The sequence below is a fragment of the Chroicocephalus ridibundus genome, chromosome 2 (assembly GCF_963924245.1).
Source record: "Chroicocephalus ridibundus chromosome 2, bChrRid1.1, whole genome shotgun sequence".
NCBI classification, from domain to species: Eukaryota; Metazoa; Chordata; class Aves; order Charadriiformes; family Laridae; genus Chroicocephalus; species Chroicocephalus ridibundus.
In genome coordinates, this window is record NC_086285.1 from 153,864,970 (window position 1) to 153,937,058 (window position 72,089).

General features: G+C 41.5%; 1 protein-coding gene across 4 annotated transcripts; it reads left to right on the forward strand.

Annotated features, from left to right (window-relative positions):
- The first annotated feature begins 30,336 nt into the window (after positions 1 to 30,336).
- MED30 (mediator complex subunit 30) lies at positions 30,337 to 50,959 on the forward strand. 4 transcript variants are annotated; one of them, XM_063327437.1, is made up of 5 exons: positions 30,337 to 30,413; positions 31,035 to 31,240; positions 32,129 to 32,287; positions 35,372 to 35,482; positions 47,065 to 50,959. In XM_063327437.1, exons 2-5 carry the CDS (start codon positions 31,067 to 31,069, stop codon positions 47,158 to 47,160), a joined length of 540 nt encoding a protein of 179 aa, XP_063183507.1. In that variant the 5' UTR covers positions 30,337 to 30,413; positions 31,035 to 31,066; the 3' UTR covers positions 47,161 to 50,959. The 4 variants fall into 4 exon arrangements, with proteins under 4 accessions (XP_063183507.1, XP_063183508.1, XP_063183509.1 ...); XM_063327438.1 differs by lacking the exon at positions 30,337 to 30,413 and adding an exon at positions 30,467 to 30,608; XM_063327439.1 differs by lacking the exons at positions 30,337 to 30,413; positions 47,065 to 50,959 and adding exons at positions 30,813 to 30,952; positions 45,246 to 47,053.
- The last annotated feature ends 21,130 nt before the right edge of the window (positions 50,960 to 72,089 follow it).

Sequence of the window (72,089 nt, forward strand, 5' to 3'; positions counted from 1 at the left end):
CTCACTCAAATGTCAGTCACCTCGGCCTCAAACACAACCCCAAAATTCATGTTCAACAGCTGCCACTCGCTTAAAGCCTGAAAGTTCACCAGGAAGGTCTGGACCTGCCTGCAGCTCTGTATCTGCAAACCTCTGGCTCCCGCTGAAGACTTGCTTGAACCTCGAAGCTGTCGTGGAGCAGGGTCCAAGTCCCCTCAGCACCCACAGCCAACAGCTGTGCTTGGCAAATACCGAACACACAACGAAAGGATCAGCCTGCAAACACGGTTGCAGATTTGTTTTCTTAATAGAACGGCTGGAGGAAATTGATTGAATTTTTAATGTAGTGTTGGTTTAATGTCAACTGCATGGTGAGGAGAAGGCTCGGGAAGCCATGTCAGCCCATTGCGCATCTTCCTGGGGGCATGCACTTACCACTAAAGAAAAAAAACCCTCAGCACCTGTACTTTGAAAGTGAGCTCTGTTCTGCTTTTGAAAGAAGAGAAGGCCATGTTCATTGCTGTGAGGGAATTCTGGGACCTGGACCCCAGCGTGCCTCCTCGAGGGTGTGGCTCTGAAGGGGCAGATTTCAGGAACATCCCTGTGTTATTGGTTCTTGCTGGCTTGTTCTGCTTTCCTCACTGCTTTGCATACATTCCATTCCATAAATTTTCAACAACTGCACAGGATTTATATACCTTAATACTGAATGTTGGCTTCAGCTCTGAAGGCTAGGTATGTCCCAAATAATCACCCACCATCCAGGACCTGTGATCCAGGGGAAGTCTTTGGTGGTTTCAAGGAGGACGTGGCCAAACAGGCCAACGGCATTCTGGCTTGTATCAGGAATAGCGTGGCCAGCAGGAGCAGGGAAGTGATCGTGCCTCTGTACTCGGCACTGGTGAGGCCTCACCTCGAGTACTGTGTTCAGTTCTGGGGCCCTCTGTACAAGAGGGACATGGAAGTGCTGGAGCGTGTCCAGAGGAGAGCTACCAGGCTGGTGAGGGGTCTGGAGACCAGGGCACATGAGGAGAGGCTGAGGAAGCTGGGCATGTTTAGCTTGGAGAAGAGGAGGCTGAGGGGAGACCTCATTGCCCTCTACAACTACCTGAAAGGCGGCTGTAGAGAGGTGGGTGTTGGCCTCTTCTCCCAGGTGAATAATGACAGGACCAGAGGAAATGGTCTGAAGCTGCGGCAGGGGAGGTTTAGGTTAGATATTCGGAAGAATGACTTTAGTGAAAGAGTGGTCAGGCACTGGAACAGCCTGCCCAGGGAGGGGGTTGAGTCACCATCCCTAGAGGTGTTTAAGAAACGTCTAGATGTGGCACTTCAGGGCATGCTCTAGTGGCAGAGATTGTAGGTTGTTTGGTTGGACTCGATGATCTTAAGGGTCCTTTCCAACCATGAAGATTCTATGATTCTATGATTCTATGACTTTGAGCCTTTTAGCTACATAAGCAGTGCCCTAATGTTAGAAAGAGCTCAGACAAGAACACGGGAGAGAGAAGAGGAGCACGGGGGTGGCAGAGTCTGAATTACTGAGTGTGACCCCGCAGCTCTGCGAGAGCTCCTACCATTGTACGTCAGCCCCAGGCCAGCTCATGTCAGGGAGGAAACACAAGAGCCAGAGACAGACCTTGACAGTGTTCATGGGATAGTGGAGGCCAGGAAACGTTTATGAGCACAAAGCTCATCTGTTCCAGCAGACACGAGGAATGGAGTCCCTGAGATTTCCCTCTTTTGAAGACACCAGGAGCTCCTCAGTGAGTGGTTAAACTCATCTACTTCATCAGCCTTTAAAGAATTCGCTGTGGTACCAGGCTACCTCCTGGTGCCCAGGGTCTGACCCCACCAAGCGCTTTAAAGTTTTAGGGAAAATCAACTTGCACCTCAGCCAGATAAGCACTTCAGCTCTTCTGCCAAGCAGGAATCCCACTGCTGATGCCCTGGGAATAAAGGCCATAAACAAGCAGTAGAAACGTCCTGCAGAGAAACCTTTTTGTTCAGTGCTCAAAGAGTAGCAAACACAGTGGGAGAGCAGCAACACAAATCATCGTTATCATCATCCTGAAAGACAGAGGGAAAAATACCTAAAGAAACAAAATTGAAAAGGGAGGTACACTTTCCAGGTCAGCGTTTAAACTAGAGGCTGCACTCGAGTGTGTTGTGATTTAACTGAGGGAAGTTTTTATCCTCTGTGTGTTATAAAATACACAGCAAGATGTGACTAAACAGATATAACCCAAATATAAACTTCTCCAGGGAAGCAGGAGAAAGGCACTGTACTACAAACAGCAGCTGAAGACAAGGAATTAGATTTCAAGACCTATATTCTGGTTTTAAGTATTAATGTATTGAATTACACTGTTGTCTCTAGTTTTGATTTGAACTGACTACCTTCAAGAAAGCGACTGATTCAAATCAGTAGTGGTGACAATGGCATAATTCAATATGGTAATATTTAAAGTACTGAATGTTAAAAAACACTGAAATCTAAATCTATTGACTCCATTTGGTGACATATATAAAAATCTGTGCATGACATCTGTGCAAACAGCACCGGCAAAACCCTGCTGGAAGGTTCTTCCTCATTCGACTTCAGCCCAGGTTTAATTGCATTCCCAATCCTGTCCAAACGTCATGTTCCTAGTCAGTCCCTTGGGATGCGTCGCTCTTCCCTGTGTCTTCCACCAGTTTCCTCCATAGAGGCGCCACCATGCGTGGCCATTTCTCATTCACTATCAGAATGCGAGCTTAGGTTAAGTAGTGGGGAGCTATTTTAAAGAAGGGGACGTATCAACAGGGTCATCCTAAAACCCTTCTGCTACTAAGCCTTGGAAACTACTGAAGTCTCACCTGAGGTCTCATTCCCTTGAGTAACTGCATCTGAGACAAACTAGATTCCTACTTTTGTATCTCTTTTTGTTCCGTGACAGGTCCTGCTTGAGGATTTGAGGAGGGAATTGGGAGAATTTGATAATTCAGGGGAGGCTGGGCTCTGGGGTAAAGCACAGCCAGCACAGCAGTTAGAACAAAGCTCGTGCCAAATGGAGTGGCGTAAAGAAAAGTGAGCTGTGTTCGGTACCGCTGCTTGTTTTTCACATTCCTCATCTGAGACCCGGGTTTTCCTCCTGTGTTTGAAACTTGAGGACCAAGGAGCCATCGTGTGAAAAAGGTCAAGAGCATCATGCTCCGGTGCCATTGGTTGATCCAAATTCAACAGCCAAGGCTGATACGATGATTTAAATGAACCCTGTGCTTTGGAACAAATCACACCAGAAAATATATTACAGGCCCTGCTCTTACATTTGATGAACTATATGTCTATTGATTTAAAAATATATTTTGCTTTCTCATTATCACTTAAATGTATGGGATAGTGACTGATTCATGAAGCAGTAGGTATTGTTTCTTTTAAGTCTGATGATAATTACTTTTATTTAATGAATAAGGTCCAGGTTCAATAAAAGACCCATCTGGCTTCATATAATAAATTGATTTTATGGGGCTGCTGTGAAGCGGAAGCCAGAGAGAGTTTTTATTGAATCTAGGCCCAAACACGATATATCACAACTCTCATTTTCAGCTTATTTCATCTATTAATAAAACTCCATTTAATATCCTTGGATATTTTTCAAAAGGTTTGTCCTTTATCCTCTTTGTCATAATTAGTACGGAGGGTAATTAGTTTTTACATAGGCGTTCTCCTTCATCTAGATACAAGTCATCTAAATTATTTTCATTTGCTTATGGAAATGAGAACACCACGTTTTTATTTCTCCTTCAATTGCTCCCTGGTGATTACCTTAATTGGAATTACTATTTCTATCCTGCTGTTGCGAAATTTAACTCTTCAGGAACTGTCGCGGTAGACAACGAGGCCGGAGCCTTTCGTGGAACGGCAAACGAACTGGCTCTGCGTGGTGGCCCGTTCATTTGACGTGGCCTCCAGCTGTCATGTCAAATACCCATGACAAGATTTTGAAGGCCACGGGACCCTCGTGACTCTGCCTGGAGCCCCACGAGCAGCCGGGGGCGTCACTGGAGAGGGAGCACAGCTCTCCACCCCAACACGCTGCACAGACTGGTATCCCACCACTGGCTCGTCCTCCTGGCTCCACAACGGGAAACAAGGAGCCCTGAGCGAGGGCGATGGCTCTGCCTGCCTCAAATCCATCACCATGGTAACCGACATCTTTTGGATGCCTTAACGCCCAGCTCTGCATCTGTAAACACCAGCAGGAGCAGAAGGTGGGGTGAAGCTGCAACGCTTCGCCTGGCGACGGCTCCCCTCCACCACAGGGCTCGCTCTTCATTCAGGGGACTTTCGAGGGAGGTGTCCCTGTTGCCGCTAAAACGCTCTCTTTTTGTTTGCTTGCCCAGGAGGGTTGTAAAAATTAAAAAATATATACATATATATATTTGCAATGAATAGACTTTTATGTAGTTTTACATATATATAGCGTTACATATAAATCTCTGTTTCCATCAAATAAATATATATTTTCTAAAAGTTCCTTTGTTTGCGACATTTGCATGAAAATACAAAATAATATAAATTAACATTAAATTAATGTTAAATTATAAATTACAATAATAAAGTTATTATAAATTATTTCTATTCTTTATTTAGTAAAAAGAATATTTAAATTTTTATTCCGGTTTCTAAGTAAAATGGGATAACAGGCATTCAGATCCCAAATTCATTCTTCTCCCGTCCTTTTGACACAAAATGAAAATTTCTGTTTCATCAAAAATGATGTAAAGAATTTTCAGATTTCATACATGTTTTTCTTTCATTATGACTATTTTTAATTCATTACTAATATTTCAGGGACGCTGACTCCTCAGACTGTTGTCAGTATAGTTTTGCTGCTGCCTTGGCTTAATCTTCACAGCATTCTGCAAACTGTGCTCTCAGAGTCTCCACGAGAGCAGGAAGGTGTGTGGAATACAGGGAAGATGAAATGGAAAATATTAAATTATTTAAATTATTTTTTTAAATGAAGTTGTTTTAAACAACATGAGATACTATGTGTGTGGGATACGTGTAGTCTGTCATTTCAGAATAAATATTATCTAATCTTAAATGTTTCCAGGAGTGCTTATTCTCACTCGTACTGTGCAGCACATCACCTAAGACTTATCACAATGGCATTTTGTTGCTTTTTTAATTCTTGGACCCATATATGACTCTGTTAGGGCTTTTAAAAGGCCTGAGAGCTTATGCAAAGTATTTTGATTAATTACAAGGCAGCAAGTAACTTTCTGTTCCAGTTGAATAACACAGACAATAAAACGTTTCTTAGTATGACTACATTTAATACCTACTCGACATCTTTAGGTCATAGACTCAGTGGCATCTTTTCTTTAACATTAAGGTCATTAGAAATACGCAGCTTGACTGTTCTCACATCAGGAAAAACACTTTCCAAGTTAATGTAGTAAAACTGAGACGAAAGAAGAAAAATACCCATAAAATAAAACACAAAATTTAAAACCTGGGCAAGCACATTTATTCAGAAATCAGCTCTGCATGCGTACTCAAGGACATATCCAAGAAAGGAAAAGGCTTTCCAGCTGATGGTTGCTGTTAACCCTGCAGTACAGGACAAAACTACCTGTGATGCACCTGCAACTGGACTTACGTGTCCAACAAACAGAAGTTATTAATGACTGAAACACATAAACTTTATTGCTGAGGAGGCAGAAAAGCCCCAGATTTCAAATACTCAGATTTCAGATGCAATACTGAAGGGGGAAAAACATTTGTAAGCAGGTGCAAATTCAATACGGAAAGCCACAGAGATACAAAAATGGGGAATATGGGTAACAACTCAGTCACCTCTCAGAGCCAAAAGTCACTTTGCAGAGTTGTCTGCTTTATCATTTAAAACAAAGAAAACCAAACAATCCTCCAAAACCCACCCTGGGTCTCAAACATTTAAGCTGTGTAATCACCAGAATATCCTCCTCTGGATTCCTGCACGTTGCTTCAGGGATCAATTAAAAGCACAACACCTTCCTTCCAGCCCTGCGGGTTTCATCCGCTCAGCCCCTGGGACCCAGGGGTTGCCAGCTGCCAAAGGTACAAAGCTGAATACGGAATGAGATACCAAGGGCAAGAAGTTGTTAAAAGGGGGAGGAAGGTGAAAGAAACCTGTTTGCTTCAATTATTCATACAAGTAGAGCACTTTAATGTGCTTCCTCAGAACCAGAATAACTAGTGGCATTTCTCGACGATGGCATGGTGCAGTAAGAAACGAGGAAGGAGGACACACAGGGCTGACGTTGCTTCATTCCCTGTATCCTTGGGTCGGAACGGGTGCACTTGGGAGTGCTGGTGTGTAAGGAAGAGTTCGACTGACAGCAGCCCCTGCCCCATGACCAGACCTTTTTTCATCCTATGTCTGTCTTTGCCTCAGGCATTCAAATGGAGCAGCAGAGATTTGAGGCTACTGGGGAAGAAAAGCCAGTTGATAATTAAGCGGGTACTTTGTACTACAGTCCTTGGTAGGACTGTAGGACTTTGCACGACACAAGATTTTGGTAAAGGGATACAACAGAAAATATTTTAAAAGTAGGTGATGAATCAACATCTAAGATCAAGAGGAATCTAAGATGAATCAACATCTGATCAACAGCTAGGACAGAGCTTAGGACAGAAAGGGCGGGGATTAACTTTAGAGAAAGGCTTGGGGGACGGATAAAGAAGTGGATCTGAGATGGCATCATTAGTGTCAGGGGATTTCCAGAGACGAGGAGTTCAGGTAGGGGTGCTTGCTGGAGGGGGTCTGAAGCAGTTATTGTTTGCAGGGTAGTTGGGCTGGGTGTCCCTGAGACTTCCTATCTGAGATGTCCCAGCCGTTTCAGTGGTGCCCAGCGACAGGACAAGAGGTAATGGGCACAAACTTGAGCATAGGAAGCTCCATCTCAACATGAGGAGGAACTTCTTTACTTTGAGGGTGGCAGAGCACTGGAACAGGCTGCCCAGAGAGGTGGTGGAGTTTCCGTCTCTGGAGACATTCAAAACCCGCCTGGACACGTTCCTGTGCAACCTGCTCCAGGTGACCCTGTTCTGGCAGGGGGGTTGGACTAGATGATCTCCAGAGGTCCCTTCCAACCCCGACCATTCTGTCATTCTCTGATTTGCATATGAAATTTAAAATCGTTGTCAAATGAATTCTGTCATATAAATAATGGCATAAAAGCACAGATAGGAGTTCTCACTGCTTAATTGTAGATGCCAATGGCAACCGGAGGATTAGTTTCCAGTGCTCTGATGTAGCTAATGGAGATGGGCTTCTCCTGAGGGATTCAGCAGAAACCCACAGCAGATGCTCAGATCTGCCTCTGCAGGTGCCTCTCCCACTACAGAGGGAAGTTGGACAAGTAGCATAGAGTAGCGACCTATCCTTCAGATAGATAATGTAGGTGAGACAAAGCAGACTTAAGCAGATACCTCAAAATGAATTGAGAGTCAAGAACTTCCTGCACGATATGGCTGGAAGAGCTAGTGAGACCAGCTTCCTACCTACTGCACCTGACTGAAGTCAGACAATCTGAAGAGTCAGTATTGTTCCAGATGACAGCAATGGATCATCCTCTGTTGAACGTGTCATGTCTTAAACTCTCAGGTTACTCCATAACTTTATCTTCAGACAATTTACTTTCTGATACTTCTAAAATGTCACAAGTTCTTTCAATACATGACAAAATCTATCTTACTCAAAGCCAATCAAACACCCACAAGTTCCATTTATCTTCATGGAACCCCCTTCACACGGATGCATATCTGCACACTTCGTAACAAAAAATCACTTTCTATGGCGGTATCTACTAATGAATCTTCTTTAATTGCTGACAGTGGGATGAACAACATCAGTTTCTTCTATGAAGCCATGTCCAGCTGTTGCTCATTCTTCATAGTTGCTAAAGCAAATGGCAAGCACAGCAGCCACAACGATCTGGCACGTCAAGCTTAAGCTGATGTTCCAGGTAATTTTCCTGTAATTTTCCCGTTGCAGCTAATTTGGTATTTTCTTCCTCCTGACTGAGAACAACAGCTCCTGTTGTTCCCAAGGTTCGCGTGTCTCGTAAGATCCCTTACTGTGGCAGGGATGCTCTCGGTGGTCAGTCAGGGCTGAGGCAAGGGGTACTGTGCAGTTTTTTCTGGGGGTATGTGCACGTACTTGAATAGCCGGATATCACACCTTTAAGGCTCACCTCCCACCCAGCCTGCTGCTCCGTACACCTAGAAAAATACTTACATATGCATATCCGTACACATATACTCATAAATAGCCAAAATGCAATTGATTGCTGCTGCCCAGGATGAGTCTGTTAAAAAGGAAAAAGAAAAAAAAAAAAGAAAAGAAAGAGCCGTACTTGGGTAAATCTAATGTAAAATTCATATACTGTAATGCATGAACAGATTTGAATTACTACATAATACAATAGTAATGTCCATGGCCTTTTAAAGATGATCTTGTTCCCTCTTCCCTCCTTTGCTAGTTCAATTATTTATCTCTCTGACCCAGCATTTTAATTTCTTGTGGTCTTCCTTTCTGTCTTTCTGCTTTATGCAATTCTATTCCCAGCTCTCCATGTTAACCTCAGTAATTACCATTCCCACTCCCCCAGTTTTCTGCCACATAGAATCTGCATTTTCCACAGATAGATGAAAATATTAAAGAACTTGGAATACATTTCTTGCTCTCACTGCAAGGAAATGCCAGTACAGCCATGCAAGCTTTAGAAATACAGAAAAATAATTACTAAGAAGATTTTTCAGTCAATTATTTCAATATTGCTGAAGTAGTCTTCTCTCCTTTTTCTTAACCTTTTCTAATATACAGCCATATATAAAATAAGCATTTCGATGAGCTTGATATAAAATATTTTGCCTCTGCCAGAACATGATGTTTCAATATTTTTTCATTAAAAAATTGAGCAACCAATACGTCTAATTAGCATTTTTATTTTCTCAAATCAGCATTTTCTGATAGAAATTATTGGCCAGTTCTAGCTAGGTTTACCGTTCCCCTGTCAGAGTGTTGTCAGTAGCAACAGTAATGTATTCTCTTTTAGAAAGTGTAACTGGAACCGGAATGCCAGGTATTAAGCTGGACCTACCCATGACCCACCAGGTGAAGCTGGAAAACAGGCATGTTCTGTAATTTTCCATTCCAAACCAAACCTCTTAGAAGTTTTCCGCTCTACTTGAGACAGATTAACAAAGTTCAGAACAATTCTTATTTTCCTCAGCTGTTTGCTTGCTTCATTGGTGTCAAGTCAACTTTGCTTAAAATAAGATCTTGACATCAGAGAGTGGGAGGCAGAGATTACACCTGGAGATTTTCTTTGTTTCAAGGCTCGTGTGCCTGTTTCTCATACTGACTTAGAATAAGGGAGGAAAATGCTGTTTCTCCCAGTGAAAAGCCTTTCATAGCTTGGGTCGTGAAGAAGAGGCGGCTGCTGCTACTGAAAAAAAAATAAATAGAAAGTTTGGACTTCTCGATAGCAATTAGCTTTTTCTTACGTGGTGTTTTAGCGAATTTATGTTTATGAGGCTGTCTGTCGATTTGCAGCAGGGTCCAGCCGCATCCTCTGCCGGCCGCTGCGGCATCCCCGTTCGGCTGCCAGGCAGGGCCGGGCACCAGGTGGCACTCCCGGCTCGCGCTTCTGCCACCGGGCGCACACCAGGCTGGGCTGGCTGCTGGCGACACCTCCGGAGGGGTCTGCGGGGACTCTGCCCGGGCTGCAAACAACACCTGCATTCCGGGAAGGTGATCAGACAGGAGTCTGTACTTTAATTCAGATTACTACTCTATATTTATCTCATGACGAGGGCATGAGATAGACAAAGTAGCTAACTTGGGAAGATACATCAGTGAATAGGACTTGATAGTTATTATTACTATTATTATTTCCATTTGTGTTACTGTTAGAGGCTCACCTTCTCTAGAGAAGAGAGAGAAGAGACACACTAGCAGTTTTCAGGTATGTAAGAAATTCTTACAAAGAACAGCGGGGATACACTGCCCTTTGCATTCACTGTGAATAGGACGAAAGGTAATGGGCTTAAATTGACATAAGGGATATTTAGGTTAGACAATAGATAAAATGCTGTAACAAAGAGAGCAAAGCACTTGAAATGATTGCACAGGGTGGCTCTGGAGACCTCATCACACCGGTTTTCAGGAGCAAGTGAGACTGGTTTAGGATGAAGAACAGCAGAGGAATGACTGGAGGACTTACCAGGGTCCCTTCTAGTGCCGCTTTCTATGATTAGGAGGGATAAAGATTGTACTCAAACAGCATCTTGCCTAATAGTACAGGCTGCATAAAGTCAGATGAAGCTCTCGATAAACACTTGGTAACTCGAGCTTTTCAGATCCAAACACGCTAATTGAAAGCTATCTCGATATATTGATGCTAATGGCAACCACCCCTTTGGATTGCATCCCATTCACACCCTTAGACTGGACATTAAAAGAGAGATCAGGGATAAAGCATCATCTCCTTCCTCTTGTAAAGAATGTCTGTCTTTCCCTTTGGAGACATTTCTTTTTAATACCTGGAAGCGCGTGCTTGCCTGGTTGGCTTGGCTTGTTTCTTCAAGCTCTTCAAACTCGGAAACAGACTTTGTTGTATTTATGTGTAACAGTTTCCCACACTGTGGTCCATAAGGATAAAACTCACACTTGAACTAAAAAAGAAAATCATATTTCATGAACAATGTATTTATTCCAACATTCCTACATACCACATGCGTGAACGTATTTCCTATAATAAAAAAATATGGAAATAGTGAGATAATTTTCTGAGACTGATGAGGTGAAAGTAATGACCATGGTGTTTCTGGGTTGGACAGAAATCAGGATTACCTGAGAGAATAGTAAAGCCCTTATTTTTGGCATTATTTAAGAGGGGGAGGGCAGAGGGTATACATCCTCTTGAAACTTGGTAGAGCCTTTCAAACCGAGACCCTCACTAGCTTTTTCACACTGTTGCTGACTTTTGTTAAACAAGACCCTGCATTTGCTCTCAGTGGAGAGTCTTCTCCCTCTTAGCACTGTGACCTTCCAGTGTGTGGGTCTTCCTCATGCAGAAACTTCCAGTTCCTGTGTTGCCCCTTCTCTTTGTCAACTGCTCTGTGGTACACGCAATCGCTGCCCCACCCCCCACCCCCCTAGGAATTAACCTGCTGTTGAGCATTTCTGTTTGGGATTGTCTTCTCTTTAAAAATGACTGAATAGGAATGAGACAAAATGATATAATATGAACTGCAAATAGCAAAATGATGCCTAATTTAAGGCCTGGGAATGCTGGTACTTCAAAATGCCTTCAAGATATTAACTAATCCACAGCAAAGCACATGACACAGGTAGAGACTGTGATTTACAAGTTGTAAGCCCAAGGCTACTTGGATTAAAATAGTCACTCCAGGCTCTATGTGCTCTGGTTACACTATGTACAGCTACAATAAGTACTAGAAATCATGCCTGTATCTGTCCACCTTTCATCTCTGCTGTCATTTTGGGAGTGTGTCAAAGTCTCCATGGCGAAGTGCAAAAATCTCTGTTCCTCTTCATCATTTCTTTCCCTCTGAACATATGTATGCAAGGAAGCACAAGGCAAAACTGTCTCCTATTGAAGATGCCAAGTCTCCTACTACGTTTCAGTTTTACACATTGATTTTCTCGTGTGTCTCTCTAATTTCACCTGCGTAAACCGATCACTATTATAGCCTACTAGACAAGCAATCAGCTCAAGGTTAACTGGAAAGATGCAATAAAAAAAAATGAACGGCATTAACTTTTATTATAAATAATAAATCTTTCATTAAAATTCCTCCCATCTCCCTCGGTTCCCTTCTGGATGGATTAACCACGTCACCCATGTAGATCGCTGATATGTTGTCTCTGATGTCTGAAGTGGGAAGAAATGGAATAGAGCAGTCCCAGGGAAGCACTTGGCTAGTGTAAAGTGGCAGATTACAGCCATCAAGAGATTCTCCCATCAGATGCTATAACCAGCCATCTTGAAAATGGTTAATAAAAAGACTTGACAAGAAATCCACATTAGCATTTAGATTTTAGAGAAGCAAACACATTTGCCTGTATCCCTACAGCCATTTTAGTCTTAATTCTGAAGTTCCCACATTCTGGTACAGCCTCCCTCACTAACACTCCTGCATCTTTTAAGACATCCATCTCTCTTTCTCACCTTTCTTAACACTAGTCATTCCGATTATCACACAGATAAAACTTTAACAATTTTATAAACACCATGCCAGTTAGGATTTTTAAATATGTAAAAGTTACCCACATCCGTCACTGAATCAGTTTGCAAGGAGACGGAACATATTTTATTAGACCAGATGGTGCAATTAAGAAAAAAGCAAAGCCTGGATACAATGTAAAAACTGAACTTTTCCTATTTGGAGCAATAAATGCGTTAGTTTCACTTTTCATATCACTCAGATCTTTAAATGCATTTTATCTTCAAATTCTGGAGAATTTAGAAAGTCAAAACTCACACTAAATTTCTGGTTTTAGTGGAAAGAAATGTGTCATCTAACCAGGAATGAAATATTTTTATTGGTGGAAATTATTCTTAATTTGCCATTTTTATTCAGATTTTAGAAGAAAAATTTAAGTCTGCAGTAATTCAGTTTCTGTGCAGCTCTAGCCATGCTAATTCAACAACAGCAGGCAATTTATAGACAAAACCCACTAGAAGTGCCAGGAAGCTGATTCTGCTTGTGAGTCTTAAACAAAAAGTTCTATTTCAGTTTACCCTGAGACAGAGTTAAAGCAGTGGGTTGTTGCTGCTTTTTAATTAAAGCAGTGAAAATTAAAGCAAAGAAACAGTAAGAGAACTGAAGTTTGGCAAACAGATTTTCAAGGCTGCGTGTTGCACGAGGGCAGGGGAGGCTGCAGAGGAGTAGACAAGAGCAGTAGTAATGAAGTGATAACGCTGTGTTCAGCAATGCAAAAGGTGGGTCGCTTTTGTTGTCAGACAGCAAAGTGAAGAAGACAAACAAGACATTCAATAGCACCAAACTTCTCCGAGAAGTTTGAAAGATCTGAAAATTGATGGCGTTCTGCTATTCGGGTAATATGAAACTGAGAATATTAAAACCAAACAAGAATAGGAGGCAGAGGAGTTTCAGTTGACATTTTCAGAAATGCATCTGGTACAGGAAAGAGTCCCTTTGGACAAGAAAGTAACTAACATAACCTTTTAGAAAAAGAGTCAAGGGACCCGACAGGAAAATACAGAGCAGTCACATTCACAATCTACTTTCAGAGATCAAAAGGAAGAATAGTTAAAATAGCCAGACTTCTCTTGCCTTCAAATGCATCCTTTGTTAAGTCTTCTTTGAAGATCCCTCTGACATGCTCCTCAAGAGAGATGCATCCCTTAGCTAAGATGTCCTAGAGCACTTGATAACACAGCCCACCAGCAAGGAATGTCTAATGCGAAGAAAGAAGCACCAACAGATAAGGCAGAAAGTGGAACAATGGGATAAGAATAACAGGTTGTCATAGACGAATCCTTCGCCTGCTGAAAAGAATGCCTGCATACCTTAGAGATCAGCACTAGAGATGGCTCATTGCTTTGTCAACAAGTCAAGAGAAAAACAATAAAGAACTGAAATTGTTTGTGTGTCTTGTACAATAGCAGAAGAAAATGCACATTAAGGCTGAAAAAAATGAAGTATGTTAACACTGATTAATCTGACATACGTCTCCTGGAAATGGAATGTGAGGTGCATTCCACCTTCTACTGCCAGATAAATTACAAATAAACCCTAGTGACATCAGACAAAACAGCCCAAATGTTTGCAGATGTCTTCCAGAACTCAGCTAAGGTAGGTAATCTGTGTTTTTCTGTTTTTAGGGACAGATCCTCAGCTGATGTAAGCTGGCACAGGTCTACTGAAGTCAAGATGCCAAAAGTTAAAACTAAGCCCATAGTTAAGACCTTATTTTGAAACACAACAGCAGTTCACACTATGCACTGTTAAGGCTTGATCTGTTGAAGTCTCAGCTGTTAAATCGAGCTCTCTGGAGCTGCAGTCCAAAGACTTTACCCACAGTCACCATGAAGGATGTCCTTAAAGCCACCAGCGTTGTCCTTAAAGACATCAGTGTTAAATCTTTGCTGCTTTCATGGAGCCTTACATGACTCAGTTCCTCCTCGTTGCTATTCGCCCCTACTCCTGCATGTGTCCACTCATCTGTTAAACATCACGGCAATCTAAACTAGACCATAAGTGGCTCAGTGTAGGGACTTCATCTCCTCATTTGTTAGTAAAGTGCCACGTATACCCTTAGTACTATATAAATAAATAATAAGGCTAACAAGGCTGACTCTATATATAGGGACTTAAAAGTCAGACAATCTTAACATCAATCTGCCACTTTATTAGCAGCCAGTGAAGCTTGCAGATTCCTGGCCTAATGTGCACACGCCAGCCAGTTTCAGTTGGCAGCTTAGCTGCAGGTGACAAAACATCTTTTCTGACTTGCATAAAAATATGTGTGGAAGCAAAGAAAAAATGAAGAAAAATAATACCCACTAGAAAGAAAATGATACAGGCCAACAAAGAGATTTAGAAACCGGGGAAGGGGGAGAATGTATAAAGCCCGTGATGATTCAAAAGTGCAGAAAGACGTTGGATACAGTGATGCTGATGGTGATAGATTGGGCATTTGGCAATATGCATCCCTTGTCGTTCCAAGCTGCTTGTCTGAATTCCTGTTCCCTTTGCTTTGTCTCTTTCATCTGAAATAATCTGTCAATACAGGGAGCATGGGAATGGAAACCGAACCCCTTACCTGACCAGGACAGAAAGTGCTGTTGCGGCTGCTGGGAGATGCCAGGGATGTGCGGGCTTTTGCCAGGTGCATCTGTTAAATAATGCAAACACATTAAACAACACAAACTGTATCCTTTGTTTAGCACCAGATGAACTAAACTCAGAGATCCTGCTTCAAACTTCAAAAAGCCAATTTCTGGACTATGGCCAAAATTCTCAGAGGTGGCTCGGCTTTTAGAATTACCTGATTTGAGAATCTTCGACCACCGGCACACAAAAAGCTAGTACATTTAGAGATGAGCACTTGGCACTTCCTGAAAGAGATTTGAGGCTGGGTATGTTATAATTGAATCAAACCACATCGTTAGTCACCCTAAAGATATCCTTGAGGCAGATTAAGCGCTTTATGGGAAAAGATGGAGGAAGTGAAACAAAGGCTGGAGAAGGTATAGGTGATGACACTGCGAGAAACAAAATCCTCACGGCCCCCTTCTGAGTGAGGTAATACAGGTCACTACCCTCTGCCTCTCATCTATGCTAGATGGTTGTATTGAAGTAGTTTTGTTGGCATATTGCTTTCTTTTTGTATGCACATGGACTCCCTAGTGTGAATTCCACTGTCTCCTTGATCACCTCATTGAAAGTACGAGCTTTCATGTCAGAGTAATGTAGAGTTACCTATACACTCTCTTCTTATGGTGCAAGAAAAGTGAAGGACCTAGCACGGCTGTGAAGATCACAGTGGGCATCTCAAGTGAAGTCCCCATTCCAGTGATGAGCAGCAGAGTTCAAGAGCTGCCAGTGACACACAGTAAAGGGAATGTTGCATTTAAGGACCCTCACTGGACTGAACCAGAGCGCCCATGCGCATATCCATAGTGCATATGGGGACTGTCAGTTGTTTTGTAAAGGCAAACATCTATGGTACAAGTAGTGAAAAAAACTGTTCCACAGAAAACAAAATTAAATGTAAGTACATGGCAGGGCAGACGGTGCCAGAAAACAAATAAAATTATATCAAAGAAAATGTTCCTGTATAAAAATCAAATCTTACTCAGATATGAATCCTGTTAACTTCAGCTGATGCAGGAGTATAAGGTTTTTCAGATGAAAGAAGTTTGCTGTAGACATTTCTGTAAATAGGTTCCGTTTTATCACAAATGAACTTAAAATGGTTTTACAATTCTTTTCCTTTTCTTACCCTTTTACTGACATTTCATTCTTTGACATCTTCACTCTCCTTTCCCTTGCCCGCAATTCATCCTGAGAACAGAGACTAAGTAGCAAAGTGCCATTTTTCCTTTGGTATGGCGGCCTTTCACCTTTGCGAACCTTTGGAGGACACCAAGTCTTGTGTTTAAATCACTAATCCCCTTTGGAGGATGTCTTACTTTCTGGGTGGCTTCATCAGTCAGACCCACAAAGCGACTGCTTCTCAATTTATATTATTTTAAACGACACTCCCTTATCTGTCATTGTCATCATGGCACAGTAGGCCATCTTTCCAAGATGAGGGGGACGGTCTGTTTTGTCACATTCAGCTCTCTACTGCAATTAGAACCTGCTTGTCTGCTAACTAATCACACTTTGTCTGCCTCACAGACACCTTTTCACTTCTTCACTTTCCCTACAGCCTTCAGATTAATTTCAAATCTCTGAAACAGATATGATTTCTCAGGAATAAGCTCCAGATCTACACTGACGACCCTCAGTTCTGCCTCAGCAGGAGGCTTCTCTTCTTCCATCCTTCTTTGTCACCAAACACTCATCTTTAAAAATAAAGAGCAGCACTGCACTCAAGACACTGCATTTTGGAAATCCTCTTCTGATAACTATGCCACAGACTTCTTCAGGAGGTTTGCTACTGTCACTGGGAATGGGGTTTGCCTTCCCTGACTCAGCTGTCCAGTCTAAGCAGCTCTCTACAGTCAAGAGAGAAGCATCACCAGCAGTCCTGGGGACACCGTCCTCTGCAGGTGTCTTTTGCTCTCTTTGACTAATGGGAGAGTCTGGCTGACAGGGTTAGTCTGCACACCACAGCTTTCAGATGACTACTAGTTATAAGGAAATCCTATCACCACCCACTTTCCATCCCAGATCTCCAATATGGTAATAACATCCATGCCCCTATTCCATCTGCTACCAGCTATCTCTGTCCAGGATATAAAATGTTATAATGCTCTTACTCTGTATTTGAAGAGCGACCAGTTAGATAAAAGAGGGACTGTGTGCCTCAACCGCAGGAAAGGTTGCAGCATCACTCTTCAAGCCAAACAGAGGAGGACAGAGCCATCCTCCAACGGCAGGTGGAGACCCCTCCCAGCAGTCACCCATATCCATCCAGCTTTCTTCTGTTAGCCAGTAGGAAGACTACTTGAGAATGATTTTCAATAGCCTTTCAATTTTGCCTATATTCAGCTTATATTCTGCAAAAATTTCATATTTGCTGGATTTGTTAGTATCACAGTATAGATTCAGCATTCAAATATATGCAATTGTCTGGCCTGCTAACCACCTTCAGCTGTCACTCTGATCACTTTTGCCTTCCAATCTCATACTTCCTCTTCTTGACATATTAAGATTCTCATCAGGAGAAAGCCACAGAGCTCTGAATGATCAGAGGCATCTGGAATTGAGCTTTTTTGATTCCAATGATTATGAAAATTGAGGTTAAATATGAAATTCACATCCATATCCTGTATCTGGTTTTGAATATCCAGAATTCAGAAATACCCATATAACATGTTATTAAGTTAGTTGAGTGTTGTTTCCTAAAAACAGATCCAAAATTCTTTGGATTTATCTACTATAGCTTAGAACTCCCCACTAGCTTTTGGTTCACCCTTTAAATCAGATGGTAAGGAAGAAGGTTCCTCCGGTTTAGATCTTGCAACCTGTTAGTTGCAAGGATCAGGAGCCCCAGCCACTTTGGCCTGAGCTGATCTCTACTCTTGATCCAACGTTAAGAAGATCTATGAATCCAGAAGCAGGAATTACCACTATAAGAAAGTTTACAGCATCAGGAACAACATAATGAGGAGAGGCTGCTGAAGCAATTCACTCACTTCTCGCCAGGAAGTCAATCTGTTCCTGGCTCTCACGCTCATATGAAGGCTGTGTTCAAATTTAAGTCTTGCCTTATATGGTCAAATAAGGATCCTATCTGTGCCTAAGGAACATTTCATCTGAAGTTATTTTCTACTTTTCCTTTCTCCTTCAGCTAAGGAACACTTCAGTTAGTTAAGTTCATTCTGAAAATGTTCTCCCTAGTATAAACACACCAGTATACATTTGCATCTTCTTGTGATATATATATATATTTGTGTATATATATATATATATATGTATCTCAATGCACGGAACATTACCAGCAGTAGCACAATTCCTATAGACCAATTATACTGCTGACATTTACTAAATAACCAACAGACAAGACAAGACACGAGCTGCTACCATTCTCCTAGTGTGAAGACAGATGGGCAAACAGTCTTGTTCAGATAATTCTCAGAATTTTAGTCAAGCAGTTAAAATACATGAGAGGTCAGAAAGAATTATTTTCCTCATCTACATTTGGAATACAATGGTTTACAATACAAAGATGACTGGGTAGATGTATACAGCTACATACAAACAGTCACAGAAACACACACACAGAGACATTTAACATGCAATACAGAATTTGTAGTATCAACTTATATGGTTCATATGCTTTTATAAACGCACTCTCCTAAATGTAGACTTGTGTATTGGATACGTTGTTAAGATGTGACATTCAGCCACATATAACTCATTTTAAATTTATTAATGTTGTCTGTTTCTTCAGTTTTTCTGAAATCACTTACGTGCTGAATGACTTTCTAGTATCCCTTATTTAGAAGGGTCAATACTAATCCAATTTTTATGTCAACCTTACAGTACGAAGCACAGCAATTTCAATAATAAAATTAGTTATTATTTTGACAGCTCTCCAAAGTGTGATGTTGGCCTGAGTTTGGAATGTCAATAAACTGAAAGCTAAGCACATGCTTAAGTACTTCCCTGGATCAGAGCCAATCAAACCAGCTGAGATGAGGGATTCATTAAAGGTAGACTTATGAATTGTTAGCATGGAAATGGTCACTGAAGCTTTTTAAGTAGATCACATAGAGAGACTGGATACAGACAGAGAGAAGAGAGACACTAACAACTGCCCCTGTTAGACTTGATGGGAAGCTGAGGTCAGGAGAAGGACCTGCTAAAAGCATCTCCGTAAGAACCTGACTCTGTTCCCTCAGACCATGTGTAAAAACAAGACTGTTGCTGCTTTCCACTGACCTTAACATGGCCCTAAACAATGGGGAAAGGTGCCCAGACAGGAGATTCAGGTGCAGTCCTGGGTAGTGAGGATTGCATATTTGTTGGCATCCATCATTTATGTCCATATTAAGGGACTGTAAAAACATTTGCATGTTGACAGAAATTGAGTTTGGAGTTCCTTCAAAAAGCAAAAACACGGTGCGGATGCGCAGCTGGAATGATGCAACAGCATCACCTATCAGTCAATATAAACAATTTTGTATATGCACAGTACAAAAATATCAACATGTTCTCTAAAGCAGTTTACCAGATTAATTAAGCTCTGTTTGTATGCAGCATTACAACAGCCGCCAGCACTGCCCTCATCCTGGATTCCTGCTTTAGGCTTCGAGTTCCCATGCCCTTCCTGTTGTACGCTTACTGCACTGCTGAAAAATCAGAAGTGGGGTGAAGGATGTGAAGATAAAAAACTGGTGAAAACGACGGCAAATTGGATGAACTAAACCCCACTCTTCCCATAAGATCTGTACTGTTCATAGGAAACAAGATCTTGATAGTTAAATTCTAATGCTAAAGACCAAGGCCTAGCAAACTACCGACTCCTGGCATATTTACTCGAGAAGGATGAAAGATTGTCTGTCCCTCTGGGATTATGAGTCTGAGAAGCATTGTTATTTCAGACCTGATGTTTAGGCTATTAATGATTAAATGCAGCCTTTTCTTTTACTTCAGTAGCTATAGTCCTGTCCCTAATGTCAGTTTTTCCCATTTAGCCTGCGGATTTGATGAGATTAACATCTGAAACATATTACTTGGGCTGGTGTTAATTAATTTAGCTGATATATTACAACTTGTAAAGTCTATTGGTCATGGAAAGCTGAACTATGGGGTTAATTAATTCTGAAGAATTTTAGACATAAACAAAAATATTTTTAAAATAAAAGAAATTAAAATTAGCTAAAGACTTTCTTCTGTCATACTTTATTAGGATCCCACTAGTGGTTAGGTGTTCAGTAAAGAAGCCACAACTCTCCCACTAAGCTTGTGTTAGCTAGATAATACAGGAAGAACGTGCCCTCAGTCCGGGTTTCAAATAATTATCCCAGGGAACATATGCATCTTAGAAATGGCCCTTTATATTTACTGTGAGCTGGACCAAGGCTCACCAATCCCACATTCTCAAGTCTCCCAAACCAAGACTTAAATTCCGCAGTTTACATTTTGAATTTGTATGAATCAATTCTTTTTAAGTGTCACCCTCATTAGTTTTCAGTCAGGATTGTCGGTTAATAAAATACAGGAGGGCACAGATCCTCAACTCACTTAAATTTGCCCTGCCACTTGATAGCTGGCTCTTTGACATCAATGCAACCATGACAATTTTCATCAACCCCAGCATGTATTTTTTTCCTCCTGTTACCCACTTCCCCAAAGACATGAATCACTAGATACTGCCACTGCTGTCATACAGTGCCATATAGACAAAAGATAAGTCACTTAGAAAACTTCACATTTCATGCTATCGGAGGATATGGATTTGAAAAATCAGTTCAGCTTAAATGACAAATGATGAAACACTGACTTGACCTTTGGACTGTAGTTTTCTTCTTTTCGTGCTTGAGGATAAGCTTTTAATTCTCCTCATGCCTGCAGCTATTACTCAGCAGACATCAGCTACTGCAGGACCTTTTCCCATGCCCTCTTAATACTGTATGTTTGCTGTGTCACTTCTGGCATGAATGGAAGCAGCATCCCTAAATACATTTCTATCATTAAATATTAAGATTAAGAAGAAAGATGGGATGGCAAACTTGTGTCTCTGGTGGGAAGATGTGCACAGGCTGACAGAACGAAAAAGAGTATTTGAAAGATAGGTATTTACTGGTCCAAGGGAAATGCATTCCTATAGTGTGTGGAACACGTACTGGTAAATTATAATCTTTCTAAATTAAACTAAAAATTCATTTAATCTCAGCTGCAGAAGTAGCAACAGGGCACAGAATTTACCTGTAAGCACTCTAACTAGACCCAGACTTTCATTCTGTGAAGGCTGCAAAAAGGATTTCACAGATTTTTCTGAATTGAAAAAATATAATCCTTTTCTGTATTATTTATATATACCTTTTTTCTGTACAGTAATTTGGCACCTGCACATGAGAAATAAACACATATGGACCTGAAGATCCTCATCTCAAGCAACGAGAGCCGAGGATAATACCTCTAGAAATTAAAAATAGAAAAAGAGGTCTATGATAAAGTGCTGCTCCTTGTGGCATATCTTCTACTCTTCTAGGTATACAGTTCTTTCAACTTTTCTCTCTCACAGTGATGCATGGATTACTATTGTTATCAGCATCATACCGAGAGTGTACACCCGTTTTCATATCTGAGTCTTTCTTTTGTAGATAACCACATGGGTGGTATTTGCCAAGGCTTTTTAAAAAGGCCTCTTTTAAAGGGTTAGTATTGATTAAAACAATGCTTTTTAAAGGTCCCACTTCTTACCCCCAAAGCTACAATACTTGTCATGTGTGCCAACAATGCCTGTATAGCATTAAAATGGAAGAGTTTTCAAATGTCTAGCTGAACAATAAATGGAAAGCTTGAAGGGGTTATTGTCATCTTGCTTTGTTGCAGTTTTTTTTGCTTGAGCAATCTAACTAATTAGTCAGCTTCTTTTCACATTGCCACTTTCTGCTCTGTTTCACTTCAGGTTTTTTCTCTTATTATTATCACAAAGCTATGTGATATGTCATTCGGATTGTGGTGGCCAGAAATTTTCCATCAAATACTTTCACTTAATGAAAAGCTTCTACGCAGTTTACAGAAAACATCTGAAGCTACTCCTCACATCATATATCAGAAGATGAGCACCTGAAAAGACACTTTCCCCCTCTCGAACATTTCAGATGTAAAAAATCAATGAAAAACAAACAAAAAAAAATTCATCACTTCTCTGGAGTCACTGGAAATGAGGTGGAAGGAGATGGGAATGAGAAGAAATTTTTTTTTTAACCGATTCTGTTTGGTATCACCACACGTGCAGTTTGCTCTGAATATTGAAAATACGTGGTGGAGACATTTTCATTGACTTTTAGCATAAAGTTTGGTTTTGTAAGACCTAAATTTATGGCCTTTTATTTTATTTTTTTTTAACAGGCTCTTTAAAAATCTTCCTGCATTACAGGAAGCAGGCAATTGCAGCAGAAGGGCTCCACGATGGTTGCTTTGAGCTCCAGGATGGAGGTACACCATGGTAACACCCTACTGCAACAGTCACGGCATTCAGTGATGGAGCCAACGTGATCAGTCAGCTCCATCAAAGCAAATAAAACCAGCATCACATCACCCGTTAATGCAGGAAGATTTCGGCTACTTCTGCAGAGCTGAAGAAGCTGACACTTGGAGGACTTGGTAGTAGGGCTTTGGGTGAACGGGGACGTGTTCTTTTCTGTTTTTCCTTCCTTTTCTTTCAGAATTCATTGCATTGTTTTAAAACAGTTGGAGTTTCTAAGAACCCTTTTCTATGGTACCAAGTAATTTTAACATATTCTGCCTCTCTACCCTTACAATTTCTCTGCCTGCATCCTTGCTCTTCATGTATCTGTAAAGACAGAAGCAACCATGAGAGTTTTCTTAGGATTGAGACAGCTCCTCTGCTGTCCCTGTTAAAGCACGAGCAACAGCAAGTCTATGGCAGCCCCTTTCAGAGGAACATCACTGTACTTCTCAGCTGTAACAGCCTGACACAGCAGCACAGGATTGATATTTGAGCTCTGTGTGGCTGACACTCCTTTCTTCCTTTTGTTGTCATTATTTTCAGCAAAAGCATTGCTACTAGCTGTGGTCGAGTCTCTACTCACAAATGACTAAAAGTAATGTTGTTGCCATCCAAAGCAGGAATTCTCCAAATTCTCCAAGCATTACCACGTTCAGAGACCCTCATGCTGTCACACCGCATTTGACAGTATGCTCACTCCGCTAATAAGCCTTTTTGAGTTGTAACCTCAGAACACGCTTAGATCTCAGATCACTAATTATCATCTTCATTTCAGGAAAAGCCTTGTTCCAGACACTGACAAACTTGTGAAACTGAAATAACACCAGACTTCTCACTCACTTCGCACAGCTCATGGAGACAGTACTTGCTCATGCCACATTTCACGTTAAAAAAGCCTCTATAACAATTAAAAAAACCCAAACAACTCCACCAAATTCCATTATCTTCTTAAAAATGACATGGTTTATACGATTATGAAGTTTCTTCTTTAGTAGATCTATTTTCTTCCATCCCATTTTGCATTTCGAAGATGCTGGTCATAAGAAAAAAGAAAAAAAAGCAATTATTATGGATGTACTTTCTGGTAAGACTGCATTGCAAAAAGAAGTGTAGACTACCCTGGTCAGCTAGTGGTCTACCACCAACAGTCTGGGAGTTAACATGAGACACCAATCACTTCCAGTAGGCAGCACACGTGTTGCTACCCTTTATCAAAGTTTAAAAGAGTTGGGCTGTTCCACGCCAACTGGCCTTGCACCCAGAGAACAGCCTGATGAACATTTAATTTATTAGCACAGTTGCAGTCATACAGAGTCTACTGAACATCTCTTACACACACCACATACCCTACAAGTTACAAAACACTTTCCAACACTCCAGAACAAAATTAGGATACATGGTGTTCAAGAAAAAAAGCCTAAAATCTAATGTGCAATTAGTACAGATCAGGGAAGAGGATGAGTTTTGCCATCATCCAAGCCTGCACCAGCTGAGAATGCGGTCAGTAAAAATGGCCAGATGTTGTATGTAGATTCCAGGTTATAATGAGAAATATATTGCTTCTAGTAATTGTGATATACATCTAGAAGGTTATATAGGAACAGGATAGAAAACTCTGGGGAAATAGAAGACATCCTCCATCCTGTAATGTATTGCTTGTAATATTGCACAGAGGGAATGTGGCCAGAAGTTTTGCATAAATAATGTCAATGAGTCAATCCAGGAACCCCATAATAATGCATCAGCCTAGAGAGATGATTTGTGTTCAAACATCTGCCTCCAGCTATGCTTTTTTTCCTATCTATTATTCCATTCCCTAGTTCACAGTCTTATATCATTGGGAAGACACAAGTGGCATTTGACTTGCGTTGAGAGATGATGGTTTTTGTGGACAGGATCTACACTATATATCTTTCATGCCCTTATAACTTTTCCTGCATTACCATCTATACTGCTGATGACTTTCATGGTAAATTAGGACACTCCAACCTCCTTATCCAGAAACTATTAGGTCCCTTTTCAATCTATCTTCTTCTTTGCTGTGAAATACACAATCTCTGAATTGTAAACCATCCAGGACAAGGACCATTTTCCTCTGTATTTGCACAGCAGAACGAGGTTATACTCTTGCCCGGAGGCTTCTGCTGCTACCATAATGTATCTGACACTACTAAATAATGTATGTCCAGTTTCGTTTAAATCATTCTAAAGCTACCAATAAGAAAACAAGATGAGCAAAACACACTTTGGGATGAATAGATTATGTGAATGAATGTCCAAATGAGGGAGTGAAGGAGACAGAATGAGTCAATGAATGGTTACACACGTAGGGGAGCTACTGACCAGAATGCAAAAAACTGCCAGGACCAGAAGGGCTGATCTTACCACCTTATTAATACCTGTTTTACATGCCCTCCGTGTTTGCATGCAATATCGGATTCACATGCAGGAAGGGTTGTGGAAACTGTAAATAAGAAAGGAGACTGGAGAATCTAAACTGATTGACACTGAATAAATCACAATTAATTTTGCTCATAAGAATGAAGTTAAGGTGAAAGAAAACACCTCTTGCCATGGATATAAGATACAACGATGAGGCTTACAATACTTCAAGAATACGGATGCTCTTTGCAGTCAGCTGACGGGTAGCCAGTGCCCCTCAAATGACAACAGAGTGGGCTTGTTCCTGTAAAGTCAAAGAGAAAGTTTTCACCTGCTATGAGGGGTTTATAGTCAGAGGGAGAAATAAAACTTTAATAGAGGCAGATGAAGAGAGAAACCCCAGGCTGCTGTGCCTTTCAAGGTCTAGGACAAAAAGCCACATGCTACAGAGCACAGCATGGATCCTCTCACACAACTAGGGCATGTTTTGGGAAAGAAAAGAGCACAGGATCTCTCTCTCTCTCCTACTATGGAGTGAGTCACAGGAATATCATCTGTCAACACCTTAATGAGAACTGTGCCTCCAACTGTGGAGCAACAGTGGGAAACTGCATACCAGCAATGACCCCTGAAGGGAAAACCCACCCTTGCACTCCTGCTTATAATGCTAATAGCACATAAGCAGTCAAACCATGGGGAAGACTGGCTTTTCTCTGGTATTAACTACTGTGCTGTCCACCACAAAGTCATTTGTCACCAATATACTTCCAGTATTGGTGTAACAGCTGCAAAAATATAATTAGTCCCTCCATCTCTGTCCCACTGGGTACCAGTCACTGCTTCGGTGGTCTCTTTGGATATGTTTCTGTCCTCTACTGGCCAGAGGTCAAGTTTTCCAGAAGCTAGTTGCCTGTATAAATTACAGTGCACATATTTTACATCTCATTGTAATGCTTTCTTTTGCCAGCATCCGCTTCTTTGCAAATGTTCCATTTCCAAGCCATTTTTGTGCAAGCCCCAGGAGAAGCCATCAGACAAGCATGCTGAAAATTTATCCACAGGCATCATTAATGCACATCTGGCTGATGAAGACATACAGTTTATATAAACTGCAATTTGGAATGCCTCCTTCCCCAAACAGCTAGCCCCACAAGATACCATTTGCTCAGGAAAAATAGGACGGGGAAATATCTGAATCTCCAGTACAAGAAGTCACAGCCTGCTCACAGCTATTTTGGGGCAAGAAGAAAAACTTGGTACTGTTGTGTTTGAATAATTTTCAGCATCAGCATTTGGAGCACCAATACTGCAGGAGGCTGCAGAAGAGGTGCTGGGCAGCAAGAGACCAAAAGGAGACATGATAGGTCTGCTTGTGGGCTTGGGTCTAAAGTCACAATGTTGAGTTTATGTTGGGATTCCCAGATGTCTCTTTGGAGACAAGCAACTGAACAACTGCAAAAGCAGAAAGATTATAAGGATGAGATTTCTGCATTGGGATACCAATGTCTGAGGACTTCCTGCTATTTCTTTCTTTTTCTCCTTCCTGTAACAGTTACAGTGAGAGTACTAAGTGCTGGGCATAACGGCCCATCACGTAAAACACGGGGAAGGATGTTTCAACCAACCTCTATGCCAGAAAGCAGTGAATGCAAAACTAGTTCTTTGGTGTTTAAAGGGACATGAAATGGGCCAAGGTCAACATTTCTGAGCTGAAGGTCAAGAAGCAAACTTTACGGAAGTAGAGAATTGGTGATACAACATACCTGTCAAGATCAAGAAATGGGTGCATAGGATCCACTGCACAATGAGAACCAAAAAGTTTCATCAGGCTTTAAGCCCCCCAAACGTACACTGAACTACCACACTTCGCCTGACTTCCCCATCACCTGTAAATGCTTGTTTTCATATTATGGGAAATGGATGCAACTCTGAGTTATGGAGGCAATGCAGGTCCCAACAGTATTTATACTCTAAGAGGACACCTGTTCCAGTGCGGTTTGGATCAGTCTACAGCAGGACCGTGCTTCCACACACAGCCTTTGCTTTCTTTCATTAAACTGCTTTTATCTCAACCCCTGAGTTTTTCTTCTTATTTTCTCCCCCTGTCCTGCTGAGGATGGGGAGTGAGGGACCGGCTTGGTGGGCACCTGGCAGCCACCCTACCATGTAAGCCTATTCTGAAATCAGAGTTTTACAGATCATTTTTTCTGACCACTCTGTGAACCATTCAGAGGCTGGGCTATGGTAAACCACTTAAGTTGGTTACTACCTGCATGAAACCCAGTACGCATGACGCTTACCCTGTTTCTCTGTGCCCCAGCAGAAGGTGCCAGTAACACACAGCAAGTATAGACAAGTTTGCTTATGGATGTATAAAGGATGAAGGAGAAAAGAAGGAAGCAGGGAGGCTGAACCCCTGCCAACTTGCTCTCTTGCTGTCTTTCTACCACCTGCAGCACCAAAAGGCTGTACAACGGAACGACGTAATAGCAGAGAAGTTATAATTGCTCAACCCCAGCTCCCCCTTGGTCCAGAAAACAGCTGTGTCCATCCTCTTCTGAGCAAAGGCATGGAGTACTGCCCTTTGCTCTGATGCTTTGGGCTCTGATCCTATCTAATTTATCCCATCTTATCTAGCACTACCATGGATGATCCTGCTTCCCTCCAAACGGCTGCTGTCACAGTTCATGAAAACGCCTGTCTGAATGGGGAAAACACTGTCACGAAAAACCCCACACCACACAAAAAACCCCAAACCCACAATCCGCCTCACCTAATCACAGTCCTTAACTGTTTCCTCTGGCCTATAAATGTAATCTCTGCTGAATTAAACTCCACCCAGCTTAACTGTCTGCATTGGACACATACTAAAAAAGTTATGTGCTGTGCTGTTATCTATCACAGCTTGACAACAGTAAAATTGTGCCTTGTCTGTTTACTGTTGGCAAAGGTTCCACAAAGTCCCATTATTTCTCCTTGAATCCACACATAAACGCTGAATAGGACAGGACTGAGAATAAAAAGTCCTTTCCTGGTTAACACATTTCCCCTAAGCCCATCTGTCACCCTCGGAGCAGCATCAAAGCACTGCTGCTAAGGAACAGCGTGAGGAGATTTTGGAGGAAGCACACTCTTCTTCATTCAGGGAACATAGAGGATAACCCAGGAATTCCACCAGTTCTGTTTATTTTTCAATAGAATGATTCACATTTCCTTGCAAACATATTGACCGATTCACCGAAAATTGTTTAAACAAAAGCAACAATTATTCCCTTGCCTCAATCCTGAGGATTTTTGCTTTCCTGATAGAGTATAGCCATACCATCTTTGGAGTTGCTCAGGGTATATGTGTGAGAACCTTTTAAAATATAAGAAAATCATAAGCCATTATTACTGTGAAAATGATAATCGCTGAAGTAGTTACTCTTTAAAGAGTCCTAATTTCAAATTTGGGTTAAAGTTGATTGGAGTAGGATATTACCTGTAGACTTGTCCTCTTTGCTAGTTTTTTGGTAGCTTCTCTGCAACCCAAGAACAAAGGCTGCAGCATCCTAAGACTGGCTGAAGTGATGCCACAGAAATTGAAATGGATGTGAAAGATGAACTCTGATTTTGACACCTTCCAGATGAAAGCAGTTGGCTCAAACTGAAGTCAGACAATGGCTGCTTAATATATTGCTTTTAAAAAGCAAAATATATATTAATATTTTTCTCATTCAACCAAAAAAAAAAAAACCCATTGCTTATCTAAAAGGAGATTCCTTTGTCTAGGAGCAAAAAATCAGATTTAGATGGTTCCACAGATTGGCAATGAAGAACATTAGGCCTCCTAGCAACGTTCTTCAGCACCCTTTGCATGCAGACTTGGCTCTGTATTTCAATTCCTTACTGTACGTGGCAGTCATATACTTCAGGATATGACTGTAAACGGAGTCTGCGTCTGGCAGCCCTGAATAGTAGGTGGTCTGAATCGCTCATTACTCTCATGCCATCGGATTTGGGGCAGCAAGTTAAGCAGTGTGAACAGAGCTCTTGGGCATGCAATCAGAAGAGGAAAACATTATCCTTTGTGCTCGACTCTTGAACTGTTCTTGCATCATTTCCTTAAAGTACAGTGAATGAGATGCATACCCTCACACAAGCCCTCAGAAATTCTCTGGGGGCTGCTCTTCCCAAGCGTTGTCTAGCCAGACACCATGGGATGTTCTTTTGCTGTCTGAAAACATCCCTCTCTTAATTTTATGAACAATGTTCTTCTACCCTTTTGAGAAACCACTTCTGTGTCTTTTATGCCAAGATCTTTCTTAAAATACTTTGTAATTATTTATATTGCACCTTGGCTAAAGCAGCATGCTGGAGAGAATTTACCCAGGCAGCAAAAAGCTTCAATTTAGGGAAGGGGGTGGTGTTTCCCCTCATTAATCTGTTTCTGAGGTAAAAAATGTTTTCTGCAGCAAAATGCCTCTCAGCAAGTTTGAACGGTTCTATCCCTTAATGTTGCTTGACTGCCGCCTTCTTTCTTTAACAAAGGCTGCGTATCATGCGTCAAACTTCTGGTTTATTTTTGCAGCACTACAAATGCAATGCATTTCATACTGAAGATCATTCATAACATCTGTTTTAATATAGCACAACTGCTGTAAGACTGTACTTCCTAACAACTCACAAGAAGCTGCCGGTACATAAATGCCCTCTTCTGCATTTTCAGGTACTGAAAAACTCAAAACGAGTCAAAAACTCTCAAAGAGAGTCCTAAGCATGACATCAACTGCAAAAAGAGAAACTTTGGTACTTACTGATTTTTGCATATAAAGAATTTTTTCATTATACAGACAGTAAGCACAAACTACTATATAGACGATTCCTATCTATCAGCCCTCACAGATGCTGCCTGGTTTCTTTTTGAGGGTGTTTCTTCGTCCTCACGCAGGAGGCCTTGTCTGTCTTTAAAACTGCACTAATTCAATTGTGTTAGTGTAGTACAAGCACACGAGTCAGACAGCAAAGTGCTTTATACCCGTGAAAAGTGGGTATAATATAAACATATATACAGTTTTATAAAAACACCTACTGCGATACAGGAAGGCATTTTATACTAGCAAAAATATATCTATGCAAAAAGTGGTAGCAGTACACCTCTAAGGCTACAAAATTAATACAGTTGTGCATGTGTATACCCACACACACACACCCCTACTTTGCAGAACAGATATTCACCGATTTATCACCATGGTCTGCCAAAAATGCCATCTCCAAACCCTCACCCTCATTACGGGGGTGGCATGACTTGTGCAGCCGTGCTAAGGTTTTGACCTAACTTATCTGCCTCAGGAAGCCCCACGCAGGGCTCGGGGCCGACACCCCTCGATGCTGACTCGCTCCTCCACCCTCACTCGATTCAGCAAGCAATGAACACGGGCCAGCTCCCGAGTACGGCCTGCGGCGGGCAGAGGGCTGCAGGCCGAGGCGGGTTTCCCCGGCACAACAGAAGCAGAAGACGGCTCCTCCCCGCCCCGGCCGGGCCCGTCCCCCCTCACTCCCCGTCCCGCCCTGGCGGCGGCCGTGACGTCACTTCCGCCTGGGCTCGCGCCGCCGAGTGCTTCCGCCTGCGCGTTTCCAGGGTAACGCGGCGCCCCGCTGTCGGTGAGTCCCGGCGGGTTCCGGCCACCGGCCGCCGCCCGCGGGGGTGCGGGTGTCTGTGGGGGCTCGCTGCCTCCCGTTACCAACGGGGCCTCCCCAGGGAGGGGCTGCGGGGCCCGGGGGCGGCCCCTTCTCGCCCCCTCGGGGGCTGCCCCGCTGCGGCCTGAGGGAGCCGAGAACATGTCGGAGCCCGTCCTGGTAACTCCGCCTGGCTCCTCGGGCGGCCGTACTAGCCGGGGAGGCACCGGTTGGCCTGCTCGTCTGGGAGAGGCCCGCAGCGGGGGCCCCGGGGAGAGAGAGGGGAGTCGGGCAGGTGCCGGCCCTGGAGGCCGGCGGGAGGGCTGCCTTGTGACAGGTCGTGTCAGGGGCCTCCTGGTGACCGCTCTGAGGGGGGTGTGCGAGGAGCATATCTGGTTCCACTGCCCAGCAAGGCTGTCGAGGTTAAGGCAGCGGTACCCAAACCGAAGGGCTCATCACTGAGACGCCTTTTAGCAGTTGCAGAGTTTTATCTGGGATAGGACCACATACGGGGAAATGCAACGGTATAGCCACCATACAGAAGTTTGTTTATTATGATAGACTCAAACAAGTACTTTATCATGCCGTCTTAACTTCTTTGTGCAGCTTGACTCAGTGGGACTGCTTAACGTCAAGAGATGTCGACCCCCCCTCTCGCTGGGGCAGGCATGCCGCCTGGTGCCTTCTCAGGGACACAAGCTCAGGCAGCTAGGGAGGTAAATACAGCTTCTCTCTGTCGAATTGGCCAAGAGACTGTGCAGGACATTGTATTTCGAACCATGGAAATCTTCCAGTTACTGAGGAACATGCAGGTGAGACGTAACTTTTTATTTTTATAGTCCTCAACTTCCCATGTTTTTACGACCAACTGACACTATATGTAGGCACCGGAAATAGCTTAGCACATTTAAATACATATCTTGATCAAACTGCTTGAAAAAGGAGGATTGATTGGAGAAGTGAATACTAATATTGATATATATTTGCTTATGTCTGTACATTAAGTGAAGATGGAGAAAATTCAGAAATGCTGAATTGTTATTGCCCCCACAATAAATATACTCTAAATACACTTAATATCTGTGTTTTCCTTTATGAATAGTGAAGTCTGTTTATATGTCGGTTATGTTTCTCTGGTTTTGTTAACATCTGCGGAGTAATTTTAGGGGAATTTTCATTGATCTTTTGCTGTAATATTTTCCACCTAGAACTTCTTGACATTTCTTTTTGTTATTAAAGTGGACGTAATCCTTATTTGTGGCTCTCCCATTCCCTCTGTATTTTCATGACTGGCAGTTTTCTTCTGCAATTATCTTAGGTATTGAAATATGTACTTAGAGTTTGCTAACTTTGAATTCACTTTGGTTGTGTCTCTGAATAGCGACCTGGGGTTGCAACACAGGGTCTCAAAGTGTTAGATAACAGTGTCGTGCTTAAGCATTTTGAAGAAATTCCCTGGAAAGAGTTACAGAGGAATTGACAATGATCAAAGCGTCAAGAATACATGAAGCTGTTTGACAGCAGTGATTTGGCACATCACATGAGCTGATAAAGCAAATAGGAATTTTGGTGATTTCTATGGGGATAGCGTGATCGTCTTATTTTAAAAGTACAAAAAACCCTTCTGATTTATTTTAGTTTATTTATTTTGTGTGGCAGAAACTTTAACATAATATTTTCAACATTTTTGGTTCTCTAAGTTACCGAATGGTGTTACTTATCATACTGGAACATATCAAGACAGATTGGGAAAGCTGCAGGAACATCTCCGTCAGCTATCAATACTCTTCAGAAAACTGAGACTAGTCTATGACAAATGCAATGAAAACTGTGCTGGACTCGATCCTGTTCCCATAGAAGTAAGTATATTTATTCATATATAAATTACAAATCAGAATAACCACTCCCTGCTTAGCATATCATCCATTGTCCTGAGTTGCAGGAGACTCATATCAAGTCTTAAATGAGACTGGAATTGTTCAGTGGGCTGAATTCTGTTTATTATTTGGAGCTGGTTGGGACGTGAAACTTTCACATTAACATAGAATCATTGAATCATAGAATCGTCTAGGTTGGAAGGGACCTTTAAAATCATCAAGTCTGACCATTAGCCTCACACTGCCAAAACCACCACTAAACCGTGTCCCTAAGCACCACATCTACCTGTCTTTTAAATACCTCCAGGGATGGCGATTCCACCACTTCCCTGGGCAGCCTGTTCCAACGTGTGGTACAGAAGTTACGTTTGGTAACGTAACTTCTTTCTGTGAAGAAATAACTTCCCAATTAAAAAAAAAGAAACTTTTTTCATGGTTTGTTGACTTGTGTGCAATAGCTCAATACTTGTGTCCCCTTTAAAAGTTTTTGATGTGTCTTGTTTTCACATATGGTCGGGATGAGGTTGGGTTGGTCGTCTTTTTCTTTTTCTTTTCACGTTTTTTCCTGTTACCAGGGTGACAAAGGATCTCCACAGAGAAAATCAGTAGTCCCTTTAAGCTTTTTAATGCAAGGTCTCACTGATAGCTTATGCACAGCAGAGTTTTCTATCAATGTTTGGAATTCTTTCTTCCTTTATCTGCTTAGTCTTTTCTGTTCTGAAGTTAATAGAATGCCTGCCTCCTCATGTTTTATTAGTTAGGGTGAATAAGTGCCACACCATTCCTCTTGGATCAGTTTTCTTAAATTCTTATTTCAGCTTTTCAGTAATAGTCTCAATCATATTATTTAATGACTGACATTCTAACCATACCTTTAAAGAATATCAACAAATCTATTTTTTTTTTAAAGAGTTAAGAGAAGTCAGGAGCTACTAATATTCCTTAGTCTATTGATATAAATGTGAGGGGTTTTTGTTAATGTGTACTACCAGTGTAGTAGGTATTCTTAACAACTTTCTGTTAACTAACATAGCAAGGCATGAGATTATTGTGAAGCAGACCTGGCTACAAAGTTGTCTAACTGATTAAATTTTCTGCTTCATTTGTGTGTTAGGTGTAGTACTCTGCTTTTATTTTTTTTTTTTTTCTACTAGCATTTCTGAAAGGTGGGAGGTTTTCAAAGGAAATGTTCTGCTTTGAGTGGTACAGTATTTTTCCATCAGACAGGAGTTTTTTTCCAAGAGTATTTAGCAGCCACACTACTACTTCTTCATGGTATGCAAATGTAATAAGTTGTTAACCTTTACTACATTTTCATGGCAGAGTTAGTGTGGTAGTTTTTGTCCGTTTTGATAAGCTTAATAAGAATGGCCTATAAAAATTTTTGTATAGAAGGAAATTAATTTTTCAGCAGGTTAAGTCCAAGTAAGCTTTCTATCAGAACGCTGGAGGATGCTGCTGAATGCTTTGTGTCGGGAATAGTGTGGCCAGCAGAACTAGGGAAGTGATCATCCCCGTACTCGGCACTGGTGAGGCCGCATGTCAAATACAGTGTCCAGTTTTGGGCCACTCACTACAAGAAAGGCATTGAGGTGCTGGAGCGGGTCCAGAGAAGGGCAGCGAAGCTGGTGAGGGGTCTGGAGAACAAGTCTTATGAGGAGTGGCTGAGGGAGCTGGGGTCGTTTAGCCTGAAGGAAAGGAGTCTGAGAGGACACCTTATTGCTCTCTACAACTGCCTGAAAGGAGGTTTTAGCCAGGTTGGGGTATGTCTCTTCTCCCAAGTAACAAGTGACAGGACAAGAGGAAAAGGCCTCAACTTGCGCCAGAGGAGGTTTAGGATGGATATTGGGAAAAGTTTCTTCACCCAAACGGTTGTCAAGCATTGGAACAGGCTGCCCAGGGAAGTGGTTGAGGCACCATCTCTGGAGGTATTTAAAAGACAGGTAGACGTGGCACTTAGGGACGTGGTTTAGTGGTGGACTTGACAGTGCTAGGTTAACAGTTGGACTCAATGATCTTAAAGGTCTTTTCCAGCATAAATGATTCTATGATAACATTACAACCCAACCTAAGTAACAAGTTAGCATGCACGCGATGAGCAGCTTGCTCCCAGACTTTTAAACTATTGTCTTCTTGCTCATTTGCATCAATTACTGGTCTTTCATTTGTCTGTAATATGTATGTGAACAAGGATGTAATTTTGCTATCAACTTTAGCTTTTCTCAGTTCAGGACAGAAAAATCAACAATAAACTGTAGACTTTGTGGATATATGTTATATGGATATATGGATATAAAATGTTACAGCTTATAATTATTTCTGAATAAGATGTTAGTATCTTGGGAGTGTTCTGACACAGAAGCATGTGTTTTGTATCTATCTAGCATATTTACTGATTCTTTTTAATACATTTTTTTTAGAAAGGGAACACGCATTAATATTAACTTAGAAATTCTTTATCAAAGATTTTTGGCTTTGTAGAAACTTACAAAAAAGATAGTACACTATATGCCCGAGGAGATCACAGTGGGAAATTCTTACGGAAAAACTCCTATTAGGTATCTGTGGCCTTGGTCTTAAGAATTGACAAATAGAGGCCCGGTAAAATAGCAAGTCATAATTAACCAAGTAGCTATGTAAAACCAGTCATAATTATGTTTAGTATATCACTGAAATACTTTATAATAATGATAACTTCATATTTGTAGTATTTCATAGTGTGGAATAGTAAATTTTAAAATCACAGTCTACAGAGTTCAAGAGTACAAGGATTACCTGTGATAAACATCCTAAAAGGCAAAGACTGGGTTCTGCCTATAGTTGTGAAGTTGCTTAGGGGTAGGCACGGTAATATGTGGGATTGTGTCTTTTTGAAGCACATAATTTTCCTGAAGAACTGACTGAGATCATTGCAAGGCCTTTGAGTTTAAGGTGATGAAGAAGGCCTGTCTCCACTTCCTCTTAGGAGGTTTGAACCTTTGAATAGAATGGTATGTATCTCCTGTTTTCAGTTTCTTTTTTTCTTCTTTTTTTCCTTTTTTTAGCTAATGTTTCTTGTCTTCACAGCAACTTATTCCATATGTTGAAGAAGATGGCTCCAAGCACGATGATCGTGGTGCTGCAAGTCAGCTTCGTTTTGCTAGTGAAGAGAGAAGGGAAATCATGGAAGTGAATAAGGTAATAAAGTTGAAATTAACTTCTGTAAAACTGTCACTTTGTCATTAAAAAAATTTGAATTTCTAGGTTGCTATACTAAATGGAGCATGTGTGATGACTACCATCAAACTTGGTAATAAATACTTCTTGCATGTAACTATTTCAGAATTACCTTTTAGGAAGCATTTTTTTTTAGCTGTACTGCTGGCTGCAGAGTTTAGGTTTCCTGACAATTTTAACTTGTGCCTCTTTTTAAACTGATACATATTCTTCTGAATACAGTGTATTATTTTTATGCTTAACCCTCTAGATATCGGCAGTACAGATTGAATTAAAGTGCCTGTTGAACTTTCAAAACTTACCTTAGGCATTAAAAAAATGGGTATTGAACATCAGATGTGTAAATATTATCACAATGATGTGAGCTGGTAAAGGATTTTCAGGGCTACTTTCTGTATTTTGACAGTTTGAAGAAGAACATTCCTTTTGTTAAATGTAGCATTTATTGAATCTTGACACATTCAGAAAAAAATGTACTGTGTATGATAAAGATGCTGTTAAATTTTCAGTTTGAGTGGCAGTATGCAATTGAGTACAATTACTAAAGATGGATTCAAACCTAAAAATAAATATGCTGTAGTAAGTACTAATATAATCTTGAGACTAAAAATACATAGCTTTACCAAACAACAATTTTGAACATTGTTTCTTCAATCTGTAGAATACAAAGGTAGAATTAATTAAATATTCCTATAGCTGTAATATCTGTAAATGCTTGGTAAAAAGGAGGCATAATCTACAAAAATAACTGAGCAAAGGAAATAAATGAGTAAAATATTTTTTTATGGAGAGAATAATTTCTGGATTTTCAGCTCTTAATTTTTTTTTTTATTTGTCTTCAACAATCAGAGATGTACCGAATTTTTCATAACCCATTTATTTAGAAAAATGCATGCATATTGTATAGGAGAAAATGAGGACTATGTGAATTTAGAGAAAAGCAGTTGTGAGCTTTCCTGTTGTATTCTTTCTGTTCAGTGCTGATGTAGCAGGGTTTTATATATTATATTGTATGTAATGTTGTGCTGTGAATTTATGCACATTTATTTGCAATCTTTAAGTGTTAATAAGCTTAACTGTCCATATTTGCTGTGGTTTTGATAGTTTTATGACATGTTTTTGCCCTTGTTATTGTACTTCTATGCTAATATGTTTTTAAACCTCCTTGGTGTGATCTTGTGAAAAGAATTTCATAAATGTTTATGATGAGTTCTAAACCTTAAAAAGGTTGATGGTGTTTCAGGACCGTCGATAGCAAATTGGTAATTAGGAATGTACACAGACATTCACTTAAATCTGGTCTGAAATCCTTTAAATGCCCAGACCTAGTTTCCAGATTTCCCACAGTAAGTCTTCAGAAGATAATTGAACTTTCTCTAGTATTTTTGTGGACAAATATTTACTAACTGCTGCAAAAGAAGTTTAATCTTGTTGGTTTTGAAATAACTGAATTTTTTCTGTTGTCTCTCTTCAGCTGTATAAGCACATCCACTACCGCTTTCAAAGTTCAAATTTTAATACATTACAGCATAGGAAATGCTTTGTGTTTTTATGACTAGAACTAAAGAAATTCTTATTTTTGTGAAGAAAAATGACTAGAATCAGGTTAATTGGTCTAATTTCTGACACTGGCTGCTGGGCTCAGATAGCCCTGTCTGATTCTTAGTTGGCACTCCTGACAGCTTTTCAGTCCACTGTAGTATGTAACATTCACCTCCCAGCTCAATTTTGCTTAATTTATTTTAGCAAAATTTCAGTAATACAAAATGTTGATGAACAGGGAAACCAATGTGACAGATGAAGCAGCTCTTTATATTCTTGACCCACTATCCTTTCTCCCTTCAGCTGGTTGTCCTCCTCTCACCTACTCCTTTTTGATGGGATAGGCAGTATCTTTTCAGTCTTGCATATTACTGGTACCAAAAAAAGCATTATTGCAATAATCCAATACTTTGACATTATTGAGATGTTTGAATCTGTAGACCTTTCATGGGTCTTTTAATTTTGGCCTTCTTGCTGTGTTATCCCAGCCAGTCTGATCTCTTCAGTGGCTCTGGATGAACGTGAAAGATGCTAACTGCCCTGCATTGCAGAGCACAACCCAAACTAGTAGATCATATGAACCTTGTGGATCATATATTCTCACACAAAAACATCCCTCTTTCCAGGAACCACTGACTTGAAACATAACAGCTCTGCTTTGCTACAGCAGTTGTCTGGGAAGGGGACATCCTCAGTGGAGGAGGTGGGGAGCATCATGTACTTCCTATACGCACCTTCTCACTCTTGGGGCAGAAGAACCTTGTAGCAGAGTTCCAAAATACTGCAGTAGCTTTTCATGTTGGTTTACTGTATAGTGACATCTTTTGGTGTTATTTATTTATTTATTTTGCTGTATTAGACTCACCTTTTAGGTCAGAAAGGTTAATGCCCCCACCTTGGCTAAGAAGTACTTGTCCATTAATTTAAAATATAGGTCACTCTACAAGGTAATGAATTTCTGTCCTAGCAATCCAGTAATACTTAGCAACTGTAGATTTAAATAAAATCTATTAAGCTTAAAAACAAAAGGGATTTTTGCCAGCAGTTACTAAGAAGAGCGCACCATTATTATGAAAAAAACAAAGAAAAAAACTAATTTATTGAGCACTGACTACCTCTACCTTTTGTACTAAACGATTCTCCTGCAATTCCCAAAGAAGTCACTTATTCCGTTTATCTGTATTTGCTTTCTGGGTTTGTAAATTGTTGAGGTGGTTGACTCTTTTCTGGAATAAATAATTTACTGTTCCAGAATCAGTTTAGCATTTGCATTGGTCTACCAATACGAGTCTTGATACGTCTTTCATTAAAATAATTGCTATTTGCAACAATTGGAAGCTGTTACCAAGATTGTCTCACTTGTCTTCATATTGAGTCTGTAATGTTCCAGCTACAGGTTTCTTACCTTCTAAGTATAGCATCATCTGTAATGCTTTCAAGATGTCAGGCTCACCTTGGGTCCATGATCTTGTAGTACATTTGACAGGCTTACAACAGAAAAATCAAATCACAGACTGAGAACACTTTAATCTCTGTTGCTGCCTTATCAGCAGTTTTCTTTTCTTTTTGTTTTCAGAAATGGAGCAAATGCAGCTTTGGGTTTTTGGATGCTGCAGGTCTGGCTTCAAATGCTGCGCTTAGGAAAACCATTGCATAATTAGTAATCTCAATATATTTGGATGAAAATGAAATGATGTGAAATAGCATTAGGATTTGGGTGACCTTTAGAAAATATTCATGTTTGATACTCTTAATTAATCTTTGCTAACTGGTTAACCGTGATCTTGCTAAGAGAGGAAAAGACAATCTACGTGACAGGCTTTTAAGTAAGCTGTTACGGGTTTAGCTCTGGGCTTTTTTGATAACAAAACCCTTGTACACAGCAGCTGATGTTGTTTAGGAGGTAGTCCTTAAAATGACAACAATTTGCAATTAGTCTTTCTCTTTGGAGGACTTTGCCTGAAAAATTCTTTTGACTGTGCTGAAAACTTGCATTACTTTTAAGCTGCCTTTCACACTATTTGCATGTATTTTTAATTTATTTTGTATTTCTAGTCCTTTTTCACCCCAAATATGAATGTGCACCAAGGAGCACTTTAACAAGTGAGGAAGAATTGTTTATTGGGACACTTTCTCAGCAGATGAATCTGCACTGGGTGCAGTTCCATCCTGTTTGGGGTACCCAAACTGTCTCTCTGCAATGGTAGAATCATTGAGGAATTTAGGCTCGGAGGGAGGTCTGGTGATTATCTGATTCAGTCCCCAGCTCAAAGCAGGGCCAACTATCAAAGTTAGATTCAGCTGCCCAGGCTCATATACAGTAGTGTTTTGAATATCTGTAAGGATGGAAATTCTGCCTTTTCTGGGTCCTTCTTAAGTGTTTGTCAACTTTCATACGGTGAAAGTTTTCCTAATGCTACATTGGAATTGTCTTTGTTGTAACTTGTGTCCACTGCCCCTCATCCTTTTGCTGTGTACATTCAAGAAGAGTCCAGCTTTGTCTTTTCTGGGATCCTCATCAGGTAGCTAAAGACAGCATCGTGATCCTGCTTCAGCCTTCTCCGCTTGAGACTGAACAAATCTAGCTCTAATCATGTTCTCTAGTATTTTAGTGTTTTGTATTGAGCCCAAAATTGGACAATTGTTCTCCAGAGACAAATAGAGGAGAATAACAATTTCACTTGACCTGATAGGTAAACTCTTGCTAATATAGTGCACTGTGTTGTTAGTCTTCATTGTTACAAAAAGATCGACTGCTGACTCATGTTCAACTTGTCAGAAAGTTTCAAAAAGGACCTCAAGTCCTTTTCTGCAGATCTGCTTTCTATTCAGTTAGCCCTCTGCCTGTGCTGTTGTATGAGTTTATTCTGTTTTCAGATGTAGGATGTTGCTTTAGTTGAAGTTCCTGAGATAGGCGTTGGCCTGCCTTTCCCACCTGTTGAGGTCCCTCTGCATTGGATATCCTACCACTGAGTATATTGACTATTTCCCCCAGTTTGGTATTGTCCACAAATTTGATACTTCGATATGGTGATTAGGTCATTAAGTGTGGATAAGTCATTAATGAGGATATTAAGAATATTAAGAATATTGACCTTAGTATCAATCCTGAGAAACATCAAGAGTGACCGGCTGCCACTTGGTCGGAATACTGCTGATCATAACATTTAGAATCCAATAGTCTAGCCAGTTTTTCATCAACCCTATAATTCACCTGTCCAAATCGCAGCTCTCCAAATTGGCTACAGGATCCTATGAGAGACTGTCAAAAACCTGACTAATATGAAAGTAAAGAAAATCCCCTGTTCTCCCCTTGGCCACACAGCCAGTCATTTCTGAATAGAAGGCTATCATATCCCCTCGCTACAGGAGGGACATTGAGGTGTTGGAGCGTGTCCAGAGAAGGGCTACAAAGCTGGTGAGGGGCCTGGAGGACAAACCTTATGAGGAACGACTGAGGGAGCTGGGGTTGTTTAGCCTGGAGAAGAGGAGGCTGAGGGGAGACCTTATCACCCTCTACAACTACCTGAAAGGAGGTTGTAGAGAGATGGGGGCTGACCTCTTCTCCCTGGTGACAAGTGATAGGACGAGGGGAAACGGGTTCAAGTTACGTCAGGGGAGGTTTAGATTGGATATTAGGAGACATTTTTACACTGAAAGGGTTATTAAACATTGGAATAGGCTGCCCAGGGAGGTGGTGGATTCACCATCTCTGGAGGTGTTTAAAAAAAGGGTAGATGGGGCACTTAGGGACATGGTTTAGAAGTGGCTCTTGTCAGGGTAGGCTAAAGGTTGGACTCGATGATCTTAAAGGTCCCTTCCAACCTCAACAATTCTATGATTCTATGATTCTATGTTGGTCAGGCCCAATGCATCTTTGGTAAATCCAAGGTGACTGTTCCCAATCACCTTATCATTCATGTGTCTGGACGTGATTTCCAGAAGGCTTTGCTGCATAGTCTTTCTGGGGTCCAGGCTTATGCTGACCAGCCTGCAGTTTCTGTTGTTTTCTGGATCCCCCTCCTTGCCTTTCTTGAAGATGAGTTGAGATGTTTTCCTTTTTCATCAGGAGCTTCTCCCCATCTCCAAGAGAAAATTATGTAGAGTGGTCTTGTCATCAGCTAGCTCTCTCAGCACTCGCATGCATTTTATTCCGTATAATGAATTATTTCCTTTTCAGTTTCATACAAAATGTTTCATGCAAAATTTTTGATGTAGCTTCCTATATCAAAACAATATAATGGTTACAAAGTTAAGAAGAGTTAGGAAATGCCAAGCTTAAAGCTGTCCCAATTGCCCCTTTTGTCCTCGTATAAATGCATATTATACAACCTTTATTATATTATCACGTTTGGTTCCTCTTCTTCCACCCAGTGCTGCCCTCCCCTCTTTCTTTTCTGGAAGAGTCCTTGAGCTATTCTGCTTTTGCTGCAGACTAGGCACTATTTAGATCGAATAAGTATTGTGATAAATAAGATTATAAAAATCCTGGTTTATGTATTTTGTAACTTGCATGAGGGTATTGAATAAGCAGGGAATTTGGGAATGAGAAGAAAGGATTTAATGCGAGTAGTGAGTAAGTAACTGAAGGCTGCTCTTGAGAACTGGATTTTTATCCTTCTCTCTGTCACAAAATGTTAATTCTTCCCCTTCCAGTTGGTGATAGCTGCCCTTTGAGTGTGTGGGAAGCTGTTAAAATACAAAGTTTAGTGATGGACTTGAATCTTAGATGTCTCTGGACAAAGTTAGTAGGCACTCCAGTTTTATCTACAGTGTTTCTGTGATTTAGTTTACCATCTATATCTGAGAATCATACATCTGTGATTTTCACATTAAGAACAGGGATGTAACACTGAAGAATGTGGTGGAGAAGCACCTTGGGGAATGGATAATTCCATTACAAGCTAAATAAGACCTCAGACTTCATCACTGAATGATAAATAATTGGTATGAAGCAAACATCCCACGAGGATGATCAGAGGGCTGGAGCACCTCTCCTGTGAGGACAGGCTGAGAGAGTTGGGGTTGTTCAGTCTGGAGAAAAGAAGGCTCCGAGGAGACCTTATAGTGGCCTGCCAGTATCTTAAGGGGGCCTACAAGAAAGCTGGTGAGGGACTTTTTAGGATGTCGGGTAATGGTAGGACTAGAGGGAATGGATTAAAACTAGAGATGGGACGATTCAGACTGGACGTTAGGAAGAAGTTCTTCACCATGAGGGTGGTGAGACACTGGAGCAGGTTGCCCAGGGAAGTTGTGGAAGCCCCATCCCTGGAAGTTTTTAAGGCCCGGCTGGATGGGGCTCTGAGCAACCTGATTTAGTGGGAGATGTCCTTGTCCACGGCAGGGGGGTTGGAACTAGATGATCTTTAAGGTCCCTTTTAACCCTAACAATTCTATGATTCTGTGATCTTCATGAACACACTTACCCCTCTTTGAACAACAGAGCAGTGGATACACGCAATTGCTGTCTGGTTCAGTATGTGAAAAGTCTTGCCCATGCAGTGGAACACAGGCTGTCGCTGGTGCCTCTGGTTGTTTCAGGAGCAAGAGTCGTGCATGCAGAAGGAGCAGTTTTCCTTTCACCTGTCAGGTGAGGAGGGAGGCAGAAAACCCAGTCTCTCATTTCCAGTAAGAATACAAGTGTTATGCCTGTGAATGGCATCAGGAAAACCTTTAATTATTGAACAATGAGTGTGTTAATGTTTAATTGCACAGCAGTTAGTGTATTAGTGGTCAATACTTTTTATCCATTTGAAAAAAATATTATAAATAGATGGGTATGTGAATTTATTGTGATGGGAAGTGGGCCTTGATATCAATCGAATAGCCATAAGTTAGGACATCACCTGGCAGCTTTAAGAGAGTTTGAGCAAATGTTGAGGCATTTTTTTCTATCTTTTTTTTTTTTTTTCATGCTGTGTGCATATAACATTGTAAATCTTTTGACTGTAAAAGTGAAGGGAGGTGTGGAAAGAGAAGGTTTTTGCACCTTCTTACTTCAAAGATTTCATTATGAAGGACTAATTTAAAAAAAGAACAGTATAAATTGTCAGGGCAGGCTGTACTTTTTCTTGCCTGTCACAAACATTGTGATTCTGTAGAAGTTTCTTGGATTTGATTTACATGGAAATGCAGAGGCCATTGTCACTTTCATAAGACTTTGAGCAATCACCTCCTATGGCAATGTAATGGTCAGAAGGAGTAACATGCTCATGAAAAAGAAGATGAGGCAAGTTCTCTCTGTAGTAAAGTCGTAATCAACAAAGTAAACATAATTGTTTTAATTCTGCTGAGATTTATGCAAGTAAAGGCACAACTTTAATTAATATTTAATGTTTTATTAAGCTTACATGTACTTGGCCTGTGCTGTTGCAGGTCTTGAACAGAGCAGGTAAAAACTATAGCTGGCGCAGCATTCAGGAGAATGGTCTTTTATATAAGATTTTTCAAGATGGAAACACCTCTTTTTTCTTTTTTCTTAAGCAGAAGTGCTGTACAACATAGGCAAGTACTTTTGATGTTTTTACAGGCATCAGTTGAAATATAATCCTACTCTTCCACAATGTTTACCCTATCATCTTTGCCTGAAGAAGGGACTTTTAACAAATGGATTGAGTGCAGAACAATGACTCATAGTGATGTTTAGGTTTTCAAATGTGAAAGATAGATGAGCTTAAGATGAGGAGAGAGACAGGAACAGTGCGCAAAGGAAAGTTCTGGTACATCTCTGATAGAAGGTTGTGCATTAGTCTAGACAACACTGATTTCAAATGAAATCAAAGTGAATCACAAATGAATTTAAGCCAAAAATTTCTTTCTGACAAAGTTGAAATTACTGTGTCCTACTGAACCCAAATCTGTATGAAACACATCAAGTTCTTTATGGCATGTTCCTTGAAAGACAGCTATTTTCTAGATGTATGTTATGATTCTCCCAAGTTATTTCACTGATGTGTGTTTTGTGCTTCTGTATGTGTTTTCATAAATGTCCTACCTGACCTAAGCCTACTAAGGTCTCGTTGGTTACTGGAAGGTGCAGTCCTTGCCAACTCAATCACGCTGGCCATAGGACTTGCAGTGTCAGTCAAAATGGATAGTTAATCACATTGAAAATTAGTATCACCAAAGAAGACCCCTTAGGATTAGTTTTTGGTCAGATCACTTTTCTGACAGAGAGGGACTAGCAGAAACGTGCCTGTCAGATATAAGGTGAATTTAGATGTCTTAAAGTCATTATAAGCTATTTCATATAAGATAATTTTCCTGTGCTATCTTAAAGCAGATAAAGTCAGAAGCTGTAGCATATATGTAGGATGAAGTACCTTTTCTTGTTTCATACAACTGTTCATCCTGAGAAGCAGTCCAGAGTTCAACTAAGTCATTTCAGTAGAAGGAGGAAAGAGTGGGAGACATCTTGCAAGCAATCTGTTCACATGAAAATTTGTCATTGCTGCAGAAGCTCCTTACAGAACTTGCCCTTTTCCCAAGAAGGCCATTTCACCTATCTTTCCAAGGTTATACCGGAGTTGAGATGTTCTTACTGGCTCAGCAAAGTCTTAAGCAGAGGTCAGCACTGCCAGTGGTGCAGAACATACTAATTATGTAGTACTTTGTGGTGTGGACCACTGCCTGTCAAAGATCGGTAACAAAGATCACTATATGCATTTCAATTAGGAGACCATGCTCTCTGAAGTGGTTTTTTTCCCTTCTCTTTGTTCTTTTTTTCAACCCAGCAGTCCAGAGATGGTGTTTCATCTTAGATGTTTTTTCTGTCTCTGGAAGAAGTAGAATAGAAGAGCTAAGAAAATAGCTCTTCACTGAAAACAAGGATCTAAAATTATCTTCAGATAAATAAAGTAACAATTCTATACTTCTTGTCTTTACAGACGCTTTGAAAAGAAATGAAATCCAATTTGAAGGTTCTCTTGTCTAGCATCAAGCAAAGATCAAGCAATTTACAGTTTCATAACACTTGCACAAGAAATGAAAACAGTCTTACAGAATGAGTCTTTTGGGTATAACTTATGTAAAGTTCATGTAAGCGTATCTACTTAACAGTATTTAACAATACAGTTAGATGTGGATGGAGAGAGAACACAACCTGCATATCAGAGGTTAATGGTTCTTCCTGTCTGTGACTTGAATACCATCCCTGACTATTTGGCCTTTGTTTCTGTTGAAGGCTTTGAAAAATTGTGAAGTGGCATGCTCTCAGTATCAGTGAGCGACAGCTTACATTAAGGTAGTAGTTCTGATGTAAGATTCATTGATTTCTCTGAGATTGAGTGTTGAGGATGGCAAACAAAAATATGTTTAGAAATGCCACAGGTATGAACATGCTTATGTATCTCATCCCCCTTGTGCTTTTTTTAAGCATCAAGATCTTACATTGTGAGCTTTTGTAGGGAGACGCTTGGCAATTCTGTCATTTGGATGCTCTGATAACTACATGCTTCTCAGTTTTGTTTTTTTTTCTTGTCTTTAGGAGATGGATCTCTGCTGTATATCGTGAAGTCTTAGATTAGCAAATGGAAAAGAAAGAAGCATTAGATAAATGCACATAGTTACCTTTAAAATACTTTCTAATCTGTAAACTGCTTGATTAGAAAATCCAAATTAATGCACATGAATTGTCCTACATCTGTTTTTACATGCTTCTCAGGAGTCTGAAACTGAGCGTTGTATCTGCTTGCAGGGAACGTCTCCACCAAAGTCTGTGTTCAGGAATATTTCCCTTACTCAAAGTACTATGTTCCCCATGTAGTCTAAGCCTAATTACCATATTACTTCAGACCATTTTTACAGGTCTGAAGTGCTGAAGTAAATAGACTTCCTTTTTTTTTTTTTTTTTTTTTTCTGGACTTCTTTCCCAGCTGACCAGGTGGGCAACTTAAAAATGTTGGTATGTTGTCTGCATCAAAATTCAGGAGACTGAATTTCAGGATATTGCTTCTTTTGTCGCTTCTTTTTACCACTATTCCAGTTACTTTTGTCATATTACTGAGTTATCCTTTTAATATATGGACATTTATGTAGTGCAAATAACAAAGTTATGTCAAACCTGAAACATTTGGATAGTTTGTCCTCTTTTGATGGTAGCAAGTCTTTCCTGTGCTTTCACTTTACTTGGCACTCTAGATTTCCCTAATGAATAAGTAGTTTGATCTTTAATCTTATCCAATTGGAATGAAATGAAGTACATGGGCTGTTAACAATGCACAGTAACTTAGTTCTTGGCAGCTTTGATTTGAGCAGGAAAGTTAATAAATCAGACAATGAATATGTGTCTTGTTGTGAAACGTGAAATGTTAGGGAGATTGTGCAGTGTCGTAATGCACTGATCTTTCTTCTGTAAAGACATAATTTTCAAGTTCTGGTTACGCACCCAAATAAAAGCAAGTTTGCTGCTGTTCTGTTCCTTCAAATGTTTCTGCAGTTCACAAAAACAAATACACAATTTTAAAGTATTCAGTATGCTTGGGAAGAAAAACCAGGACCCCTTAGCACATCAGGGTTCACCTACATAGACAGAAGGGTTGAAAAAGCTTGTTTGGCTTTACCTGTACCTTGTGCTTTGTTCAAACTTTTACTGTTAATCCCTCATTTTTCTGTGCACCCAAGTTATACAACATATGTTCACATCAATTTACCTGTTCCTTGAACTCTTTTAGTCCAAATTGCCAATTTTTTCTTCCTACATAAACTGCCATCTTTTAGACTTTGGAAAGACTGGTCCACTCCCCATAAACCTCCAATTTTTGATGGGATCAAGTGTTTTGATAAAAAGATTGCTGTGAAAAGAAACAGTGTTCCCCCTCTAGCGATGGTTCTTAACTTCTGAGGCTTTCTTGTATTTTTAGAGTATTATCCCAGTTCTACTGCTCACAGACAACTAAGAAAAAAAACCGTGTAGCATTTCATAACACTGTAACTTTTGTTGAATTTCTGACTGTGCTATTTGAATTGATCACAAAAAAACTTCTAATAAACTCTTCCCACAGAAACTGAAACAGAAGAATCAGCAGCTGAAGCAGATCATGGATCAGTTACGGAATCTCATTTGGGACATAAATGCCATGTTGGCAATGCGGAACTGAACAAGGAAAATCAAACTTTGTAATTGGAAAAGATACGCATTTGTTTTGATATACTTAATTTCTTTCTAAAAGTAACACGTCGTCCGACAACCTTATTACAGTAATGTTTGAAAAGTCTTCAAGATTAAAACATTGGGTTTTTGTAATAACTTAAATAGTGTTGGCTTTGTTTTTATAAAAGATTCATCCTACATGTTTTACCTGAGTGATTCACTTAGGCTGGATATAATATAGCCTAAGTACCTTAGAGTAACAATTTGGATTGCTATGCAAATTGGGGTTTTTATAAATGAAGTGTTTCTGGGGTTTTTTTATAATGCAATTAACACTGTTTTAAAAACATGTGTTTGCATGCCATTCTGCAGTGCAAATCACCTCTACAGACAGGAAGAGTTGCATTACAGAAAAGTCACTCTAGTGAGCTATAGGACAAAAATAAGTGATCAGATATTACAGTGCAATATGTTTCCCCATTGTGGGAACATACACCATGGGCTACTATGCCATATATGTTCATCTTATTCCATATCCTATCACTGGATCTGTGTTATATGAGATAATCAGAGCAAAATTCAAAAGCTACATAAAATTACCCCTATATCCTTATGGATATAATTAAGTCTTTTTAAGCAAAGACTACATACATGTATCTTCAACATTAACTTCTTCTGAAGCTACATGTTATGATTTCTTGAGTACTGCTCTCGCTGTTGTATGGTGTAGCATTCCTGTAGCATTATGTATGCTTGGAATACACTGGGTTTATTTACCAGACTGCACTGAATAACGCCTCATTAATCTTTTCCTATGACTGCCAGTCCTAGAAAACTTCGGAGTATATGAGCAGTTCATTGTTTTGAATTAATGGTCAACCGTCATCTTTCTTTGTTCTGCCTCTGGTATTCCTCACAATTTTCATTAGCCCTGAAAATATTCTTAATAATTTTTGTTATCCACAGATGCCGCCAGTGGACTATGTGTCTCTCTTTCTAGATGAAAGAATATGTAAAATAATGCTATTTCAGTACAAATCCATAGGGCACTACTGTAAATATTTATCAAGTTGAAAACTGACCATCCTCGTGATTTGCTTCTTGTGTATTACTTTTAACTCTTGTTCCATGCCCAGTCAAATTCCATAATAGTTTTGTGTGAAGGATTTGCTCAGAACCTTCTGAAGAGTCCAGTTAAATGGTATCCTTTTAAAAGATATCCCCTTTACAATATGGGCGTTTGATACCGAATTATCATTGTCTTGAGATGGATGGTTTTAAAAATGCTATACTCATTTGTTGTTCTATCAGTCTCTTTTTATTTCATTTTTTAATAATTTCTACCAGTTTGTCTACTCCTTGAGGTAAAGATCACTGGCTTGTAATAGATCTGGTCACACCTGGTCGACGATACATGACTTTCCCCTGAAATTATGTACAATATGGTTACCTTTTATTTCTTCTTTTGAAGGCTTCATATCGAACAGATGAATGGATGCCCAGTCTTATAACTGCAAATAAGCAGAGTTAGAAAATGTTCATTTTGATTAGTTTACCCAGCGTTGAAGTGATATGTAACTATCACAATACCTAGACGTGAGTCAATGTCGAAACACCTTAGAAATAAGGTCACTTTTTTTTCTCCCATATTACAAACGGAAGAGTGGATAACTCACTCAGTGGCGAAGCTGGCGGAAGAACTGTTAGTTTCTCTTTTAAATTGACCACTATGGCAGACTTGTTGGTCAGGACTAATGCTTGATCTCTGCAGCTGTGAGAGACATGACTATTTTGTATTATAAGTAAAGACAAAACAAATCAAAATTTTGAAGAAAGCTTTTGAAAAGGAGATGAAGACGGCAAGTAGAGATTTTATTTTGTTGTTTGTTTAAGATGCAGGCACATTTTTGTATTTGCACGGTGTAGTGGCAGCTTTCTGTTTAGTATTTTGTTCTTTTTTTGGAACAGTTATGGAAAATTGAGATTAATCTAGACATTACTGTCTTCATACTATCTATATATTCTTACTAAATGTCTTTAAAGTTTGTTGACTTTTTTATTGCGTATAAACTGTGCAGAAGTAACATAAAAAGTGAATAAGAGTGCAAATATCGCAAGTAGATGTCTGGCCAATACAATATTCAGCGTAGTCTGTGCAGCTGCTAGTCGTAGCCAAGGTTTATACTACAATTTTTCATCTGGGAGAGAGGAGAAAACACTTCAAACCACTACCAGAATAGATAGCGCAGTAGCTAAATTGCAAAGTGCAGGAATGGACAGAATTGTAAATTATCACAGTAAATACTGTCAAAACAGGAACTTTGCAAGGCGTTGGACCAAAACCATCCACTTTGACTTACACAGATGAAAGTAAAGGTAGTGAACGTAATTCATACACTACCACATCCATGAATAAGTACAGGATTTGGCCAAGAAGATGACAGTTTTAAGAAAAGTGGTGATTCCTCAGCTGTGAAACACTTTTAAAGGAATTACTGGGCATCAATGTGCTGAAATTTAGTATTTTAGTTAATGCTAACTGAACTTTAACTGCTGGTTAATGAAATGGCAGCCAATGCAGTATTTACAAATACCAGCAAAGCAATACCAATGCAGATATTTCAATGGGCTTTTTTTTTATATATCATTGACTATTTCTGTATTTCTGATTAGGCAGAAGCTGGATAAGCATACAGACAGAGTTTCAGGAGCAGATACGAGAACCTAGGATGGTTCCATTTTTGGAATGTAAAAGTCTTTGAGGGGGTTGGGGTTCTTCGGGCTCTATTTTGCCCAGAGAGGACTTGAGGCAGTGGAGCTAGGTTGCTGAATATGTTGTAGCATGGTTGTGGGAGCACCTCAAGTTAACACATACTGTCAAAATGAAACCATTAATCCCGAACCTTTGTAGACAATATAACAGATATTGAATGTTCGGTTCAGTGTTACAACACAGAAGATGACTGCTGGGCAGTATGCAAAGGTCCAAGGTTTTTCTTACATAAAAAGACAACCATGTGGAGTATATTTATGTCATGTTCAGGAATGATGCAAGTAGTTTACCTTTCCTCTTGCCTTCCATAGAGGCAGCCAGGCCAAATCCAGAGTGCTGTAATAAACCATGACCGTTTTTGTTGTCCTGTAGAAAAAATACCTGCACTGATTATAGTATTTCTTACTGATGGAGAAATTGGAACTTGTGCACAAGTGCTACTTAAATTAATCACTGTAAAGAATGGATTTAAGTGGAGTAGGGCAAGGATTCTGCTCTCATACGATCCAAGATTTCATTGGTGTGCAAGGTGGCTGTGCAAGGCGAAAGACTACAGCTGAAGGATGACTGACAACTGCTGTGGAAAACAGTAATCTCTGGATGTAGGCTTGAAGATCTAAAGTTAAGAAAAAACATCAAAAAACCGATGCAATGACACCCAAGGACACTGTGAGTCAACAGAGGTTTACAGTGGATGGATTAGTTTAATTACTTCATGCTAACAAAGGAAATGGGGAATTATAAAGGAATTTACAAATACATCAGTGCAGAAAAAAAATATTTGGAGGAGAAAGCAAGTAGTTTGCTCACTCTCCTTGTTTAATAGTAATGAAGACTGATATGGTAGAGTATCAGGGCTTTAAAATAGAAGGGCTTTCACTGAGTTGGAAGGTTACTCTATTTTTATATATAAAAATAACAAGCTGATATGTATTGCAGGATATTAATGAAAGTGATGAAAAATATGTACCAATGCCAGTTTTTATTTAAGAAAATGTAATGGATAACTGGATTGTAAGAGGTAAATAAATGCAATGTACTGAAACTTGTTAAATCTTGCTAAATCTAAACTTTTGTCTTGTTAGATTTAACAGTCCTGTGTAAATTTTAAGGATTTTTCATACTCACTTTGCATAAGGGACACATTCTGGCATCTGTTACAACACTACACAACAAATAACACTACTAAAAGCCGGGAATAGTGTTTGTGAATGTAGTCGGAAGCAGAATACATGTTTCACAGCACTTCTCACTGGACTAGGTCCAGTAAAGACCGTGGGCATATTTGAGGCAAATAAGCAGGGACACGTTTCCTTGTGTGCACTTAACCTGGGGGGCACCTCAGCTCGTATGCCTTCACGTTCAACTTGCAAGCCACCTAATTGCGTGGAGTTCTGCTTCTGTGCATGTTCCCAGCAGCTGATGGTATCTGATAATCACTGCTGAGGCTGTATGAAGTCCATGATTTTTCTGCCCAAATCCTGTAGGAAGCCGGACATAGCCCCTCATGCTCTCTCGCTTTCCCTTCTCAGCTGACTGCCTCTACTGCAAAGCTATAGAGTAATGGTCTGGAATAGAATTGAAAATGAGTGGCTGAAAGGAATGAATTACATACATCTGTCATAAAATCCTTTCCTAGGATTCCCGTGTGCTTTCTCATGAAATCTTGCTTGAAAAATAAATTCAGATTTGCCTAAATAGGAAGAAAGACATGTGATTTTAAAGTTGTCTGAGTAGCAATGGATAGCAGTACAGTTGTTTTTATAGCCACGTAGAGGTTTTAGTGGTATTTACAGTTCTGGAGAGGGGCTAAAAGGGTCATGAATACAGTCCATTACTGAAATACATTGTTGAAGTAGGAAGACTTTCAAACAATAAGTGGAAAATGTGAAAAAATATAGCAGCAACAATCAAAACTTAGGTCAGCACCAACTGGCCATAAAATAGAGGCAAGGAAAGAGGATTTGGGAAAACACATTTTAAACCTGAGTTAACAAGGTAATTGGGCTGCAGTGAGAGAAAAAAAGCCACTGCACTTTTGGGGTGCACGACCAAATATTGCATAGTAGGGAGTGTAAGAGCTCTTGCTCTGAGACCAGTAATTCTGATACAGTAATTCTGCATGAATTTTGGGGTCAGCATGTTACTAACACAGTGAAAGAGAAGAATACTGATGTGCTACCGTATGAATAATCATTAGAATAACTCGTGAAAGCAAAGACGAGGCTCAAATGTAGAAATTCTTGGGTAGGTGCAAAGAGGAGTGATTTGGAGTGGTTGTAGTACAGAACAGTGAAATAAAGTAAGCAAGAACTCATTTCACCAAACGCCAATGAGGAGGGGTGCGTAGTCGAAACCTCTTAATGCTAAGATGTGAAACATTAATTTCCCTAGGATTTTAGAAGATGTCTCTTGGGTTACTTCGAAATTTTCAAACACAGCACAACAGCAGAAAAAAGACTAGACAAATGCATCGGGAAAAGGCAAAAAAATCCTGTCTTGCATTGGTAAAGCAAGAGGTGGACTAAACTGACATTACTGGTTTTTCCACCTTTAGATTTTACAGTTGTAAAGTATCTGTTTATCGCACAACGTATATCGTGTGTCAGATGATGAGCTCCTGAGAGCACCTGGACTAGATGCCACCTGCAAGTATTAAACAGGCTTTCACGGCTTCTTTGTGATGATCTTTTGCTGCTGAAATTCCCCTTCAGGTTAACATGCTTTCGGGGAATTTCTATTAGAGGAATCGGAGCAGAAAAGGAAATGAAGCAGTACCTCGTTTCTCCCTCCCCACCCCGCTTCCCCAGCCTCCCCCCGCTTGGTTTTGGTTCATTTCCTAGTGAAGAGCTGCCCTGTGATGTTGCTGCGAAGCTGCAGTAGTAGCTGCTACCTGATTACAGTCTGTTGCTTCAGTAGGACTTAGGAAGCCGTTTACTAATGGGAAACGTGATGCTATTTATCCACCCTTCCTCAGCTGATGCTAAAACCAACTGCAGTGCTTGCAGGCCTCGCAGCGCGAGCTGGTGTCGCAGTCTGCGCCGAGGGAGCGCGGTTGGTCCAGCACAGACAGAGGGGTGAGCCACGTGTGTAAAACGTGTCACCGTATTTTGCCTCAGATGTATCAAGCAGCATTATAAATTGTTAGGTAAACCACATGCTTCTTTTATAGCATTTGCATGTGTTACGTATATTTTTGTTCGGTGTGGGAGGTTTTAATTGCCTTCTAGGAAATGAGGACTTTTTTAAAGGTCTTGAGCAGTCTGAGCAAACGCATCTACAATGCCCTCCAGCAGTCACAGGAGACACAAGTAAGGGATGGAAATAGAAGGTAGGCATTGCACTTTTCTCACAGAGAAGGAAATTATTTTTTACGTGTATTTAATTACTACTGCCACAGTCTCAATTTCTCATCATAATCATTTGGTAGCTTAGGTTTTATAAAAACTATGAGCCTCACTGTACCATTTTGAAAGTAATAAGCAGATTCACGGTAGTTAAGCCAAATACAATTAGATTTCTTTATTTTACAGCTCCGTGAAGTTGCAGAGACCACTATAATTTAAATTAGCTTTACAAAGCCAGAGCGGAGTTGGAATTAATTCATGCAAAGTATATACGGCTTTCAGATTTGAGCTTTTGAACTTGACTCCAACAATTCAGCTAGTTTTCCTGATGAATGAAAAAGCAAGCAGAGAAAGAGTAAAGCCTTCAGTTGTGCAAACTCATGCCACAGACAGGAGTAAGGTCAACAGGTGGAAACTTCAGCCTGAAATACAGTTACGGAGCAGATTATGGAATGTACTGCTACCATGCTAGCATGGCACCTAACAAAACAGTTATGAGGACAGAGCCCAAACTAGTAGCAAAAGGCCAGCAACATTCACCCTCACGCGTGTGCGCTGGCTGTGATCAGGGTTGAAAAAAACCTGTTTATTCCTGAAGTCAATTGCTTCCAAATACCACATGTGTAAAATTTCAGAAGCCCCCTGTATTACGCTCTGTGAACTTTGTAAAAGGCCTTTCACTGACACATAAAAGAAAGTCTCTGTTGATCAGCCCTGTGCTGGCATGGCAATTAAGATCTCTATTTGTACGGGTGGAGATGCACAAAACCGATGGGTATCTGTGTCCCCGAAGAGCAGGGTAGATAAACAGGAGGGATGAGTGGCAGGAAAAGAGAGCAAAGAGTTGCCTCCCCCAGGACTGAAAGGTTTGCTTTCCCTTTGTTTCACATATTTTTGTTTGTCAGCTTTTTATTTGAATACGTGAAAAACCGTCTCCTTTCAGTGCATGCAGGTTTCCCTTCCCAGCTCCAAGACCATTTGCATTTGAAGTTTGGGTTCAGGCTGCTGAAAGGCAGGAGTTATCTGCAGTGTGCAAATGTGAACGCAGAGTGCAACTGCCCAGGAGACTGGTGATACATCATCTCCAGGGTTTTTGTCGAGGTCTTATATTTTAACAGTGTCAGCCTTCCCAGTCTGTTGCAAGCACAATTTACACCCCTTCTGTCTCCTAAGAGGGAAGGAAATAGAGGCGACAGAGATGTTCCCAGAGGAGTGACTAATCTTTACCCTTCAGGAGTGTTCAAGGATAGCCACCTCTACTAATCATTAAATAGTTGTTTTTAAAACAAGAAAGAAAAAAAAGCAAAGCGGTTAATCCCATCTCCCAAATGTTCTGCAGTGCACATCATTATCTATTCAGCTTCTCGTAGTCATTACCAGAGAGAAATTAGGTCTAGCAATGAATGGTCAGTATGATGCTGTCAGCAACACGCACTTCAATTTTAAATTTAAAATGGGGTCTGTTGTCTGCCTGTATCAGCTATTAACTTTACTGTCATTGTCACAAAGCCATCAATCTCTGTCTGTCCCAAACCCATTTTCTGTGTAGAGTCAGCCCATCTTCCTTATTCCTGCACATGCAGATTTTAAATCATCTTGTAAACCTTGTACTGCACCGAAGGTTTAAGGCTGCAGGACTTGGCAGGCAGGTTTAGGTTTGGGGTTGGTTTGGTTTTTGTTTTTTTTTTTTCTTTTTTTCTCCCCCCTAACATACATTCAGTACCTACTACCAGATGACAGATTGCAGCTACTCTCTGGACTGGATCATGCCAGAAACGGGAAAACAGAAAAGAAACCCTAAGGCTGATATAAAGCGGATGAAAGCCTGCTTCCACTGAAGCTGATGGCAAATGCAGTAGAACTTAATTTCCAAGTAATTGCTATAAAAATTCTTTCAGAGAGGCAGTGAGCGCACAAAGTGGCCTTTGTAGGCTGGATCTTGTACATGTTAGAGATGATCTCTTCTCTGCTTGTGTAGCATCAAAGCATCTGAGAGCATCAGAAATGCCCCAGTTAGTTGCCTTCTAGTTTAATGTGGGGGAGTTTGTTACCGGATCATTTTAAGCATTTAATTGAAAGAGTCTTCTGTTCTGGATTTTGCCTCTCTTCTGGGTCTAACAATGCCTAAAAACATCGACTTTTAAGGCCCATAAATTTCCTCAACATTTCCCGAAGGGCAGAGCGTAGGGAGCATATATATGATTTATAAAGGCTAGCTGTGATAGGAAGAGTTCCTTGAACAGACAGCATGTTCGAATCTTCATTTTATTCTAAAAACATGAATCCTTCAAGCAAGAGTCTCTTTTAATAGCTACAGTGAAGTTTCTTCCTCTTGGGTCCATGACATAAAGTTGCTTCATTAACCTACATCTCACTGGAAAAACTGTAAAGGGACCAATTTGTTAAATACAGTAACTGATGTTGTGTTGCGTCAGTACATAACACGGCGAGTAATGAAACCTGGGTAATTCTGACCATTTCTGACTGCAATTACGTTGCTGTTAAAAGTTGTTAAAGTGTTGGGCACTTGGAACCTGAGTCCTCCAAGAGCTGTATTGCCACTTTGGGTGCCATGTCCGACAGCTAAGGTGACACTAATACTTGTTACAAATCTTGTGTTCAAATCCCATCTCACCCTGTAGATGTCTATGTTATTGTGATGAAGCCTAGGTTTTGCTTACAGGACATCACACGCTTGCTAAGCCTCGATGTAACTGAGCTGCTGTGATCCCTAGATAGCATCTCAGTGTTGGCAGAACTCCCATGCTGACCTTTCATCACCTCTCACTCTTGGGAGCTGGGGCTAGCGGGCATTTGCTAAGTAACGCAGGAGGGACTGCACAAGGAGATGCAACGCCCCTCCCACTGGTGATTAAAGCACTTCCTTGAAAGACCCAAATTCAGGTCTTCGACCTTTGGTGGCGCATCAGGCTCAGCTTGAGGCAGGAGGATGCAGCAGAAGGAGCTGACTTTATGTCTGGAAGGTGCTCTCTCATGTGCAAGTCTTTTTTTGCATACGTAGAAGCCTTGCTGCGGAGAGAGAAAGCAAACATGTGTTTCATGAAAACGGAGAGATGACACAGAGTGCGTGCAGAGTTTATATTTGTTGGAAGATACAGCTCCCGAGTACAAATCAAATAGCTGCATCCAGAAAAGGGAAGAGTGAAAAATATTGCACAATGAGAACCAAGCAAGCAGTGCCCTTAGCCACGGCAACCAAGGCCAAAGGATAAAGAGAGAGGTGGCATCCTGTAAGGAGCCCACTGAAGCAAGGTGCGTTGGGTGTTTTTGCCATCAGACTATGTCTCCAGCTACAATGAACTACTTCCCCGGGCAAGGAATGGTTCAGATGTGTTGGACCTTAAACCTCCAACAGCAGCAGGGGCTTTTCTTGCAGTTTTTGGAACATCCATTAGCATTGCATTTGATCCTCTAATGCTGCTTCTGTGAAGATGGTGAGTTCACAGTTACGAGCTTCAGCATGAGACAGGGTTGTGATACCTTCTCACCAGATCTTTGCAAAATTGCCAGATAATACTCCATTAGAGAAAATATACAACACACCCTCTTCCTTATGCTCTCTCCACACACTGGTAAATGGTGCATAAGAGACAGAGTCCTATACCTATTCTTCTCACTACAAACGCACCTGTAAACCACCAGCTGCACACATAAAATCGCAAACCTAAGCTCCCATTATTCTCGTTTTGTATGGCTGGAAAAAGCATCCCTTTCTGGTGGTAATAAGCATTCTTGGCTAAGCCACTGCCTGTGAAGCTTCTTTCCTGACGGAACTCCAATAGCCAGGTGAGATCCTGCACCATTCCTTGGAAGCATGAGTCTGCAGAGCCACTTGTCTTCTAGGACTTCTCTAAATAAAGAAAAAGACAGCTATGACCAAAAATGAGAAGATGCTTTATGGCAGGAGAACAAAAGTGTCCTGGACTTAGCCTCAGCCAGCCACTTAAGGATGGAGGAGTTCTCATAAAGCCCTGATCTTCACTCTGACTTTTTTTTTACCTGGAAAGGGTCTCTGATTTGAAAAATGTAACACCACTCCATCTGTAAAATAAGAAGGATAATAAGACTTAGTTATAGGCCTCTTAGTGTTGTTGGTTATTGATGTCTAGATGTAGGTTGGCAGTGTGCAAGCTATGAAGAATGCTGCTATCTGGGGCCTTTTAACTGATGAATTACAAATACAAGGCTGGAGCTCATCAGTGGCCAGAACGTGCTATCCTGTGTAGCTGTGGTGATGCTTGGCCTTGTCTGAAAGGCACTGTCTTGGCAGTGTCCCATCGGAGCAGGGAGGGCTGTAGGAGCGCTGATCAACACAGGAAGGTGTGCTTTGAGAAAGGAGAGATGAAAACAGAGGTGCGTTCCTTTCTAAATTGCATAAGAGAAACATTCAGTTGTTGAGGATGTTATGGAGCATGGAGCAGATGATAAAGACATCACCGAGATGTGATGTACTGCCTGAGTGGAAATGGGAGCAGGAAATATTGCAGTTGATGCTATAGGTCAGAGCAGTGTTCTGGGGAGCCTTGAAGGGAAGCACAAGTAGCTGAAATTTAATGCAGGAGGCCAAAGGAAAATGACGGAAGAATTCAGAGGTGCCGTTGTTGAGGCAGATGATTTACTGAGGCATTTGAAATAGGTTGCAAAGGAAAAAGATGAAAATGAAGAGGAGGCTCTAGTAGTCTTGAGGAGAAATGATCAGGGCATGACCACAATTTTTGTCGCGTGGCTGACAAGGGTGAACCTTAGAGAAGCTGCGCATGGTGAAATGATGTAATTTGGCAAATGTCTGGCTCTTGTCTCAGACTGGAAGAGATGAGTCTCAGGAGATTTAATTAACACGGAGGACTCCTTGTAGGGAATCGCTAAGTGTTGCTATGCCCAGAAGTTTCTCAGGAATTAGAAAGCAAAATGAAAGATGGTCACGATTCTCTGGTTTCAAAAAGAAATTCAGCAAGAGTGGCAATCTGTGCTTGCTCTCCAGGCGATGAATATTTGGAGCTGCTGTCTCCCTATGGATAGAAAGCTCTAGAAAGATCAGATCCTTGTTTCTTGGGCCTCCATAGGGTTCGCTCTGAATGATATTTGAAACATAGCTCAATAAACCTTTATGGAGAGATAAAGTATAAATTCTATCTTGATTTCATATTGACTCGTTATAGACAAGCAACTGTTCCAAAAATGTTTTCACATATTCATTCATCTCCCTTTAGAGAATGCAGTGTGCCAGTTCCTGAGAGAGAACAAAATTATCCTGTATTATTTTTGGAGGTAAGCAATTTGTGGCTAATGCTACTCTGCCAAAACAGGGTACCAAACGCCCAGTTTCAAAACCAGGCAAGTTTATTGGATAGCTATAAAACTCAGTGTGAAGGAAAGAGGAGAAATATTCACCTAACTCAAATAATCTGATATGTACCGCCAGCCTACAAATAAGACTGAAGCTGGAGTAGCTCAGCAAGAGAAGATGAAGAATATTAATGTACTGAAATGTCTATACGGGGATGCAAGGAGCATGGGAAATAAGCAGCAGGCACTAGAAGAGATACAAAACAATGAAGTTTATGAACAAGTGGGCACAGCTGAGGCAAGGTGGGCTGATTCCTGTCGATGCTTTGAATGTCAATAAAGGAGGAGGGAGTCTGCACCAACAGGCAGAGGTGCGGTGGCAGGATGCAGCTGTGTTTCCTCTCTGGTGTGGTGCCTGCAATGGGCTCAAATGATATTCTGTTTTCTTGAAGAAACGTAAAATTGGTGGCTCAGAAGAGATAATGAATATGATGGATCCAGTGCAGCTTTTTCTTTTTTTGTTTATGAGCTATTGGAAATCCGTAAACTTCTAAACAAACTGGTTGGTTGTGATAAAAGACAGTTCAAGCATTTTAAGTTAAATTAACACTCACAATTCCTTAGTAAAGCTATAAAACACTGGATGCTCTGTTTGAATGTTGGGTGTATTCTTGTGAAGCTTTCTAATTGCAATAATTAGTACCAGCCTTGGGGTGGGCCACCCACTTCTCTTTCCCACTTTGATGTCAGCTGCGGAAGGGAAGAATGTAAATAGAAGCTGGACTGTAAACACAAACACTGAGGTCTTTGGCCCCAGTATCGTGTCCCTGAGTCACTGTTTTAGGTTGAACAGCTCGAACATATAAGAAGGAACTACCCTATGAAATACGAAACCATAAAAAAAGACATTTTAGCCAGGCCCCAGGCATAGGTAGTTTGGCCATTAATTGGTTTGCATTTGTCTTTTGCACACCGCGTGTTGATCACCAAAATCCTGCATCCATCACCTGAACTCCAGTGCTCTGAGCCGACTGGCTTTTAGGTGAAGCAGAATCAGCTTTCCAGCGGAGCTTGGTGCCACAGCTGACCTGAATTGGCCAAAGGGGTACTCCATACCATATAAAAAATGCAACGCTCATGAACAAAAACTGGGGTAGAGGAAGAAAACAGTGAAGTTTTATCTTCCAAGGTGGCCATTGCTCTGCTTCTGGGAGAGGGTGAGTGATCTCCTTTGTCCCACTTGGTTTTTCCTCTTTCCCTCACATGTTAAACTGTGTTTATCTCGACTCATGAGTTTTCTCACTTTTGTTCTACTTGTTCTCTCCCAGTGGAGCTGGAAAGATCATGGGAAAGGGTTATCTTGTGAGCTTATCAATGTGAATACAGCATCACGGGACATTATGTTAGCCATGAGGTTAACGCCAGGGCTATTTCTGAAGCACATCAATGAAGAGTGACACCTTCAGCCTGGTTTGGCACCTGCTTCCTCGGTCCTAAAGGGATGAGATACCTCAGGAGCCTGTGAATTATGGATTAAGGGATTAGTTGCCCAGGATGCTACCTTCTGCTAGATATCCTGGCCCACAGGTCCCTTTGCAATTAGCTTCCCAGAGATGTATGTGCACTACTAAATAACCATTTTAAGGATAGTTCATTCAGAGACTGTTTTCCACAAGCAAAATAGACAAGATTCCCCCAAACTGGGATCTGTCCTCCATCCATTAGCTACCACTATCCCAGAAAGCCTTAAAGCTTCCTTTCTCCTCCTCAAGAAACAGACCACACCATACCAAAACACCACTGTGGAAAAGCCTCACAACAGTTCAAACACTTCGGGAGGAAAAACACGGGAAATGATTACGTATCAGGTCCTCCATGGGCAGCCTGGTGGAGACTGAGGCTGTATGCTAGAAGTGTGGATTGCCAGTTGCCTCCAGAGGACAAACGCTGAGCTGTCGGGCTGTAATCCCCACTGTGCCACTGGCCAGGTTGCGTCTTCCCTGCTGCAAATGCCTGTAGGCAGGTAGGCACAGCCTAAGCCTTGTTTAAAACACGATGGGAAAAAGACAACTACTGCAGAAAACCTGCAAGGCGAGGGCGCGTGCCTCCAAACAGGCAGTTGCTGGAATGCACGGTCCTGGTCTGAATGAGGTAGTGATGGGAGCTGAAACATTTACATTATCCTCTGGTGTCTACTCTGATCGGCAGCCTGACTACCTGCTCTCTTTCCTCCTTGAGATTTTTGGTTTCATGGCCGGTTGCTGTGGGGCAAAACAGGGTATGGAACCACCGCATTTCACAGTGGCTGGACAATGTGCTAAAGTACACAGAGGAAGGTTTCTGTGCTGGCATGGACAAGCAGAAAGAGCCTTGCAGGCTACTTACCGGAGAGTGAGCTTTACCAAAGGCATTTGCGGCCAGGCCCCGTCCGCAGGGACGGCCCCTTGGCCTTGGGAGGCAGAAATGCTGCTCACAGGTGGTGGGGCTCTTCACATCCAGCACGTTACTGCGGAACCCGTGCAGAACCGAGAGCTGAGGGGATGAAACCGCACGTGCACCTGGTGCTCCAGGCTCTTCAGACACACGTCCCCATTTCCGCTGTTGTGAGGCTTGGTGCTTCTCACCTGCAGCTGCTACCTACTGCCCCCATCACCCTGAATGCTGGTGCCCCCGCTCCTCTCCCAGCCCCTCTGCACCTGCTGAGCCTCCCTCCCAGAGTCCTTTAGATTGACTTAAATCACAGAAACATAAAATCATAGCATGGTTTGGGTTAGAAGGAACCTTAAAGATCACCTAGTTCCAACCCCCCTGCCATGGGCAGGGACACCTCCCACTAGACCAGGTTGCTCAAAGCCCCATCCAGCCTGGCCTTGAACACTTCCAGGGATAAGGCATCCAGAAATTCTCTGGGCAACCTGTTCCAGTGTCTCACCACCCTCAGAGTAAAGAATTTCTTCCTAATACCTAATCTGAATCTCCCCTCTTTCAGTTTAAAATGGTTGCCCCTTGTCCTATTGCTACACTCCCTGACAGAGTCCCTCCCCATCCTTCCTGTAGGCCCCCTTCAGGTACTGGAAGGCTGTTGGAAGGTCCCCCTGGAGCCTTCTGTTCTCCAGTGCTTTTGAGCAGTAGGTGCTTCCTTGCCTGGATGAGTCGGAAGATGAGGAAGGCTTGTTTGACTAAGCTACCCCTTAATCCTTTAACGGGAAGCTTTTATCTAGCAGAACCGGGGAGTGAAATACACAGGACAAAGGCTTGTTAGCAGAAAATATTACACCGTCGTGCTTTCCTTGGCAGCTCGGCAGCAGACTGCAACACTTTATAGACATGCGTGTGTCAAAGAAAGCCGTGCCGCGGGGCTGGATGCAGCCTGCTGGGAGTAGGGAAGGGAATGGAACTGGAAATGGGTCTGGGATGAGATATTGCAATCTGCAACTGCCCCACATGTATTGTTAAATCTGCACTTTTAGATATAAAAACAGTGTGGGACTGTCAACACTAAATATGTCAGTCACAGGTAGAAATTGCCAGGCGTCCTGCAATTCTTATTTGCATGAAATCAAAAATAGTAGGAGGAAATCTGCCCGCAGCAGACTTTCAATTTACGTCAGTCTGCCAAACTCTTCAGCGAAAGCAAGCCGCTGTGTGAACACTTAGTCATTGCCTTCATTTAACATCCAGTGGGTGTAATGTTTGGCAGCCTAGCCCTCTGAAGAGACAGCTCTGGCGTCTCATTTTAGCACATTATCCCATTATATTGTGCGCCGTAGTATCCTGGTGTAAGGAAAGCAAGGAAAACATGCAACTGTATGTGCACAAGGGGCACAGTCAAAGCTGGCTTGTCTGAGGCAAGCAGAGAGCCTGTGATTAAAAAGCTGGAGGGTGGGAGATACAGTAGGTAAGGCGAGGGGAGAGCTGGGACTACCAGAGGTGGGGGGGCAGAGTCCAGCACCTCCTCCCTCTGAGGAGCCTGTTTCCAAACCTGCACCTGGACGGAAGCAAAAAAAGACTCCACTGGCTCGATCGGAGACAGCAATAGGAGCAGCATTGCTCTGCCGCACTCAGCACAACTTGGAAAGTTGTTTTCAGTTCTTGCTTGTTTTGGTGCCTTGTGTCTTCTTCTCTCCTCAGTGGTGCTCAGGCCATTGGTGCTCCAGCTACAGGGAGCATGGCTGCTTCCTTGGGCTTTGCTGTCCCTAAGCAGGGACATTGGCTGGGCCATACCATAGCTCACAAATGGTCTGACTGGTGGAGACCAGAGGTTGCCCAGTGCCTGAGCTGGGGGTCTTAAGAATGTCCCTAGGGTATGTCCCTAGATATCTTTTTAGACATCGAAACTCATTAAAAATCTGACCCCACTGGAAACCAAAGACAGGTTTTCAAGGACATCCAAGTAGATGCATGATGCCAACTGTGAGTTTAGAAAGTACCAAAGCGCATAACATTGATGTTTCCTCAATCTTCATCAGCTCTTTTTCAGCAAACCCTATGACATTGCATTTATATCTGCAAAATATCTATTTCGGTCCTCAGGTACTTAATATCTGTGTAATCTAAAATCCAAGGCCCAGATGGATCCTCAAGGGCGCCAAACTATACTCAGGTAGTTGGCAATTAAGGGCAAGACTCATGCAACTACAAGTGAGGCACCACAACACCTAGCTTTTGCACCTCCCTGGTGCAGAACCCAAAATAAGAGTGGGCAAATAGAGCTTACAGCCACCCTGGTAAATTAAACATACCCAGAAGCATGCTGTTGCAAAGGCCGACTGGCTTCAAAGGTTACAGGGGCAGGGAGCCACATGCAGATTGCCTTCCTCAGAGACACCCTGGACCATTCCTGCTCCCAGGTTGTGGCTAGATGGTCTTTCGCAGGCCAAGAGGTGGCACAAGCCAAAGAAGTCGCCAGGACCCATTCGGATGATTTAAAGGTGCCCTTGACTGAATTACAGTTTCCCTAGAGGCTCCCTGGCACTCCGTAGGTTACCGGCACAGTCATGAGCTACCTATACAGCCCTTGGAAGGGACCAACAGAGGTGGGAGAGGAGACCTTTCATCCACCTTCCCTAGGTGTGCTGACTTCCAGGCTGCAGCTCGCCATGCCTACTTGTGGCCCTTCCTGCTGGCCCCAGGAACCTTGATTTTTATTGTGCATGCAGCTGCTTTCTCGCTATTTCTCTCAACCTTGGGCAACTGCCTGCTTTGCTGGCCAGCCACTGTCTCTCTGAGACGTTTATCTGCCTCCGGGCAGTTCATGGGGAACCTGAACAGCACAGAGCATGAGGCAGAAAATCCTGCGAAAGCTTTGCTGTTGTGTGCTCAGCTAAGCAACAGCAAAATCCCTCGCATGCATTTTGTACCCTTTAAAATGTTATCCCTAGAAAAACTGGACGGAGCTAATGTGGTGTCTTTGAAACCTTACAACAGGCCATGGTGACTCGAGCAGCCCTGAAATTCCACCAATGCTGAGGGCGAGGAGGTGGATATTTTTATTTACAGCCAGCCTGTGACCTGATCCTGTGAAAGTATGCTCGTTAATGGGCTTGATACGAGTGGGATTACTCTCATTACTCCAGTAAAGAGTGAGCCCACCAGCAGAATAAACATTGGCAGGATCAAGTAGCAGATGAGTCATCTTTTCCAAACACAAAAAGCCAGCGAGCCAGTAAATAAACATGTTAGTTAAATTAACTATCACGCACAAACTCCGTATATACTTAACACAACCTTGGGATAGCCACTGCTGCATACTAACATACCGTCTAGATCTCTGCCCTAACACAAGTGTCTCCAGCAAACCCCCGCCAGGAGAATGCTCCTCCTAATCCGAACCATGTGCCAGCCGAGCGCCAGCGGATAAACTAATTGAGTCCAGCAAGACAAACGTCTGTGGGGTTAACTTCTGCTCTCCTTTGCTTCCTCTACAACCTGTTTGAAGTCTGTGGGGTCACACTAAGTAAATTAGAGGGGAATTGTGTTCACAGCGTCTCTGGTGTACACATAAGACTACCATATTCCCCCATGGGCATTTCAAATAACTTTCAAGAATCAGTATAAAAAAATAACCCTTAAATTAATAAACTAATATTTAAGCTGGTAACTCTTCCCTGGGGGTTTTAAAACTTTTTTTAAAAAAAACTTAAATTAAGTAGGTGAGCATCGCCTGTGTAAACTGATCCTAACGGTGCAAGGATGAAGCAAAGCGGGGCAGGATGCCTCACCAATGCAGAACTCCTCTTTCTAATAGTCTTCTGTTGTTTTTTTGAGGCATCCTTCAAAGGACCAAACAATAAACATCTGATAGGATCATGCCATGGTCAATTAGGCCTCACCGAAGGGAAAGTTTTACCAATGTTCAGTCTGCATTTTTCTTGTTAAATTTTATCCTACTGCTCCTCACTGGTTCCATCTCTGGCTTCCTTTATGGTGAGGAACTGATCACATCAACAGTGTCTTTAAAGGCCAGAATCGGTGCCCACTGGAGCAGGGGGAGCCCTCCCAGTTACTACAATATGGGTACTGGTCTGGGCATCCTGGGCCTGTCCTCTAGTCAAAGCAGAAAGACCTCTTGTCATAGGGACATAGGAGCTCTTGTCCTCCAGCAGGCAGCTGGTGTACTTATTTCTGTGGACTTCTGATTTAGAGTCATTCTGGGCAATAGCTGGGGCCTGCTTTTCTGTGGGGCTGAGGAAGCCGGTGTGTATAATGTGCTCATTGTCTGTGGAAGTCAGGGACGTGTAGGACATAGGCAGATGTGTTCAGCACTGGGGACAACAGAGCTGTGGGGGGAGTTTTGCTGACTATGCCATCACTGCATATGGATACTGCGCCTTTCAAAGAGAGAGTTTTGGATTTTGGGTGGACTTCTATAGCCTGAGGTGTCAGCTTCAAAACCTTAATGAAGCAATTTTTTGGGGTCTTTTTTCCCTTCAGCACTGGATTGTCCACAAGACACATTTTTTTCCTCTTATATTTCATTCTTAGAAGAAAACCATGCAGCTGACAATGACACTTGTTGAGATTCCCTCAGCTCTAGCCTTATTTTGACAGCATTGTAGATGAATTGCAGGGGTTTTTTTTGTGTGTGTATGGTTGGACTCGATGATCTCAAAGGTCCTTTCCAACCATGATGATTCTATGATTCTATGAATTGCAGGACCAATTTTGGCTGTACCATTAGCCATTGGTCCCATTTTCATGGTGATTTTGACACTATCTCTAGTATCTTCTTCAAAGCTCTCTATGGGCTGGGTGCCATGTGGTTTGATGGTGAGCTTTCCCATTGAAATCCGTACAAGTCTAGCACATGGGCAATTTCACAGCATGGAAATCAGGTTTCCAAAAATGTACAGTGTCGATATCTTTTCCTTGGGCATGGGGCCCACTTGCTGCCTTCTGAGCTGAAAAACGTTCCAGTTGTAGCAGTGGCTTTATGCAACTTATTTAAGGAGCAGAGTCTCAGCTGCTGCAGACTTAATAGCTCCACTGATTTCTGTTTCCACCTGATAAAATTACAGCTCGTTTGTTTGCTTGTTGGTTTCATTTAAGGTTTGAATGGTGCTGATGATCCTCACAAGATCCATTTCCTTCTGCGTCTTTTGTCGAGACATGGGTGCTGAATTGCGTTGGGCTGTGAAGCGGGAACTCTTCATCTTAAATTAACTGTTCGGTGAAATCATGGCGCAGGCTGCGGCGATGGCAGGAAGGTGATGGCCTTTGGTGGGGCTCCGATTCTGAACCCTGGTCATCTGGCCCTCAGTCCTCTTACCTGTGCCACAGGAGAGCCAACACAATAATGAACATTTTCATCTGGGAATAAAACCCCAATATTGGAACCCAGCCCTGGGGACAGCCACGGCTCTGAATTTTTTCTGACAAAATACATCAGAACAAAATGAATGTACAATGTTACCCTTCTTATTTTATAGAACCACCCATACCTGAATCTTCTCTACATGGTTTGATTTCAGCAGTCTAAGGGCACAGCATGCACGGCAGTGGAGAATCAGACTGTGTCATTTTAATATGGAGTTTTAGCTGTGTTCCGTTTCAGTAATATTTCACAGGAGGCTTCTGTGACTGATAGGCACCGTATAAATAAAATATACGATCATTTCAAAAGCATAACCTGTAGGTTGCTCTCTCTTGTGATGACTACAACATTTGCTACTAACGTTCTTCCTCAGCCATAAATACAATGAATCAATGAAGCTGCTGGACATGGTGGGTTTAAAACCAGTCTATAAACTAAACATGTAAAAGAGATATATAAAACATAAGGTAGAGTACATATATATACACATACATATATATGCCAGTTACTTACTCACTGTCACATATTCACATGGTACAAAATATCAGTTTCTTCCTTCTCAATCACCTACTTTTAACAGACGTAAAAATAAATCCCCAGAAAAAATAAATCAAATGACTCCGTTGCCCATGTACAGTGAACTGTGATATGCCCTGGTTGTCAGTAGGTGTCATGCAACACCACAGTTTTTAAACACCTGGCTTGCATAAAAATGTCCCTTAAACAGGATATTCGCCTCCAAATGGGTTTTGTTGGGTTTTTTTAAGGCCACAAATATTCTCATTTGGGTGATGAACAATGTAATGTGAGCATCCACTAACGAGGAACTAATTCCCGTGTCTCTTTGGTTACGCGGCTGGCTGTGTTTGGAAAGGCTGCACAGCAGCGAGCTGTGTAGACAGGGTAGCGGACGAGAAGAGAGCTCTTGCTGGAGGGTGTAAGCTCCTGCTCACCTCTATATTACCTTTTCTTTCCCCTTTTCTCCTTGTGCCCCCAACAATCCAATAAAAACTCTTTTGTTTCTGTCATAGCTGCAAACACAACTCAGTAATGTCATCATACAGATCAGCCAGCTCAATTTTTCTCTAATCCAATCAATTAAAGGACCATGCTGTGCTCTCTGCTCCAATTTAAAATCGAGGATGATAGCCTGAAAGAAGTAAATCCCAGTCCACTGCTGATCGGACCTTAGGGTATCATTTTGTTTGGTTGCTGTTTTCACAGCTTGGTCATATGCACGTTTAACTTACAAATGCAGCAATGAAGCTAAATGAAGTGGGGAGCAAAAAAAAATAATTGAACTTTACAGATTTTAGGCTGACTGGAGCCCTCAAAGAGCCCATGGTGAGTGCCTGGGTGTCTGGGAGAAGGGAGGAGCGTTCAGCCACATGCCTGGCATCACATGTGCGAGTGACATGACAGACCACGAGGATTTATGTTTATTTGCCACAAAACATAGGGCAATCCACAGCCCTTAGAGGTTCAGACTGCCCTGGGACAGGGGCATTAGGTACAGCGGTTGAGATCAGCCAAGTTATTTCCATTCCAGCTCCCTCTGGTTAATTCCTGATAAGGCATTGAATGTCTATTGATCAGGCAGAAATTTTTCTATTTGCTTCTGCAATTGAAATCTCATTTGATTTGTTGGCATGAAGCCATCCCCATTTTTTAATACAAAGAGAACAAAGAGAATGATGGTTTTTTTCAACATCTATAAAGGTGAAAATTGTTGCAACTCTTTTTTTTTTTTTTTTTTTTTTAAAAAAAACCAAACAAACAGCTTTAATGCCAAAGCAGCTGGGGGAAACAAGTCTGAATTTGTCAGACAGATAGATAGCCCTCATTGTAGAGAAGTGTCTTGGAGTGTTCCGGTTAAAATTGGTTTTGATGTGCCAGAGTTAAGAGCTGTTGAGAATTGCACATGCAGTAAATGTTTTAACACTGATAATGCTGAGCTGGGAACTGGCAGAAGCTCGCTGCTGCTGCTGGGCAAGTTTGCTGAGATGTGGGATGTCAGAGACCCCCCGGGGCTGTAAACCAAAGGGACCAGGTGGAGAGATCCTGAACCCTAAATGAATTGAACTGAAGCCAAAAAAGTGACAAAGTCCCCACGGGGATCTGACCTCTCAGACCTCTGCTAAATCCAGCCCCAGGACAGGGTGAATATTTTTTTTCTCCTGTGCGAAGTCACACGCACAGGGGAGATGCCATGCTGGTGTCGCCAGTAAGGTAGCAAAGTGCTCTGACAGCGTATTGATTTTGCACAATGTAAGATACTTCATGGAAAGAGAGAGATTTACTGTGTGACTGATAGACAGAAAGGCAGGTAGCTGTGTAATCAGAGAAAATGGAGTCTACTAGCAGCATCTTATTTATGGTCGTTTATTGTGAAAACACAGAGCACCCGAGAAGGACTCTTTATTTTCTCTTTAAAAGCTCTTGGAACAGCTTCCCAGCACCACGTGCAGTATTGCAGTTAGGGACCTATCGGACTAAGTAACATGGACCGATGTTTCATTAACGGATATGTATTACTAATAGCATATTTATTGAGCTCTCACTTGAAGTGTGGCCAAATCTTGACTCTAGTCAGAGCCTCTGGGGAAGCTATAACCTATGCAATGCCATGGCTGTGCACTGCCCACGCGACGACACCCCCTTCCCCAGAGAGTGTATTACCTCCCATTTATGCCATTGTTTCTGCGTCCTGTATATGGCCTCAGCATATCTGTCTATACGTCCAACACCTGGTGGTGAGGAGAAGACGTGGATGATGGTAATGTAGTTGTCTATAAGGAGAAGACGTGGATGATGGTAATGTAGTTGTCTATAAGGCTGTCAATGAAATCTATAGATTGAGAAAAGGGTGCAAACATGGAGCATTCAAACAGCTGGAATATACAGGGATACAGAGAGAGGGAGGTGTGTGGGAGAGAGAGACTGAAAGGCAGAACTTAATTCATGTGATGTATTCAAATATATGTCTGACAGATATACAACTTCCAGACATATTACAAGGCAGCAGAAAGAGAAGGCTGGATATGCATTTGCAGAGATATCCAGCTCTCTATGCAAGAGAAAATACGAAATACAGCAAATGGCTTAGAGCAGCAGTACTGGTGGAGGCTGGTTTCCTATGGATTTGTGTCCTGGTTTGACTATACAGCATATAATAACATATGAGCTCCAAATGACTATTTGCCACGTCTGGCAACCTGACAGGGTTTTCTACCATCTAAGAAAGGGTTAGACAAAGCCTGTGCTGCAACCTTTCCTTCAGTGGAGATGACAGCACAGCTCTTTCCTCCACTTGGCTGCCGATTTTCATTAAATCTGTAGGGATACAGTACTTCTGAGATTGTCAAATATGGTTGAAATTAGTCAAGAGGTTGAAAATTTATTAGTGACACATAGACATACACATACACACACGTGCAGTGCGTGCTTTCAGAAGCATGGGCTCATAGGAAGCCAAGCTAAGAAGAATATGTAAAAAGCTCTCTGATCTCTAAGCTGCTCATTCCCAGTGTGAAGCAAAACAGCAGAATGTAGTTTATTCAAATATTTGTCAGTGTGTTCTTAATTTAAAATCCGGTTCTTTCTATAGGAGAGAAAAAGAGGTGCCCCTCTCAAGAGCTGAATAAGAGGCAAACGTATTACTGTTTATAGATTTCAAAACTGGAGAACAATTATGCTCGTGTAGTCCCATGTTCTACATCGCTCATGCCAAAGGGTGTACAGGCAAGGTAGTTCCCACGTGCATGAGGCACAATCAGTGCCATAACTTGAGTAATACCTTGGTAAGACTATAGCTGGAGTCCCATACCCAATTCTACTGCCATGCAGGAACAAAGAAGAATTGAACCTGGAATGGGGCAGAGCAGGGCTAGTAGGATGTTCAGGGATTTTAGCATTTAGTTGCTGAGGGGTCACTAGGAAAGACCAAAGATGTTTAGCTTAGCAAATGGAGGCCAGGAGAGAATATGGTCATTCTCTATAAAAATATCAGAAAGGCAAGTGTGAGGAAGGCAGAAGTGGCAGTTAAACATAGAGACTATTGCTAGCATAAATGCTCATGACTGTAAAATAGTCTTCTAAAATAAGACCAAAAGTTGAAAGAAGCTACCTAGTGAGCGGACGAGTCAGTTCCTGGATCTGCATTTTAAGAGAAGCTGGAGTAAATAGCAAACTCATTTTAAGATGTAGCTTGATAAAAGATTGCCAGGAGTATGCTCGATGCAGCAATATGTGACTAAAAGAACTTGGACCCTACAACCCAAGATGTTCTTCATCGTCCTGAGGTTCAGAAGGACTTCATCCAGCAGTTCAGAGGCTGGAAATTTGCGATTGAGCCTTTTACTATGTTGGAAAAGCAATGTGCCATAGGGTAGGTGTGCAGTGCAAAGCCACATTCAGCATCGGAGGAGGATGGGAATCTACCCAGGAATACAGGGGAATTTAAGCTCCTTCCCCTACACATCACACCAAGGGGCATACCACGCAAGGCTCCAAGTGAGGTGACATGATTGCAGCCCCATCAGTGCCCCCATTTAGCCTGGCACCATGTCAATTCCTGCTTAAAGGCTGTCCCATTAGCAAGAAGCTCGGTGCTCTATCCTGTTTCATTACTTCCTCGTTGTCTTTGCTCACGCCCTATTTACTGGGCTTGTAAAATGTGTATAGCCTACAAGTGGCAGAAAGAGTTTGACTAAAAATGTAATTAAGAGAATTCTGTGCAACACAGATATGGAAACTGTGGAAGGCATCAGCCATAATGACAAGGCTGTTGGACACATGTAATTGAATGTCACTAAGCCACCCAACAGCATTCTATGTTATGTGCGTTTGATTTCTTTTTCCCTGGACACTGCCGAACAGATTGGTGGGAGTCTGAGGGGAAGAAAGCAGAGAGAATTATATTCTGACTTGCACCCTGGATGCTGAGCCTCACCTTCCACCAGCTCCCCGGCGTGAGATTGTTTCTCCCAATGCGTAGGTGTAGGAGAAATCTCATTCCAAATGTGGCATATAGGCTGTATTTCAATCTCTCTTTATGTTTATCAGTAGCATAAATCTCTTTTCTTACAGTGCAGAACATCTCTTGGAGGCAGGAACTCATTGACCACATGCTGCAGCAGTTGGAGAGGCATGCCTACTAATTACTGGCACTCTGCAGCACTTACAGCAACATTTGCTGTTGCAAGTAATAATAATGAGCCACAGCATGGGGCGGATCACACAACCAATAGCTTTCTTCCTACTTATTGTTTTTTACCTTAGATATTTTTCTTCACTTTCCAACTTTGCTCCCTGGTCCAACCCCCTTCATCCCTGGACCATGAACAGGCTCCAGGTCTCACAAAACTTCCAAGTTTGAATGAAGGAAAATTAAGGCACTAACCCTGTCTGGAAATTTGCCTGAGACAGAGATTTCCCCTGAGCCACCCTCACATATTTCAAAAAGTACATTTGGGTTAATGTTCCCCAAGGTATGGCAGGCCTGGTTGTGACAGCAGGGGCTGGTGTTACAGAACAATTTTCCTATATACAGTGAGCAGGAAGCCTTTGTAGATCATAGGCAAAGAAAACTGGTTTTTTGTCCATCCAGCTCTGAGGTGTAAGCCATCTTCAGACTAAAAATATATCATGGGAACTGATGGTGCACTGAGTTACTACAGACAATCACTGAGGTCCGC

Excerpts from the sequence above, each read along its gene's own strand:
- MED30 (XM_063327437.1), top strand. The coding sequence starts at position 31,067 with ATGTCGACCCCCCCTCTCGCTGGGGCAGGCATGCCGCCTGGTGCCTTC. Across the intron at positions 31,241-32,128 it reads AGTTACTGAGGAACATGCAG|TTACCGAATGGTGTTACTTA; the intron begins GTGAGACGTAAC and ends TGGTTCTCTAAG. Across the intron at positions 32,288-35,371 it reads TCGATCCTGTTCCCATAGAA|CAACTTATTCCATATGTTGA; the intron begins GTAAGTATATTT and ends TTGTCTTCACAG.